The following is a 72,089-nucleotide window of genomic DNA, read 5'->3' on the forward strand; positions in this document are numbered from 1 at the left end:
CTGCAAGGCTGCAACAGCACAGAGCCTAGGAAAGCCTTTGAGAAACTGGGTGAATACTTGGTTAGCACAGGCAGAGTTCAGACCTAGCAAGGACAGGACAGATCGGCACGCTAAGGTGGTATTGCAAACCTCTGGGAAAAGCTTAGCTGCTCAGCCCGCAGCGTCGGGCTCCTCTGTGTGCTTGGGTGAGGAAGGGATTTTCCTCTAAGTTTTTTTCCTTAACTCTAGAGATATTTTATCTTTTTCTGTTCTTCATGGTACTGGTTTGCCTACTGGAATAATTTGGACATAGCCTGCCTAGTCATGTCTTCACAGTACAGAGACCTTCTGGCTAATTTTGTTCTCTGCTTGCAGTAATCTCTCGAACCTTGAAGTGTGTCAGTTTTTGAGCAAGACACATGCAGTTATCTACATGGTGTATCCATGAGAACAAAGTGAGTCATTGTGTGGTTTCTTCTGCCTTAATGTTTTATGGAAACAAGAAAGCTACAGCTAAGGCATGATTAAGAATTGAACGATACATTTTTTAATCAAAGGTTGGGGCTACCAAATGTTCAGTGGTTTTTTAGGGTTGGTTTTGGGTTTTTTTTGTTTTTGTTTTTTTTTTTTTTTTTTTAACATAGCCTCTTTCTCTGTCCTTGGAGTTTAGGGGACTATTTAGTGAAAGGATGGTTTGGCCAGAGTCTGGAATTTGAGGTATTATCTGTGAGGAGAGGCAGATGGAGGCTGGTTGTGCTGGGTGTTGGCTGTAGGTTCTGGTGATCTGTGTGAGTGATAGGGAGATGAGGACATGGGCCTGAAATGCTGAGGATTTTGGAAGGCCTAGGGAGAGAACCTAAAGCAACAGCTACATGTCATGTGCTAAATTATGAGGCCAGCAGAGAGAAGTCAGAGAAAGGGGAATGACTGGGGGGCACGGGAGGGAGCAGAGGATTGTAAGGACATGCAGGAGTCGTGTAATCAGACATAATCTGATGCAATGTCTGGAGCAAGGTGGGGATAGATGGGGGAGGACTGAGGAAGCTTTGGGTTGAAGGATTTCAAGGTCTTGAAGTCCCTCAGGGCTTTTGGGAGAGGAATGGAAGTTAAGAACTTGGGTTTCATGCTGTACTCTGTGGACACCCATGGAGCATTTGTCCCTCTGGGAACTGCTAGGAAAGGCCCTCTTTAGGGGGTACAGACACACGCAGAAAATCTTTTCCCTTCCCCCAGCATCTACCATGTGCTTTGTGCACATGACAACTGCTGCATCCTTCTCACTATAGTCAGAAATGCTATAAGCTTATCCAGGTGGGACTACCTTCCCCAAAAGGTTGAGTGGATCCTGACTCCATCAGTCTTCAGGAAACACTGGAAGCTAAGATTAGAATTTACACTCTTCTGTCTATTCCCAAACTTACCCCAAAGCCTACACTTTAATAAAAAATAGTTGTCAAACAGATACAGCAATTCCTGAAGACTTGTTTGGATGAGATTTCTGCTGTTAGAAAACAAGGAAACATGTCCTGAAGAGTGAATGAATCTACAGAAACTGTAGCTCTTAATTTTTGTATCATTGTGGCTACAATGATATTTTTCTGGTTTAGTCATGGCCATTTTTTCCCGTCTCACTCTCATCACTTCTTGCTATCTTCTCTTTCCACAACATCCCACGTTTTGTCATCTCATTCACAGTATCCAAGATCTGATCATCTTCTCTCTATTGTAGCAACTTCTACCTTACCTCCTCTCTTGCATATAAAAATACAATCTCAAGAATTGATCTAGCTTGTTATCAAGGTGGATACATCCCATCCTGCTTTGTTTCTAAGTTAATTCTGCATTAAAAGCTGTACAATGTAGGTCTTGTTCTGCTAATACAGACCATCATCTTCAGCCAGTCACTGTTGGTCATATCTGATTGCTTTTCTTCACCTTCTCATTTACATACATACGCTTCTCAGTGTATTTCAGTATGAGGAAAAGTCTGCCTTCAACTTCTCCACTATGTATTCTTCTTCACATGCCTTCCACGGGATCCATCAACTTCAGTCCATTGTAAATTACGCTATTGTTTTTATTCTTGCCAGCACAAGCTCAAGCTAGAGCAACTAGTAATATTTCCCTCTGATGGCTACATTTTGTGTTATTGATGTATATTTCTTTACTTGCCTGTTGCTATTGCAGCTAACTCTTCATGCCAAGCACATGATCCTCTCTGGGTAAACAAGTAGTCCCACAATACACAAGGGAACTCGAAGCCCTCATTAAAAAAAAATGAAATCGTAGTTTTCAAAAGAATGAACCCAACTAATTAAGTCCTGCAAAATTCAATTTTCTAAGCAAAGTCTTTGAATTTTCCCTTTGGCCACCATTAGGTCATATTTCAAATTTAAGTCTTCAGTAAGTTAAATTGTTATTAGGCATATTTTGAGTCTGTAATACTTTCTCCAAGTATACAATGAACATAAATCAAATATTCATCATATAATCATGATTCAAATATATAATGTTCTAGACGTGTTTAGGACAAATGTAGTTAACTTTAATTAAGGGAGTTGTGGGATTAGAAGTGAGAAGTAATGGGTGGTAAATCAGCAATTTTTTAAATCAGTTTTATCAGAATCTCACTGAAATCATCATGTTTAAGTTTTGCCTCCTTGCTTTTTCACTTAACATTTTTTTCCCCACACATCTTTGGTCATCAGCCTATTTGTCCTCATCTTTTCTTCTCCCTCATGTGTCCTGCAAAGTATCACCATGACCCCTCTACCAGTGAAATGTCCTTACATCTAGTGAAATAGATGACAGTGCCCTGGGATGCAATATATGTCTTGAAAAGTTCACAGTAGAATTGGATTTGTGCCATAACTATGACTGTTATTTCACTGTCAGCCCCAAAGAAAAACTAAATTCAAATTAAAGAACAGAACAGAAACAAGCATTCCAATAATTTTAGTCTGGTTTGGCTCCTCTGCCTATTGCTTAGCATTTTATTTTGGTGATCAGAGTGTGCTGGCGTACACAAAAGCCAAATAAATGGGGACTATATGTACATATTTTTCATACAATAGTGTCTTTTTGGGTGAAAAATTCAACTAGTATACTTGGTATCATTCCTTAAGTTGCCATATCAAACGCATATGAGGATTTGTGTTCCTGGTCTATTGCATGTTTCGAGAAGTTTGTTTTCCTGCCAGTCTTGTTCAGCAACATTCTACTCTGAAAGGTCTAGAAACCTGTAGCAGATGTAGCTGGATGGCTGCTCAATGATAGCAAATACTTGAACTATTAATCTCTGATGAACCTTGTTTGGTTCCCATGACACTGATCGGTCCTAGCAGTACACCTCAATGGTGAAGAACTAATTGGGGACAGAGGGAGATGTGACACTAATGAAGCAGCTTCTCTTACCTAAGATGATGTTATGTGTGCATTCACCATCACTCTATTCATGCAGGGGTTTCCCAAATGATGGCAGACATATTTCAGTTGTCCTTCCTACACAGAGACAAGGGATAGCCCTGGTTTGTAACCACAATGCAGGGAACTCTGCACCTCCAAGGATGCCAGGGATAACTGTTCCCACTTAAATAGTACTTCTTCCCCTCCACCACAGCTGTATCCTGTATGATATCTACATGAGTCAGTGCAAAGTCACTGCCATCATCACTGGAACAGTATGTGGAGAAAAAAAGAAATGCTTTATATCCCATCAATTCATATTTGACCATTAAGGGGTTATTCCTATTGCTTTTTCTGTGTCTAACGTAAGTACCACGGCTACCACCACAAGTGAACAAACACACCAGCAGCACTTGGAGCAGAGGAAAAAAGATGGCTGTACTCCAAAGGACACATTTCCAGCAAACACACTCAGCTGAGAGCATTCAAAACCATCTGGAAGGTCTGGTTAGCGTTCGGATCACCTCACAGGGTGTCACGTGTGGCTTCTTCACTGTGTACAATAGTAGCGACACATCCAAAGTGCTCAGGGATTCAAGTCCCATTTCTACCATACCACTTATTGTCTTAATTCACATGAAGTTTCTTTGATCAGGTCAAGTATGGCAGGTACAGGAGGTTTCCATCCACTTCATTCTGCAAAATTATGAATTTCTTTTTTCCAGAATCCAGCAGGATGAAGACTTCTCTCTTCATATTTTCCTTCCTGGTGCTGGGGAGCTGACTGCTCACTTGTGCTTTCAAGCTCAGAGCAAAAGGACAGAGTAGCTGGAAGCCATCTGCACCAGTGGGAGCGTTCAGGCTTCATGCAGATAGAGCAGGACTAAAATGCACACAGTACAACAACAGTCTCTTCTCCACTCTGCTTCTGTTCCACACATCCATCACCCAGCCCCAGCCCTTTTAATCTCACATCCATGAGGATACATGAAAGGATGCAGAGACATAGCACAAATAGCGTGAACTTGGGGACAAGGAATGAAATGGGACCTCCATTGGCCCACGCGCACCCTCCTTTTCCTCCAGCTCTGTAATCCTGAATCTTGGTCTGGTGTTTGTGTGCTTAAAAGCTACATGAAACTGGGAGGGCTGAAAAGCTGTCAAAGCATTCTGAGTATTTAATCCCTCTGTTCTCTGCAAGCACCCTTCACCCATGCTTACTTACAGGGAAGATAAGAATGTTCTTTGCTTGATTTCACCTGTCAAGGAACTTCAGGATCCTGGCTTGTATACACAGACTTATATTAAATCAGAATTTAGCCTGCTATGTTTTTAAATGCATTCATATAGATGTACACATATAATACTATATTTACACCCCCAAGTATATATCCACTGTACATTAAATATGTGCTGAACATATCTTTAATGAACATTTATTTTGAATGTTTGATAAACAAAATCAAATTACCCAATTTCTGCACCAGAAAGGAGGAAAAAAAAAAAGCAGACAGAACAGGCAAGTTGGCTATACTCACCTAAGAAAAAACTGTAATACTCCCCTAGTTTTCAAGGCCAGATGGAACCAGTCGTGATCCACGAGGCTAATTTCCTGGGAAATGTAAACATCATGCTTATAACTCCAGGTCAAACTATTGTGTATGAACACAACAAAGCAGGAGGAGCATTTCTTGCATTGCCGGGAGGCAGGAGATGATAGACTCATCTGAGGTGAGCCATGGAGAAGAGGTTATAAAAGCCCACATGATAACTGTGTTACTCAGAAAACAAGCATAACCACAGCAGCTGGCTGAGGTTTGCTCTGTACGTGCTCCAAACTCCAAATGACCGGCATAGGAGCAACCAGGACACCTTAAAACCACCTTTCCCTACAATGCTATGGGTATAGCTCCCTGGATAAGCTAAGTAGGGAAAGGCAAAAGTATGTCGGATTATGGTGGGGACTTTGAGAAATTCAAGCTTAATGAGATAAAGACAGATCCAGTGAAGAAACTGAGAAGAAGGAAAACAACCCAGAGTTTTGAAAAGGTAATGGTAGATAATCTATTTTCATTCTGCTTGAGAAAAGTGATGATGCTATGGGCTAGATTAAAGCATGGAGGTTACAGGCTTATACTGGAGTCCCCAGTTATTGAAGTACCTAGAGATGGACTTTAACTGTCTTGTAATGGCCAGTAAAGTACTTTCAGCTTTAGGGGACTCTAAGCTGCAAGAGGAGGTGGAGGCAATGTGCCTGTTGGGGAGCACAAAGGGCAGCAGAGAGACGCAGACCAGGGCAATGCTGGGCTTGCCCACTCCTGCACCGGCAGGATGTCAAGGAGATACCTTACTCCAGGGCTGCGTGTAAGGTATCCCACCACCCCACTCAGAGCATCCAGGTGCAGAGTCTGGCCATGGGACACATCTGGGAGCCATCTCTGACACATGCTTTTCTGCATGCTGGCATCTGTGCAGTGTGGTGCTGGTCCCAGGCTGGGGTGAGTGCAGGGCACCACCTCTCCATGCCCAAAAACTTTCTTGTGATGCCATCAGGTTGGGTAAAGGCAATAAAAATTGTGGGTATATTTTCTTGCTGGGCGCATGTGGGAAGTGGGTATTAACCCAACTTAGATGTGGATGAAATTTGGTGATGTGAGCTTACCCTCAACTATGTCCCAGGAACGGATGGCACATCTACAAGGCTTTCTTCTTACCTCCTCTGCAAAATCACATGCCTCAGCCATCCTGAAATGGTGTTTTCAGTTGTTTTGGAGAGGAAGGATGAAAGGATGAATAACTGTAACTCATATCTGGGTAACACCTGAAAAAGTGACCTTCAATCCCTAAAGAGAAAAAACACTCTATCTTTGGCGCACCTAAGCAAGACCATTTCCAGCAAAGCCAGCAACTACCATTTATGCCACAGATGGGGTTTTTTTCTGCTAAGAAAACTCCAAGTTTCATCTCTGAGTGCCAGCAGTCCATGTCTAAATATTGCTTATGCAAAGACCAAACACAGGGTAAGCTGAGGATAAATATTCCATGTACAGGGAATAGGAGGAGTTTATGGTTTTTTTTAGTAATAGTTCATTAAGAGAAAGTAAAGTACAAGAAGAGTATGTTATACAGCAGACAGGGAATTGGAAGTGAGGTAAGTGAAAGGCACGTGATAATTTCAATTTACTGCCTCATTCTGCAGAGTTCCACATGGATGTCATCAGCATGTATGGATAATTTAGGCTATGGATGTGCTAATGATGGTTTATGGCATCCCTGCCTGTTCATCCTCTCTTGCCTATAACGTCTCCCTGCTTTCAGACTATGCTGACAAAACGGCTCTTGCAGGAACACAGTGACCCTGATCAGGCGAATGGTCTGGATTTGCAAAATGCCTTCTCTCCCCAAAAAAAAAAAAAAAAAAAAAAGATTTTTCTTAAAGCCATTTTCCTGACCTGTTTCACAGCTTTTCCCCACAAACAGCTGTCGTGGCAGAGCCGCAGGGGCATTGTGCTGCAGCTCAGAGACCGGGAGAAGAGCAGGAGAATGGAGTGAGATGCAGAAATACCTCTGGCCATTATTGCCACCAGGGACAGGACATTGCAGAGCCGCAGCCTTATGTTCCGCTTCTAGCTTGGCTCACACTCACAGCAGGACTCTGGGAAAGTCACTTGGCATCCCTGCACCTCAGTACCTTGATTTCTTACATTGTGAAATGGAGTCTCCAATGGTTACCCAACCTGGTGAAGATCTGAGCTACACGTGAAGTGCTCTCCGTGAATGTGTGTAGTATATGCTATATAGCACACATGTGCTCTTACAAACATACATGCGCATACAATCCCTTTCCTATGGACATTTTTTGTGTCAGAAATAGGCTTATGGCCAGAAGCAAACAGGACTACTTCTCTGGGAATATTGTGCAGTTGCTAATTTCACTACCGGAACTGTGTTGCTGCACAATCTGGCCTCCTTCCACAACTGCCTCTATTGAAAATAAAGGGGACTGATGAGCCTATGGATAATGGTAAACATATGGGACGCAGGCAGTCCTATACATTAAAAGCCAGAACACATTAAAAGGTATTTTAGTTGTTGGCAGCATAAGATCAGTGTAGGAAACATCATCTAACAGAGAAATCTCGTACCAGTAAGTTTTATAGCTTGACAGCATTTGGCATTTTTCTTTCACTTAACAAAAAATAAAATAAAAAATGACTAATTCAAAGCAAGGGCCAAACTGTTAAGTTTCAAATTAGTTTGTCATAACTGCAAAAATACTGGATCTTTGGTTTTGTTTATGTTGGAAAGTGCTTTCGTTTCAGACTAGGTCACTTGATTTTCTTTTGAGTGTACACGAGACCTTTGACTCCTCGGAGGACACAGGAGACGAATTGAGTAATGTGATGTCATTCCCTTGCAGAGTTCTCATAACACTAAATATATTAGTCACTTGCCTTGCCAGTACCAAGAGGGTAAAAAAGAAATCCAGCAAGACGATGGTATTATGTAGATGGACAACAGTAATAGTTCCCTGTGATATATGGTACTTTCTCTCTATCATTTCTGCCACTTTTTGTGAAGCCCGTGAAGGCCGTATTTCAGCTAGGTGATATTTCTCATCTGAACATTTGTCTTCTCCTTGCTGTTTACATTTACTACGCAAAATCACTGAAATTTTGTACTCAGTTGCAATTTACATCCATTAAGTTAAGTAGCTTAAAAGCTTGACTTTTACTGTTTACCAGGACTGGAGATTACTCAGTCTCAGGTGTGTATATAGAGAGATATATATATGAGAGGATATATATTTGGGAAAAATGTGTTGTTAGTTGCTGCTGGGTTTTCTCTTGGTGAGTGGGGGAGGTGTGAATGAAAGTATGGTTATACTTAGCAAATACCTGTTCACACAGTGACATGACCATCCTTTTTTTACAAGGAGCAGGGAAAGCTGCATGATTTCTGTTTCTCCTTATAAAGTGTAAGTGTCAGATCCTTGCTCCAGTGAAACGCAATGTTGGATTCCATACAGGGTCCATGTTGTTCACACCATATACTTATCTGTTGGGTAATGACAGCGTATTCTCATATGGGATGGCAATAAATATAAAGATGCATAATTTTCCTCTCTAAGTTTTCATAACTAGCATTCAGAAAAAGGAGAATTTTTCCATACTGACATTGGGATTACCTCAGGCAGGTTTTGTGAGTGACTTTTGCTCCTGCTTTTAATGCCACTGATTTTCTTGTGCAAGAGTTATTTTCAGTTTTATCACATGGAGATTGTAGAAAGTGTGCTGGGATTCTTCTGCTAGTACAGAAAATACTTTTAAAAACTCAAGAGATTTATCACGATGTGTGGACCACTAAAGACATTATCTTAAAGTATAATTAGCCATTTGCTAATTCTAAAAGCAATTCAGTATGTCAGGATTTTTTTAGGGATGCTTGAGGGAAAGAAACCAGGCATGCAAACTCTCATCCAGTGAATAAGTTATGGTTATAAGATCCCAGTTTCTGACAGGCTTAAAAGTTAAATAAAAGGTTGGTCAACCCTTCTCAGAATCTCTAGCATATAAATCAGCTTGAAGCACTACTTGGGTTTTACTAAGTGACTAGTGGAAAAATATCTTCCAAAAAATTCCTACCATTGAAAGTCTCATACCAACTCTGTCAGTACTTCAGTGTCTGTGCTTAAGTGAGAAGTGACATGGATTAACCCAACTATGACTGCACTCAGAGGTATGTGTTGTTCAGAACAGCCAATTCTTAGAGACTTAAACCAATGAGGGATTAACTCCTTCAGCTGGAGTTAGTGGCCTCCTCCACCCAAAACTAGAAAGCAAAACAAGCCTCCCCACCCTTATGGCCCTCCTGTCCAAAGGTGAAGTCATGCAAACAACTTTATGTGTTCATGAGAAAGATAATGCCCATGAGTAATTGGTCATGAAACAGATGGGATTAGATTAAAGCAGAAAGTGAGAAGTTCTGTATCCTCCAGGACCAACCAACTCCTCCTCCCTTTCTGCAAATCCTAAAATCTCATTCTTTTTTTAACAATAATTGTCTTCATTGTAGCCTGCTTAGTCTACATAACCCTTATATATTTTACATGCTGTGATGTTAAGTCTTTCCAAAATAAAACAGTGGGTTGACAGAAGGGCATTAACATACAGCCAATGATTTTGTATAGTCCGTAAAGTGATGTCAATGTTTGTGCTGAACAGTGCCAGCTCTCTCGGACTCTCCCCATATGTCAGATGGCCCCAGTATCAACCCTTAGTGTGAATGGCCCCCAACTGGACTCTGTGCCACTGTTCACCAGCCCCTTAAGCTAGTCAGTTCAGACAGTTTTTAATCCACCTCACTGTCCACTTAAAACAGGCTGTACTTCATCCTCCCTGTCAGTGAGAATATTATGAAAAACAATGTCAAAAGCCTTTTTATAATCAAGATAAATGACATTCAGTGCTCTCTCCTTGTCCATCAAATCATCATAGAAGGCTGTCAGATTTGTCCATTGTGTATCTATGCTGACTATTCCAAATAACCTTTTTGTCCTCAATATCTCTGGAAACATTTCCAGGATTATTTGCTCCATCCTTTCATTGGGATACAGGTGAGGCTGACTGGCCTCACTGCCCAGGTCCTCTTTTTTTGCCTTTCTTGAAGATACCAGTGACATATACTTTATTCCATTCCTCAGAAAGCTCTCCCATTTTCTATAATTGTTCAATGATGATCAAGAGTAGCCTCACAATGACATTGGCCAGCTTCCTCAGCACTCCTGTGTGTATCCATTGAGTACCATGGCTTTGTCTATGTCCAATTTGTTCATTAATCTGATCTTCCTCTACTGGGAGGGTCCTCTTACTCATCTGGAAATTTATCCCTTAAAAATGCCCTATCTGAGATCACAGAATATGGGTCCAGGCCTTCGACTGGTAATTTAAATTAAGTTATTCAATTCTTGTTCAAGGAAGGAACATAAGAACATGCGACTATATGATGCATAGTACGTGCTACAATCTACTGATTTTTTTCCAGGAACTTACATCATGCTATGAAAAGGCTAAAAAGAGATAGCAATGTCTACCTCTGCCTTGTGCATGAACATAGTTGAGCAAAAGGCTCTGCTTTGCTGCCCAGCATCTCCCTTTGTTCTTTTCAGCTATCCATCTTGAGCTGAGGTGCTTTCCAAGGAAGTTTATGCTTGCAGTCCAGGCTTAAATTGCAGAGCCAGCTGTGGAAAGTCAGCCTTGAGCCTTACCAATTCCTTCCTGCCATTCTATTCTCAGACGTAATTTGATGTTATTACGAGGTGTGATGTGCTCTGGGAGATCACAGGGAACACTGTTGGCTAGTTTCACTCTAGCCCGCAAGCTAATACGTCCTTGTGAATCTTCCCTGGCATGTGATCTTTTTCATTAACACTAGTGTGGTACAGATATCAGATATCCATCCTCCAAGATTATTGTTAGGCTAACAAGGGATAGGTGCCATAAGCAGAGGAAATGCTTCAGAGACATTTGGCCCAGGTCCAGGTAGTTATTTAGGCTTCTTAACTCCCACAGAAGTCAAGCAGGAGTTAGGAATATAGGTATCTCTAACTCTGGTGTCCCAGTGCATCAAAGGGCTAGCTCTCAAAGGTCCTGCAGTGTTGGTGCCCTTCCTGCTTGCCTGCTGCTAGATTCAGAAATAACCAGTATTGGCAGAGGAACTTGTTCCAGCCCATTGGCTTTGACCTACCTGTAGTGAGCCACATAGCTATGAACTGCAGATGAATCACTGAGATTGCTAAGTAATGAAATCACTGACCTTAAAGAGAGGCTCCAGATGGCTCAGAAAGCAAATGGCCCATTTCAGGTTGCCAGGAGCACATCATCCAGGTGCCCTGTTCCATATGTTGCTGGTTCCCAGTTGAATGCCAAGCCTGATTCTTCACTCCTGATTTTTAAATCCCTGCAGAATCAGCCAAAGCTATTAAAAGGGCTGTTTCATTCATATTTTCTACTATATTAAATTGGCTGAGTGTAGGAGTGATTCATCTTCCACTTAAACACACTCATCCCTCTGCAGGTCATCTAGAAAAAGGTATAGTGTGAATGAAGGAAAGTGCCTCCAAGGATAAGATGGTTTTATTGGGCTGATGGGCCTCCTGGACCTGAGTTCTGTGCAGCCTGACAGCCGGGCAGGGCAGCAGTCCGGCTTGCAGACCAGTGCAGTATTTGGCTGCCCAGACTGCATGTACTCCGTTCGGCATTTCCCAGACTCCCTTTCTGGAGTCGTGTTTGTGGGCTGCACTAGAACATTTTCTAATTCAGTATAGCACAACAGCAGATGTGAGAGGTTGTACAACAGTCTGTGGACCACAATCTTTGCTCAAGTATTACAAATGCTGACAGTCTGAACCAATTCCAGTGGCAATTTGGAAAAAATAATGATTCCTGTGTACATTATTTAGGTCATTATTTATCAGATTTACACAGTTCTATCAATGGTGAAAAAAATGTCATTATGGTGAAAAATGCTGTAAAGGCTCCTCAGTTCAACCATTTGACTTTTGTTCATTTTGTTAGCTTTTAACTGTGTTTTACTGCATATTTCCATGGTGACAGAAAAGTGTTTTATCTTCTCATTCCTAAAGCAAAACCAGGAACTACATCCCCTAATGTGTTTTGTTTGGGTGATGGGATAGGGATCACCAGCCAATTTTTGGTTGAGGAGGTCATGGGCCAGCTTTGTTGCACAACTATACATTTAAATTCAGAGTTATTCTACTGAGGTCTGTGGCATTTCACCACTGTAATAATGCAAAATTTGACCTCTTGTGTCCTCTTCGCAGGACATGGTGAAAGTGGTCCACTCCCTGGTCTTGAGTATAAGTTCCTTTTTGACCTGAGAGGAGGACACATGCATAAGGATCCTGTGACTCAAGAGCTCTCCTCCATCTCTGACTCCTGCATGGCCAGGAAGGTGAGCACTACTAGGGGAGACAACTGCCAAGGGGGATTACAGTTTATATTGTTGAGGAATCTAAGCTCACGCCTAAAAGCAGTGCTACTAGAGAAAAAGCCTGTCTTCCAAAGTACTAGGTGAAGAGGAGTAAAGTACGAGGTGGAGAGGAGTGTCTGACTTTTACAGAAAATAAAAAAGGCTGAAATGCCCATGATCAGCAAGACAACAACCAGATAGCAGCTTTATACCCATGCCAGTTATTTTATTTTGGACCAACACTCTTCTTACATGAGGCAGCTGTAGAGAATCAAGAGAAAGAAGAAAGTTTCCTTAGAAAGAAGCAAGTTTTTTTCTGAGGAGTCCTGGCTCTCCCAAAGGTAAAAGCTGTGGCCATAGACTTAGAAAGTCAAAGCTGGGAAATACAGTAAAAGTTGGGTGAGGGCTCTCCCAAAAGCCTCCTATATGACTCTGGAGAGAATAACTATGGCCTGAATCAAGACTGGATGGAAAAATTAATCTTGACTGTGCACATGCATTCCAGACACTTAAACAGGGGCTCAAAGCACAAGGATAATATTATCCTGCTGGGAGTTTCCTACTTAAATTAGGTCCTTCAAACTCCGGCTCAGTTTTCTTCAGCCATGATATGAGTTTGAAGACCAGAATCCAAGGCCCTCTCTTTAAAGTGGCTAGTGGAGATGTATTCAAAGAATGAGCTGCCAGATAGAGTATTTCAAAATGATATAAAAAAATCACCTTAGTCTTTAAAGGCAGAGGTTGGGTTTCAGTCTATTCCCACATTTTATTGTTTTTCATAGCTATTCTGGCCTGCCCCTGCACCCATTAGCAGTACTCCAATGAACGTTTTTTCTGTTGTGCCAGCATTTATGGTCATGGATTGAAGCTTTCTTCCCATCAGTTGATGCATAAAGACAATTAATGAGACTTTGGGTATTAATCCTGCTGAAAAAAAATGGAGAATCATCTCATGAGCAGTTGCAAAGTAGAATGTATTTCCTCTTCTCCCATACTCAAGAGGAAAAAGTAGAAGACAGAAAAAAAAGCCCACATTTTTAGATAGGTCTGTCCATCTCACAGTGGAGTGTTTAGGAGGAAACACGACTATGGAAGGGTTTTAAGAGGCTTGTATGAAAGCTGGCAATATTGGAAATTAATACAGGTTTAGAGGTAGTACACAGCTATGAATGAAAAGTAAAAATGTTGAGACTTTTATCAAGTTAACATGAACTAAATATTCTTAGTTTTCCCAATTATCAGTCTGTTCCTTTCTGTGGGATGTTTACTAGAAATAGATATCAGTTCTTTCTAAGAAATACCCTCTAACAAACTGCTAAGGCAGACATCATCTAGAAAAAATTTTTGGGTGATTTTTGTCTTATCCTTGGATAGAGAATGAATGCTGTGGTTGTTTAAAAATAATCTCAAAATAAATAAGTTGTTGTATGGGAAAAGGTTCTCATGTCAATGCTTGTTTCCAGGCCAACACAAATCCACAGACATTGTTTTTATCATATAAGCAAGATATCTTAGATCTAGGCTCAGAATTCTCCCTTCTTCTAACTGTTTATTGAAAACAAATTAGGGCAACCGGTTACTTTTGTTTCAAAGAAATTTAACTCAAGTGAACCAGTGTGTCGGAGTCAAATCAATAAATCACTGCTATGGCCACGATGCTTAATGTCTGAGGCTCACTCTGAATAATACAAAACATCAACTGACATTGGAGGCTTGAGTCAAGAGACTTCAGTTTATGGCTAGTTTACCTGACTGAGTTACAGGAGGCCCATTTTGATACTCCACCTTACTGGAAAGTTGGGCCTTTCCACATTGAAGATCTAGTAATTTTTCAAAATGTTGATTTTTATTAGACTAGCGTGACATTCTGTGGTGAAGTCTGAAAACTTTCACTGGAATCTTCTACAAGGAAAAGGAGTATCTTAATGTTCTCTTTTACCTCAGCATAACTATCTCACTTGTACCAGATCCACTTGAGTTCCACCTTCTCTGGTGTCCTGACAGCAAAAACAGCAATTTCTTTTTTTCTGCCATGTACTCTCCTTTGCAGTGTTTTTGCCTTCTTGAATGCTAGGGCAGGGAGAGATGGAGTTTGTAGCACATTTGAATGTCACCAGATTCAGTCTGTTTCAAGACAAGCATAGGGAAAGGGAAGCAGAGGGCTTTCAGAAATAGGTCCACCAGGGAGTCTGCTGTTAGCACCTCTTTGCTTCTGCATTTCTGAGCTGATACGAGATTGGGAGGAGAATGGCACTCAACGTTAGACCTATGCCAATAAAAGCTTCATAAATCAATAAAATCTTCACCTAACAGGATGATAAACCTTCATAGACATTTCATCCCTAGGGAAAAAAAGGTGGTGTAGAATGATGTCAAATAAGTGCGGGCCAGTTTCAAGCACAGGAAATAGCTTGTTGTTGCTTCCAGGTTAAATACGACAGAACGTCATAAATAGTTTTGCTTCCACTGCCTCTGTTGCCTATGCCACAGCCCTTTAAAGCCAAGCCGTCTGCCTGAGAGCATATATACGGAGGTAAATACTGCTGGAAGAGAAGGTAAATTTTCTGACTCCCAATCCTTCACTTCCCCTGGCAGCAGGCAGTACCATGAGCTAATTCTCCAGAGCTCTCCTCCTGCTTCTCTGTCCTAGGGCTAGTCCTTTTCCTTCCCACACCCACCCCACATTATTTCATTGACTCAAGTGGTCAATTCTTGCCTGGACTATCCCCTATCCACAGGGCAATAACAATCCAGTGACATTTGCACTGCTAGAAAACTTTGAGCTGTCTTTGCAACCAAGAGTTGCAATCCGTGTCCAGCTTTGCAACAACTGAAATGTTCATAAGAGAAATGGAGCTTCATTTATGACTTTTCTACAATCTCCCAGTTGTAATAGGGTCATGGAATAGTTTAGTTTGGAAGAAATTTCTGGACATCATCTGGGCTGAGCCCCTGCTCAAAGCAGGAACAACTTTGAGGTTAGGTCCAATTCCAAAGTTGGATCAGAGTGCTTGGAGTCAGATCACTGAGTTTTGAGTATGTTCAAGAGGATATTGGGCAACTTTTAGCACTGTTTTACCACCCTCTGTGTGAGCAAATTCTCCTCATATCTAATGGGAAATTGCCATATTGCAACTTGTGCCTGTTGCCTTTCAGCCTCTTTCTGTGTATACTGCTGAGATGAGTCTGGCTCTGCCTTGTCTCTGTCCTCCAGCAGGTACTTTGAGACCACCTTCATCTTCTCTTCTTAAGGCTGAACACACCTAGGTCTGTCAGCTTCTCCTCGTTACACTCCTAGCAACATCACCCTCGATAAATCATTCCCTGCCTAAGGGCTTGCTATGTTTTGGAGAACAAGAGTCAGAAGAGCAACGGAGGAGAAAAGATTTCCTTTCTTCTTTTGGGGTTTGATTGATTTTAAAAAATATATAATTCTCTTTGGTTTAGGCAGAAGAAGGAAATCAGAGTTTTAAATAATTCTTCAAGCCAGCTTTTCTTACTTAGATGTGTTTTATACTACCCTTTCCTGTGGCTGTTGTATGTCTTGTTGCAAAGCGAGCTGGTGAGCCGACCTTGTGTTAACACTTGTTTCTGGAATCCACTGAGCATGGAGCAGAAAATGTTTGTTAGTACAATACAAATCCCAGCAAACTCCGCAAGCACAAATTTCACAGGTGCATGTTTCGCCTTAGGAAAGGGAAGCAGGACTTTTGCAAAGGGTAGCATAAATCTTTCAATGTTGACTGAAAAAAATTTAAAAAGTGTAAAAGTAAAAAGACTAAGTTATCAACAGAAACCTTAAGGACTTTAGCTGACATTGAGATCTATAAGAAAAATGGAAATTATTCCTAATACACAGTTTATTTTACTGGAAAATATGTTTCAAGATTAAGAAACATCAACATCCCTCCCTCATTTCTATGGAGCCCAGGCTGCAAGAATGAAAGGATGCAAAGCTGAGAGGTGTAATGTGTATTTGACTCCAGAAGCAGAGCTGTAGCTGCTCAGCAGCCAAGCTGGGAGCAGAGGAGGTAGCTGTGGCAGGCTGGAGCAGAAGGAGACTGCAGCCGGGTGGCAATAGCTGGGTAAATTAATTCATGGTGCGGCTGCTCTGGACAGAGGAAAAAGGCTTCTGACAAAGAAACCTCAAGTTTCCCTTTTCTGTCCTGAGAGTGAGGAATGGAGAAAAAGCCAGAACTGGCAGAGTTTGAGCGAACAGGGAAGGAGCCCTGTGTGGGGAGTAACACCAGTGGCAGCCCCAGGGCCACCATTGGGACTGGTGATGGAAGATGATTTCAGCTGTATGGATGGGGCAGTGCCTGCCTCTGCTACAAAGGGGGAGATAAATTGAAAAAAGGAGTATTGTACATGGGAACATACACCATATATAGACACACACACACTGTACATGTGGGTTTTTTTACGTTCCATCACGTTAGAGCCAAATGTTGCTGCAGCATCCAGTGTCCCCTTTTCATGCCCAGCTCCTGCCGGTAGAGATTGGATCACGTTCAGAAGCAATGCGTGGTGTGCTGTGCATTAAATCAGCTTTGGTCACACTCAAGCACAGTCTTAAGCCCACTTGCATCACATCTGTTAATGTGCAAACCAGGAGTAAGCCGGCTCAATGTGTGCTCCAGGCATTCTGAGAGACATCCTCCTGGAGGGTGCTTTATGTTTACAGGCGGGGGCACTTGAACTGAATCTTCTTTGGGTTTTATATGACTGATTTATACCCGTTTAGCCTCAGTCCCTCTGCTTCTCTCTTTGCAAATAAGAAAGTCTAGCATGTTGTAAGGAGACCAGAATCGCTCACAGTGTAAATTACGGGTGGGTGCAGCTGGCACTGTTCACCTCAGTTTTGAGTGTAGCTTCTTCTAGCTATTGGAAACAGTGTTTTTCCTATGCTTGTCTGGTGAGCCTCACGCCCTAGCCCCTCTCCCCTTGCAGATGCTGCTAAAGTTTCCAGGCTCGGAAAATTTTGGGAAGCGCATCCATCTGGGAGGAATTCTTGCATCTCCTTGGGACTGCTTTTCAAAGGCTTTCACCACAGCCGGAAGGAAAACCTTATATATGAAAATAAAGCTTGGGCCTCCCAATTTCTTTTATTTCAAAATGAATTGTCTCACTCTGTAGGTGTCCACAAGTTTACAGAAATATTTCTTTCCAATAAAATGTAGCAGAATTAAAAAGCTAAATAAACCCACCCCAGAAACCTGTCCTTCACGTCTACCAGTTGCAAGCTTTAACAACTGCAAAACAGAAGGGGACCTTTTCAGGGCCCACACTGAGAAGTTGTTGAAAAGTGTAACCAAGCGTGACTAATGACTGCATGGCATGGGTTATTTGCATGGATTCTGTTTGCAGGCATCAAGTGTGTGAAACCAGATCATTTGAGGAGGAACATAAGCAGCATACGCAGGAACGCAGACAGAAATTAAAAGGCTCGAGTGGTGGAGGACAACCACAGCAACACAACCAGCGCCTCCTGATACTGGGCGGCTGCTCAGTTGCAGCCAGTGAGAGTGTGCATTGTTTACCTGCAGGGATTGATGTTCATTAATTAGAAATCAAGGAGTAGTAGGAAGCTGATAATTAATACCAGGGTATTAATGCTATCTGTAAATTAGAAAATGAGTATTGGGCAGTAAGCTGCATTATGAGAGTTATTTATTCCATTGGACGATAATGTAATTCCTCAAAAAGTATTCAGTATGCATTGCTCAGTGCTCCAATCTTCCCTCTACGGTCAGCACTGTGCACCATAAAATACAAATTCTGGAGACTAGGCAGGCTTTCACACACTGAACAGCTGTGTGACACCTCACATCTGGTTGGTGTCAGTGAGAAGAGAGGTGCTCAGCTACTGCTGTGGACTGAACTCAGTTGCAGGGGCATCTTCAGAGAGCTGCTAGGAGGAAACTCCGAGGTTCTTGCTCCTGTCTATAGTATGTATGTGTATGGCCTTTATCAACCCCACACCTACGTGACTCTCAGGCTGTGATGCATTCATCTTTCTGTACTTCCCCAAGAAGGGGAGACTGATGATTTCCAGGGCCACCTGTCACAGGGGGTAAGAGCCAGAGGTACCAAATCCAGCAGGGAGAGGAGTGAGTGCGGAGCGGCTTGCTGGGGAGTCCTGTCTCTCTCCAGCAATGGCAGAGGTGCTGGGATGAACAGTTTGTGGACAACTCCTGCCCAAAGTGTTTGCTCACAGCCTCACAGGGAAGCTGAGCTTGGCTGTCCCTGGCGCTGCCAGCCCCGCACCTCCTTCCTTGCCCTGTGCAGTGCTGCCTTCAGAAAATGCTGTGTGGGGGAAAGTTTCAAGAGCAACTGGAGGCTCTCCAGAAATGCTTGTAGTCTCACAGTTGGGTCAGAATTTCAGTCTCGTGAAACCCTTTGGCTGAGAAGGGCTCAGCCTCCCTCCAAGCCTATGTCATGGTGTTGCAGGACTCCACTTGGAAAGAGGAGGGATGTTCTTTCCCTCCCCATCCTTCTTCGTGGGAAAGGGATGCAATTTTCCACCTGAGGGATGCTGGATCTCCAGCATCAGCATAATTCTACCTTCAAACTGGAAGCAGGGAGAGGAGAAGCCTGCACAGTGAGAACAGGAGGGATGGCATTTTGCATGGTGGTAGCTGGCATGGGTGCATGGCCATGCACAGGACTGGCTCGCCCTGCCCTCCCTGGTAGGGGTGCAGCCCGTGGGGTGCAAGCCTGCCTCCATCCCTCCCTCTCTTCTGGTCACTGTGTGGCCAGCAGCACTCCGGGGAGGACAGATAGCTCCCCATTTCCTCTACTTGTCAACAGCAGTGCCCAGCTAAAGAAGCATAAGGCGTTTTTTTTCCCATGACAGCTTTAGACAAGAAGGGTCAGAAGGACTCTGGGATTATGAAAGAAAAAGATTCCCAGTTAAACCCTCTCTTTTTTTCAATATTTTGCCTGTTATCCATGAGAGATATAGGCCAAAGGCTCTACGTATCCATCCAGAATTATCAATGGTGAATGCAAATCTGACTACCTCAAAGGCGTTATTTTACAGTACTGGAGTATGCACGCACCAGCATCTCCAAGTATCTCTTTGAGTTTCCTCCGCTGCCATTTACCCTCCTGTCCTGTTCAAAATTTCTAAGTGTGGTAACCTTACAGGAAGGGAAGGGCAGGCCTGGGTCCATTTTTAGGCTGAACATTTTACCTCTATTACAGCAACTGCAGTAAAGCAATACGCAGCACTGGCTCTTCCCAGAATCTGAAATCCAGTTCCTGCTGCCTTCTCACATCGCCAACTGGGAGACAGCAATGCCTGCGCTGGGGGGACGAGGGGAAGGGACGTACGCATTGCCTGTCAAAGACCTCCAGTCCAAAGACACCAGGATATCACCCAGATCTAGAACTGGGTGACTGAGGTGCCCTTAGTATGCCCATGGTCCCAACCCAGGATATGTGGAATAATCTATGTAATTATATTCCCTTTAGTGCTTCAGAGAAGTCCTAGTGACTGTAATACATGCTAACTTAATCTTAGCCACAGAAAAATGTGTTTCTAATTTACAAATTCGGCAATTTTTCAATAAAAGTTGTTGCACTTTGTCTGATCTGTTCTCAAAATACGGAAGTGCTTGAAGCATGACCACCTGCAATAACAGATTACTGTTCCCTAAAATATTGCCATACACCTACAATGTGGAGGCGTAAAGCTTCTCTAAAAAAGATCTTTGTTATTTTTTCTAAAAGAAAGAAACGATCCCAAAGTAAAGCTGGTTTTCAGCAGCCTCTCTACTCCCCAATGCAACTGGCATCAAAGTCTAATGAAAACCTGTTTGCGGACACTGGATCCTATCCAAGGTACACTATTGGCATATTCTAGACCCCTTGGGACATGACTCATATAAAAAACACAAGGCTGTCATCAGATGGCTGGTGGCTCAAATAAATCAAATTTACTTTGAAAATTGAGGCATACCAAAATTTTATTAGGTGAAACTTTGGCATTTCTTATAGCCAACTTGCACATATATATTTTTATTACTTACAGCAGTTTAAAAGTATGCTACCAATCATATGCAAAACAAGACGCGATTGCAAACGTACATTTTTTACTGGGTGGCAGGAGGAACTGTGTTGTTTTCTTTTAAAAGCCCTGAATAGTGCTGCATGTTTGTTAAAGGTGGCACGGCAGAACGGGCCTCTCTGTTTATTTTCCTGTGAGTGGCGGGGCGCACATCCTCCATTTGTGGTCTCAAAGCCCTGACTTCAAAGAGCAGCTTCTCTTAGAGAATAATTGCTCACTAAAGCTATCAACTGCAACACAAAAATGACACATAACGTTTGCAACGTACGCTTACAAGAAACAGGCATAAATGCTGCTGAAGTCCCTCGACGGTCCAGGAGGGACCTGATCTTGGGGTTTGAAGGGGCTGCTCCTGCAGCAGCCCACGTGCAGAGGCAGAGCCCGGTGTTGCCGCAGCCAGTGCAGCAGCCGCTCCTGGCTCAGGTGTATGGTGCTGTACAGGGTCCCCCTTCCTCTACCCACACCCGTAGAGGCTCACTGCTTGCTTCAACGCAAAAGACACTATCAAACACAACGAAATGGAGGTCTGATTCCTCTAGTCTTCCAGCATGTGAATTAAAATCAAGGTGAAGGCCATATTTGGGATGACAGCACATGCTTTTGAGCCTGATGATAGAAACCAAATCCATGACTTAAAAGAAAATACATTAATTTTTAGAAAATCTCTCTCAGTAGACAGGAGAGCCAAACTCTCACTGACGTTTCTAAACTTCATTTATTTGAGTGCGCGGCAAGATAGCCTCTGCTTTAAACTAATAATAAAAGGAGTAAAAAGCTGCAGATTTGCTCTAGTTTTTCTTCAAACTCCAATGAAAGTCTATGGGAATATATTCAGATAGAGTCCAAGAAGCATGCTGGCTCTGCTCCAAAATAACTTAATTCACTGTGCAAACACAAAGAAAGGGAAAATAATGGCGCTTTAGATAAAAACCACAAGATTGCTGTATCTGACAGCGTGCTGTTTTGGGACAGAGAGATTCTTGGCCAAATGCTGACACCCCCGTCACAGAAAAAGGATCTGCTGAAGTTCCCAGCGGCTGGTTCCCCAGGGAGCGCCGCAGTCTGGTGCTCCGTTCTGCTGGGGGATCCGGACATCTTGCTTAGAGTTGCTCATCCACGGAGGCAGGTGCTTCTCAACATGGTGAGCTTCTTCCTCGAAAAGCACAAAGTGTAAATCAAAACAGAATTCAGCCTTGAATATGAAGCTGCAAAAATATAATATTCAGTCATAAAGGGGTGAGTTTGTAAGGAAGTGGGAAAGCACAGCCTTGGCAGTGTGGGCCGAGCCCTCCCAGGAGTGCTGGGTAAAGGGTGTGAGTCTTACATACCCTCAGGATCGTTGTGGCTCTGTTTCCCTGAAGTCAGCCATAAAAGTCCTTTTTATTTCCACAGGAAGAGTGAGGCTGGTGTTGATCTGCTGCCTCCAGAGTCTGCCATGGTGGACTGACTGACCTGCTCTTCTAGAAATCAGGAAATTTGTTCATTTTCCATTTTGGCAGCCAAAGAAACATTGTCTGAAGCTGATGAAAGTTATCTCTGATATAGAGTATTTACAGGGAATTTAAAGCACGCACGTTCACAAAGCAACACTCTCACTTTGCATATTCCTAATACAATGGGCTGTGAATGTTTTTTCCGGTGGAAATGTGAGGCCTGATCCAAAGCATTTGAAGAAATCGTTCCTTTCATATTCTTTCTCCTTAGCCCTCTATTCCATATGTTGCTGAGTGTGTTTGTTTAGTCTGTGGCCGGACATAATGGCACTCCATAGACCTGAGAAATTTCTGCAGAATTCGGGCTTCTTCCCTTATCGTGAAGGAATAGACACATACTTCCTCTTGAAATAACAGAAAACTGAGTCATTAATAGAGACATCAGCAGTATTTAGTCACTGAAATGCAGTGTTGTGACTAAAAAATTATCCCCATAGATATTTGATGGGTTTCCAGGAGAAAAAAAATGTAACAAAAATCATATGAACTGGCAAGTGAGGGAGAAATAAATTCTGGTAGCCTGTGGTTCTCTTGAGATAATTTCTTGTCACTTCAATACACTGCTTGAATATTTTCCAGTATTAGTGTTCTCTATCTCATTGTTTTGGCTGCTGTACGTATTTCCACAATTTTCTTTCCCCTAAATAAAACAAAAAAAATCATCAGGTCATAAAATGTTTCTACAATTTAATTAAAAAATAATATTTACTGTCTGCACAATTTAAATTTGGCCTACTTCTGCATATGCATCATGATGCAGATTTCAATTACATGATCACATAGTATTTTTCCCCACAGGACCGCAATCTTTTCCTTCGCAGGATAACTTTCTTTCCAAGTCCCTAATTTTTGATTGATTGACTCTGAGACTGGGAAAAGAGCTGCAGCTGAGAAAGGGAAGTTTCTCCTCGTTACCTAACTACCCCAGGATCTGTTCCTCAGATTTCACCTTCCAGCCATTACTTCCTTTCCAGCCCACATCCACTCCTAAATCCTCTTCTGATCTATCCCTCCTTCCTTCTTCCCATCTCTCAGGCCATGCCTCGTTGCCTAAGTAGTCCCATATTTCCCTTCCTCTTGCCAGTGATCCTACAGGAAACATCTTGCTGCCATAATGTGTCTCTTTCCTTTCCACCCAGCTTTGCTCTCGTCCCGCGCTAGGTTCAGATCAGAGAGCTTCCTCCTCCTCTTCCGGAGGTCTTCCCCGGCGGGTGGCCGCAGGAGCACAGGAGGAGGCATGGGAGCAGGGCTGAGCCGGGACACGCTCATCGCCTGAGCGGTGATGCCTGTGCGGGCTGAGTGCGACGTGTGCATGCTCAGCAGCGTTGCACTCTTCCGATCGATGCAGTAAAAAGTTCCTGCCTACACGAACAGTCTTTTTGCCAAAGCTTAGCTAGTCTGGGCAGGCTTTCACAGGTGCAGACCTAACCCTGGTAGAAAGGTCGCATAAGAAGGGATGGGTCCTCCAGTGTGGTTGTACTTGAGTTTTCTTTTTTAAAAGAAAAAGTCACATCAGTTTCTGCAAGAGATGCAAAGCTGTTTATTTTTTTCCTAGCCCAATCTTGGATATGGATATGAATATGGATATGAATATGGCCATACATTTTCTTTTGCCATTATAGATGTTGTTCTGTTCATTAAAAGATTCACCCAGCCACAGATGACCATTGGGAATATTCAAAACATAGTTTTTCTGAGTTGTTAGCGACTGAAAACAGGATCTTCTATCGGGATTTGTCAAAGTCTTAGCAATTGGTAGTATAGGTAGCCCTGCAATGTCACCCTAAAACCCACCCCACACACATAGAGTCATTCTAACTCTAAGCACTGGCTCAAAACAAGTGCTGTGGCAGTGATACATGCCAACTGTGCCACATGCAACTGGACTAAAAGAAGCCACCAGAAGACCCTGTTGTCAATTTAACTTCTGGGTGAAGGCTTCTTCTAACACCCAGTGAGGAGACGATGGGGCAGTACCAGAGACAATCTCTGCCTCCAATCTCTACTCCTAGACACAAGTAGGTCCTCTACTAGAGCAGCATAGGTGAACCTTGCATCTCCAATCTTCGAAAAATCCGCTTTCAGAGCCTATGCCATTGTGGGAGTATTGTTTGGAGGGAGCACTGCCTTATTTACATTCTTTCTCATCACTTCAAACTCCTCTTTGCCATGAATTAAAAGCAAATGTTTCAGAAAGCTGCATTTATGCTATGGTCTCCCAACTCTGAAACACTTGCATAAATAAGTTCTTTGTACAGCGCCTGGCATGTTCAACTGGACCTTGAAAATTCAAGCTGGAGGATGCAAATTTCACAGAAAATAATAGTAAGTTAGTAGAACTCAAACATGCATGTGCAGTTGGAGGCTGAGTCCACAAGGACCTCCAGCTGTGCAGAAGACCTGTCACAGTCTTGGGTTATTAGTCTAATTAAAGAGAAGCTGGAGCCTTTACAAAAGCTATTTATTTTCTGCATACATAGCCGTTTTATGAACCAGACTTATTTCCTCAGTGCCAGATTGCATTTCAGAATGTGTCCTTGCTAAATAGAGTGAAATGTATTTCCATTTTTCATGACTGAACCACATTTTGGATGAGGGGGAGGCAGGAGACCCAGTACCATTTCCTGAAGTCAACAGCAGACCTGCCATTAATTTCAGTGTCCCAGGATTTAAGCAAAGAGATAACAGACCCTCAAATGGTTTTAAGCTCATTGAAATGTTAGTACAAAATGAAGCATATGCCATTCAGTTAAGATGCACATTTACACAGCTGAGGATGACTAGTCTAGTTTGACTGAAGACCGGAGAAGAGAACGATGCCTCCTCCTACATGATCTGCCCCCTGAAGAAAACATCTGCCTGCATGTTTTACCAGGAATGTGAACTGCTAATGTAATCTGACCTTTAGACAAAGGGAAGAATATTGCTCCAATGTACAAACAAAGAATAGGCTAGAATGTTACGTTGACTGTTTTCTGCACGTGTGGATAAAACCGCAATGAAAATAGATGAAGGACTGAAGATCATGATTGTTTAGTGAGTCAGGGCTTCCAGGCATCTAGGAGAAAATATGAGAGCTTAAGTTCAGCCTGGTGTAATTCTTGGAAATTATCTGAAGTGGATCCATTGATGTCTTTATAGTAATAACAATGTGTATCAGGGCTGTGAAATCTTGTTTCACAATCAAATTCATGCAAGCTGTAATTTAGGCCAAGGCTCAGCACTGTCTCTGAGCAGTAGGATTTTGAGGCAAGAGCTTTTTGTAAGGCTCCTTTGAGTTTAAAGAGTTTTCTAGGGCCTGGTTGATTAAACTTAATACTTGGTATCTACAATGTGAAAGATGTGGTGGATATCACTAGCTTTTTGCCTGTGGAAACCACAGAAAACAGGAGAAAACAGAGGGACTGGAGAGGACACTTGTTCTTTGGGTAGATGATGGCAAGAAGGATATAAATTCAGTTATTTTTCTGCTGCTTAGTAGCCAAGCTACAATTTGAGGCACTTTGAGGTGCTTGAGGGATGCACAGTCCCTCCCTTTGCATATTCAAGCAGTGACTACACACGAAATCATGAAAACATGCAGGCACAAGTAGAAGACTTAACTCCTGTGACTGGAGGGCACGTTTTCCTACAGTGACAGGATCCAGCTTTTCCATCATGGGGACTGACTGCCTCAGTAACAGTTCACGCAACGGGGATGCTCTTTCAGATTTCCTTTGCTGAGTAATGAGAGTTGGTTCACTATGGATGTGATGTGAGAGGGACTGACTAGAATGATCTGAATCTGAGTCATTTAAAATTTCTGAGAGCAACTGAGGCACTTGGTTTCTAAAGGGTAACTGGAGAAAAGCTGTCAATGGAGCCCTAGAGCTCTGTTAAAAGCAGCCATTGGCAGCCCAGAAGAATAGTCTCGGTGGGTCTGCCAGGGCCTTCCTTGCTTGATAGCATCAGCACTTCATGGGATATTCAAAATGCTGCTGTAATAGATCCTTGGGACACGTTTAGTCTTCTTGCAGCCACAAGCTACTCAGTTATCCCTTGACTAGCTGATGGTCAAGATTTTCTGTTCATCTCTTCATTAGCTGCTTACCCTGGATTTTTTTTTTTTTTTTTGCACACAGCTAGAATGGATTCTTTCACCACCATAATGCACGACCATAACTTCTGTACCATTAAATTTCACCCAATTTCTTTTGCAGTGGTCATCAACTTCTCATTGAGATAATTCTGCATGTTGGAAATGCCTCCTCTCTGCCATCCTTTATCCGCAGGAGCTGTGACCTCTTGCCTTGCAGGAGCAGCGGGTGGGGGCAATCTGCCTAGTTCAGGCTGCCTGCACTGCCTGCACTGCCAGAGGGAGGCGAAGCCTTGTCCCAGGGCCAGCACTGATTCCCTCAGGGAGGAACCTCAGAGCAGGGCACCCCGATGGGCTCCTCTACCTCTATGAGAGCAGTAGCTCCTGCAGTACCGAACCGTAGACCCGCTTGCTGGATATTACCCTCTTGTTTCTCAGGTATTTAGCATATTCTGCTTTTTTTTTTTTTTTTTCTTTCATTCACTGTAGCAATGGTTGATGCAGCAAGGATTTCCTCTGCGGTTGTTTTAGCAGTGCTGAAGTCACATCCAGATATGCTTTTGAGTGGCCCCTGCCGGTTTTATTGCAGTTACAAGCAACAGACTGTGAAATGAGCTTTGTATTAAGACTTGTTCTTTTAATTGTAAAGAAGTCAAAACTCTACTAAATTGAGTGTAGAGCTGCTGCAGAGTTCTTCAGGGACTCCAAAAGGTGATTTGGGGTCTATCATTCTTCCCCTTGTGAGAAGGGAGTTGCTCTTTCTGTGTCATTTTTGCAGTATTTTGCTTGTGCTTGAACATGTTTTGAAGATTACCACAAGAAGAGGCAAAAAAAAGCATAGTCCAAGTGCTGCCTGTGCTGCCTGCCTCACCACCAGTTTATCTGTTTTAAAGATTACCAGATGCTGTCAGAGCTCCCTGGCATTTTAGCAATTGTCTTCATTGCTGGAGCAATTTGTAGCACGGAAGGGATCAGGTCAGCTTCATTCAGTCACTGGTTTTTGATTGCCTTCGTTTTGGATTTCCCTTAGAGCATCATTAAACTCTGTTAAAATAGCAGTACTCTGTTAATTTCATTAATCCAGCCACATATTCAGAAATTGTTTTTTGGGTTTTTTGGGATGTGTTTTTTTTTTTTTTTTATGATTCAGTTTATAAAAAGAGAAACACTCCGTGCTCTCTGGTGACTTTTGGGACAGGCGATTTTGTAGAATTTCCACAATCCCAGCAAATGCTTTGTCTGGGGTTTTAATAGGAGCTGTTAAACTACACAGCAGGTTATACCTTTTAGCATCTATTACACTCAGTAAAACCGGCACATTTTTCCCATCAGTTACACTCTCCGTGATTGTACACTGCTCCAGTCTCACTATAGGTGGGCCAGGCCTCCACTGAGCAATTAAACGAGTCATTTTCCCGCCAACAGCCAGCCATTTTAATGCTTTTCAAAACAGACGCACGCACACGCTCACGCGCGCACACACACGCACAACCTCTCAACTGCTCGCTCGCCGCCCGCCGCTCTCTGGCACGGGATTAGGGTTACGCCTTCAGAGCCAACAGCTGGAGCTTTTACGCTCGGCCCAACATCTGCAGCATAAAGGCGGCGCGCGCAGGAGCCGCTCGCTCCCTGCCGCCCCAGTGCTGCGGCTGCACCAAAGCTGAACGCTTCGCTGGTGTGTCCGTGCGAAGTGGCGATGCAGCAGGAGACCGTGCAATAGCTTGTTTTCAGCACGGTGTGTGGGTGCTGCTGCTACAGCAGAGTTTTAATATCTCCTGGGGTACAGGTGGTGGTCAGGGTTTAGGGGGTTCCTGCCCTGTCCCTACGCCCTGCAGGGAGCAGGAAGAGTAGTTCACGTAATTAAGAGCAATTGGTCTTTGAGGATAACTATACTGAAGATGTACAGCTGGGATTTTTCAGCAAATCCCACAGAACGAGAAATATAAACTGCAGTGAACATCCTCTCTGAGGACATCCCAAGGAATTAAAGAAAAAAGTTCTCTTTACTTTATTTGAGCTGTGCTTGGGAATGTCTTTGGAGAATGATAGTTAGCCCATGCTGAAAGACTGTGCCTATGTCCTGAGCTTGTTTATTTTGCAGGGTAGACATAGTCCTAATTTTTCTATTGATGCCAATGGGATGACTAAGAGATTTTTGACAACTTTTATGTAAGAGATTGCTTGTCCAGCTCAAGTGGGCTTCTGACTGCCTTACGCTACATATAAATATAGCTGATAGGAAAATAAATTACTGATTTTAAGAAGTAAGGCATCTCGAGCTTCAGTGTAGCCACTGAGAGTACACATCCTTCTTTTCACAGTTCAGGTAGCCATTGGATCTTGCAGCTCACTTGCTTTTTATGGAGAAGGACCTCTTACAAGTTTTTATTTTTTAAACCCGAGTGAAAAGTAGTTACCACTGCAGACCAGCCTGGCAGGAGTTAATGCTACAACTTTTTATGAAGAACGTACAGGAAGGTCCTTGGAGAAGATGTTCAGCAGGACACCCTGCACCGAGTAGTCATGAACTGTGTTGATTGTTCTTTCTGGAGGGAAAACTGACATTTTAGATGCTGGGTTTTTGCAAGGCAACTGTGGCAGTTAAACCTTCATGATTCCCCATGCTGGGAACTTTCATCAGCTACAATAAAAATAAGAGGAATTGTCATGTGGGATTTGCGTGTCCTGCAAAAGACCCAGAATACAAGGCTAGTGCTAAGCACCACCGAAATTTCTCCTTTCATCTCTTGAACACGATAAAGACAGTGAAAGTATTTTCATTTGTGCCTCTGGGCCCAAACCTGCCCAGCGAAGGACCTTCCTGATTTCCCATTAGCTTCAATGAGATTTGAGGCTGGTCAGCAAAGAGGAATCTTGCACTTCTCAGAAAGCACCTAAAGAGCAGAGGGGATCCTTTATGCAAGAACCTGATGAAAGCAAGATGTTTAAAGTGTTTTAGCACACCGAGATACAATGGAAAATACATTTATGAAACAATAGATCTAGCAAATTGGAGACATCTTTCTGATTTTTTTTCTCTTTTCTCCACAGTTTCGCTAGTTTCTGTTAAAACCTTTAACAGATGCCTAATTGACACAGTCAGAAATAGTTTTCCAATCATGTATCACTTTAATTATCCAATGGTCTTTTCAGATCTCTCATGGATACCCCTTTCAGTGAGATAAATTATCATCTGCTGTGTTTCAAGCTCCTCCGCTTGAATTCTGCTTATCTTCTCATGACTTTTCCCATAGGAAGATTTTGTAAGAAACTTGGGAGGGGAGAGGAGAAGAGAAGACAGGACAGGACTTCACCCTATTTCAGCCACAAAGGTACATTTTTCAGAACATTTCATGTGAAAGTTGAAGTCTGAGTGCAATGCTTTGCATTTTAATGAATCAGCACTATAACTCTGACCTAATGGGAAGTGTTTCGTGATACATGTTACTTGGGATTTTGTGCCTGTGTGAACATCCTGTTCTCAGCTGAATATGCCAGAGCCGTATTTGCAAGAGGGGCCTCTGGCTGTACATGCTTTTTTCTTGATGCTTTGTTTTACATATATAAAGTTATTTTCTGACTTTAGTGGAGATAGTGCAAACTTTATCGATGATTTAAAAAAACCCTCAAAACAAAAAACCCTGCCTTTTATTTTTTAAGTCAATGATAAAATTGTAATCAATGAGAGTACAGCCAGGAATTTGCCCAAGGTACTGGATTTTTCTTTCTCAAAATTTGAGCTCTCTCAGCCCCTAAATTACTTTAATGAAAGCTAAAATGCTCAGCATCTCTGAAAAATCAGCTTGCAGAAGCCTAAAATTCCATAAAGCATCCCCACAAAAAACGTACCTCTTGCAAAAATGCTTTCTAGTGAGGGCTGATCCTGCAAAACATTCTATGCTTGAACTTGAGGAGCACAACAACGCCCTTATAGATGTTATGCTGTAAGGCATATTGCAGGACACCTTTAACCAGCCATGTTCCTGTAACTGCAGTAATGTTTCTTTCAGTGATGCTGTCATGCCTTTAAAATTCTAACCTCTAGGGATAGGTTAAAAAAATGAGTTGTCAAAATCTGTTTGGAGGGATTTTTGTTTCCTCCCTCTTCTAAAACAATGTAAGCTTTTTTTGGAGGTGATAATGTCACCGATCACATTCACAGTTTTGGTCACTGGGAGATATCCGGATCAACATTTCCCTAACACTGTAAGCCAGAGACCACTGTCCATCCTCTCCCCACCTCCCAAAACATTTTCCTTGGGCTGTCATCTGTCCCCATCATCAAATTTTCCATTGGAAATGCTATACAGGTCCTCTGGTTTCACAGATCATCCTGGCCACAAGGCTCACCCAGTCATTCGTGGATCCATACAGTTCTTTTATGGAAACATTACTCTAAACACTTATAATTTATATGAAGGATGTTAATGATCTGTAAAACCAAAATGCATGTTCAAGTGTCCACTTCATGCTTGGCGACACCTGAGGGATTTGGGACCCAAAGAGACTGAATGTTGTCTTTCTTCTGGTCTGGAATGGCCCGGGGTTTTCCAGTCTGTCTTGGCAGAGAACAGGCTCTCAGAAGTGGGATAGTGTGATCCCAGCATCCGCTCCACAGCATTCAGGGACATGACAGAAGTCTATTTTCCATGGCAAGGTGATAGTATCGGCTAAGCTGCATGCTGGTTAAATACATTTAGCCAGCAATAGGTATAACACCCCCCCCCCCCCTTAAATTAAAGGAAAGGCGATGTAGCAATAAAGGAATAAGTCTTTCCAAATTCTTACCACACCTGGTACGTAGCATGTATTTTTGCAGATGATATCATTTACTCTGTATGACACTATTATACATATACATTGGGGTTTGCCTTTTTAAGTAAGGGATGTTAACAGCCTTGAATAAAATTGGGACAAGCAGTGTAAACAGGATGGCATATAAAGTGTGATACAGTATACAGAGGGCAAAGTATGTTTGAAGGTTAGCTTATTAATAAAACATGGCTGGCCTTGATTTAGTTTATAAGAAACTTAAGACATTTATCAACATCTGTCTGAACCCATTTCCAGTCTCTTTGGACTCTGTTGTGGATAAGCTGATTAATAAAAGATGATGCCTTAGGAAGGAAACTTAGATCTTTGCAAGCAATGACAAACGAAAATTCAGTGCTTAATCTACATATGAAAGGAAACTGTGAAAGTAAACTAGTTTACCACTACATCCCAGGATGCCAATCTCTTATAACATTTCATCTGACTTAGTTTTGGCTGGAGTCTGGAAAAGTAAGAAAGAATTCCAAAAATTAAGTGTGGAATTAATTTACAAGAAAGATCCTTGTGCTCACTTACGGAGACTCTGAAATCTAATCCCGTTCCCTTGTGGCTTCCTCCCCTCAGTGTTTTTAACTTTGCAGCTTTCCGTGTTTGTTTTTCATTTGTCTCCTTGATCCTTTAGTCTTTCCTTTCCCTTAGGCTAGAATAAAGTTCTAATATTAAACAAGTGCCACACTTTGCCTATTGATATTTGTTGCCCAATAAAATGCTGCCCTCAGAAGCCAATTAGTGAAATACGTTTCTTGTAATAACCAGTAATTTGTTTAATTTTCATGCATTCTTGCCTGATAGTCAGCCATAGGGATGCACATGCATAGTTCCTGAGTCTGGGGTACTGAGACAGCCCGGCTTAACTGCACGGTGCAGAGTGCTCCCTGCTCATGCACCTGGCAGCAACGGTGTCACCCGGCTTCAGCATCTTGCAGGCTGCACTGGCAGCACAAAGGTGGATTGCCATCTTTCCAGAGTGGGAAGCAGCGTGGCCTTAGCTGCACGTGTCCTGCCTGGGCTAACACATCCGGGAGGTCTCTGCGAGCGTGCTACGCTCAGACCTGAGCAGGTTTCTCTGCGCGGCACTGCGACACTCTGCAAGGCTCTGTGCAGCACGAGCTCATGTAGAGCTGAAGCTGAACTTCTCACTGCAGGGCATGGACAGCCCTGAAAGAGACACTGAGGATCCATATCAGGTATTTAGGTATCACCAGCATTCAAGGAACCTCCTCCTGACTCCACAGGATCATCCCATCTTCCAACCTCTCTCCCAAGGAGGGCCTGAACAAGCAGTGCCTAGAAATAGTCCCTGGAGCTATTCTGCCCTGCTTCAGCTTCACCAGGGTGCCTCTGTCAGGACCCGGGAGCAGGATGGCCAGGCACAATTTGGCATGTTGGTGTTTGGGTACCACCTCCCCTCACTGCAGCCAAGAGTGGGAAGGAAACACTTGCCTTCAGACACCACTCCATTATTTCAGTATTTTATGCAAAGCAAAATGGTTCTAATATAAGAAATTAGAGACTGCATCTACCCTAATACATGAAATATGTCAGAGACTCTTTTCTGATCCTGAGGCCAATAGTCACTGCAAGGATCATGTCCATACAGCTTCACTACCTTTTCCCACAAAACAGTGTGGCTGCAGCTGCCTTGCCTTCTGGGAATCATCTCTGACCTGTGATAACCTTCAGGCAGGAGTGGAAAAATCCCAGACTGAAACTCTGGTCACTGTTTTAGCATATGGGTGATGCAGCCAGAACATCCCCCTCCATAACACTTCATGACTTGGAGCACAGTCTTGTGAGTGGTGGGCATTCGAACTCATGTCTCACATCCTGCTGTTGGCTGTGCCAACTGGTAAAACACTAAAGAAAGAGAAAGCTGTTTGGTAGCTCCTCCTTCAGCTCTGAAAGATGCTGAGCTTGTTGGGGAAGGCAACAGCTTGTACTAAACAGGCCAGAGAAACGAACAAAGCCTATAGGTTTTCCACAAGAAGAAGATGTAGGTGCCAACCCAATGGGAATATTGCACATGGTGAAAGCTGAGAAGGGAGTGAGATTTCTCTGCAGCCCAGAGAGAGCCCACTAATGCCAGAGAAGGGGGAGGTTTGTTACTTCTGCATTTCATTCTGTCTGTAAATCTTGCCCTGAGAGATTAACAGTGGCTTGTAATGAGACTTTCTCCTATCTATTGATATAAACTTTTAAACTGAAGATTACACAAAACTGCAGGAGAGATCCAAATTTTCTTGAGCTCTGGGAGGGTGAACTGAGAGATTCAAATTTAGACTCTCTTTCCATGCCAGCCAAGAACTGAAGACTGCCACATACTTCTGCAGTGTGGGAGATCAGTTTTTGAAGGCCCACTTTGTAATGAAATATCTCTGGAAGCCATTTCATCCTTGAAAAGAAAAGTTTGTTCCTTGAGGTAGTTTTAAACGATGCTGAAAGCTACTTTAGATTAACTTGGATTTAAATAGATTAAGCAGACAGTGTGGAAAGGACCATGCTGAGCCAGATCCTACACTGGGTTAAATTGGCATGGTGCTCTCAAAGACAAAGGAGTGACAATTAATAACAGCTGAGTATCTGGCCCATTGCATTTAAAGACCATGTCAGAGACCACCTACTTTCTAACACAGCTTATAAAAATGGTTGAAGATATTTAAAGCCTGTTATGCTAGCTGGGAATTCCCGATCTGGTTTCTGCACCTATGAAGGGCCCAATATGTAGATGCTGTGTACTGCATCCAGTTGTGATATTCAGTGCATTCACTATAAATAGTCTTGAAATGATGTTGATGGCAATGATTTTTTTAACAACTGCTAGTATATATATGTGAGTATTCCTACCCAAATATATGGGATCATGTACTACTGCAAGGATTTGGAGGATTGTCCATATAACTCACGTTCCAATTCACTCAGGATTCAGTTAAAAACCTGATTTATTAAGGAACAAATGGGGTAATGCAATTTTTTTTCTAAGTTGCTGTAATCACTCTTAAAGCACATCACGCCACATGATAAGATCCTTTGATAGCAAATACTGATAGGACACCCATGTGCCCTTTGTTGCAGTTTTGCATTACTCTCCAAGCATATTTCCCCCCAGTCTGACGAAGCAGTGAAGTTATAATATTGGCTCTCATTCTACATTCTTACCAGTCAAGATCATTCATTGATTCCTGGATGTGAGGATCAATGGTGGTGGCCATATGGCTTTGGAATGATCTGTTGTCTTTTCCATAATGGCATTGTGTCTTTGTGTTTCCCCAGCAGTGATTAATAGACACAGACATGCGTTATGCACATGTTGATAGGTTTAGATGAACTTTGAATTTTCATGGCTTTCTTCTCTCTCTTTGTGTTTTTTTTTTCCTTTTTCTTTTCAGGAGACGGGGAGAGGAAGAGTGATTCTGCATTGAGAAAGTGAGAATGGTGTCTTTAATAAGTATTCACCTCTCAGGGACATGATGTGATATGATCAGCAAGGCTAGATGACAGACAGATCCCATCTAGATGCCCAGGGATAATTATGATACTGTCCCCCGTAAGGACAGTCTAAGGACTGTTTACAATAGGCAACCCCATGCTAGTGATGAATAGTGCTTCCAAATGCCTCTCACTGATAACCTTGGGAAAAGGAGATACAATGGCAAGCTAACTCCATACTTCCATCCCCACTAGCTCTAAAAAACAGGAGGTACCACACTGAGGGGAACAGGTTTGCTTTCCCCACCACAGCTGATGGAGGCATGCCATCTCCCAGGCCTTCTTTCTGGGGGGCACAGAAGGGATGGATGGATGGATGGATGGGCGGGCGGGCGGGCGGGCGGACTGACTTCATCACATGCCTTGGACCTCTCCCGTGGAAGGCATGGGGGGAGCACCAGGGGTCACTATTCCTTGGATACCCAGGGCACACGAACAACGGACTAACAAGATATGGCTGTCCACTATGCAGTTCTCGCTCATGCCAAATTTCAGAAAAAAAGCTGTTTGGTTAACCTGTGTTTATTAAAGTTTGAGGTAAAACTGTGCAGTATTAACACAGAGTCTGGCGAGGAGTGGAGGAGGATGGGGCATATGAAAAAGTATCACAGGACCATGCTTGAATAATATTGCTATTACAGGTTCTGAAAAGGTCACCTCATCTTGAACAAGAAACTGGGCAATTCTTCCATAGTCATTCACAACTGGGGAACCTGGACTCAGGGGTCTCTTCCCATCCTGTGCAATGTTTCATTCTCTTTCCTACCTTCTCTATTGATCGAAGTGGTTGGACTCCATGAAAAAGAACCCTACAACCCACAAATGGTTTGTGTTTTGGAGGAGAATTCATCAAGGGATACAAACTTCATAAAAATTACTTCTGTACATCTGCCTGAGAAGTATTTGTGCTGCAGGTGGTGGGTGGCTGGGAGACAACAAGCAGAAGTATCATATGTATTTCTTTGCTCATTTGCTCTTCTCCTTTGGTCTTCTCACACTGTTAGAGGTAGGATACTGAGCTGGACAGGCCCTTTGTCTCACCCACTACAGCTGTTCTGATGTTTGTAAGTTATGGGACTTGAAGCATTTCAAAAATCCAGAAAGAAATGGCTTGTTACCCAAGTACCATGTGGGTTTTGTTTTCATCTTGAAAAAAAAATTAGAAAATCCAAGATGTTCACAAGCAGAAATTTTGCAAGAAAGCAGCTTCTAGAGTGCATCAGATTCAAAGGGTTGTTGGTGGCTTGATTGTTTTCAGTACCCATGTTTGAAGTATTATGTATAACTGACTATTTTAACACTTTCCAGGTTCTTTCATCATGAAATTTATGTTGCAGCAGATTGGACAGAAGATTGGACATCCTCTGAGGTGGTAATAGTATGTATGTTTACAAAGTCTCTCTCTCCTTTCTGATCTTCCATCATAATACCCATACTGCAATAAACACTGGCAGCTGTTTGGGTGGCTTGGAAAGTGTTTGTCTTTCAGCCCTAAAAAAAAATAATAAATGTATAGTCATCTCCTGGAATTGTAGAAACATTCTGTTCTAGGTTGGAAAGTTTCAAACTTTTCACAGGTTTTAGGAAACACCAGAAATATCAATAGAAAATGACATCTAAATTTTTATTGAAATTGAGTTTTATGAGGCTGACACAAGCATTTTTAATGAGAAAACCTGAGGTGCTATGTATCAAAAAATATCCTGACAGGAGTAAAAAATGCAACGAGAACATTGCAGCTGCCCCACACAAGGCAAAGAGCTACGAAAAATTCAGACTTTTTGTGATGTTGTTAAATGCAGATGGTCTGTGGGGCTCAACAGCATGAAGGTTACAATATTCAAGTCAACTCCCTCTACACACTCAGTATCCCAGTGATAGGATACTCTGGTAGTCAAGATAGTGTCCATGCCAAGGCTGAAAAACTACCTCTGGTCACTCCACAGCCAACACGGATGTCCTTCCTCTCTATAATGGGCATTGAGTGGGTTGGACCAGAGCAGAGTATCGGACTTTATTGTAGTTTAAAGTAAAGGAGACGTCCCAACTGCTACCCTGTTGTACCGAAGGAGAAATTTGTCTCGAGCTATGAGAACACAGGTGATTGATACACAGCAAGGGAAAAGAGAAACCTGTAGACCATAGGATGACGCTAAGGAATACTTGCTTGTGAAATGTTTCCTTTGACAAAATTGGAGCTAATGGCTCAGAAAACGACTCTTTTAACCACTTTAACAGCGCATGGGGGGTCTATTTTTGCTGTATGAGTTATAAGTTCTAGTAGACGTAACTACTTTTAGTGAGTAATGTGTTACCAGAGTGTGTCCTAAACACCAATAAACCCGCACACTCTGGGATCAAGCCCATGCACAGGCTGCTGGACGTCACATGGTGTCAAGGGATGAAAGGTCAAAAATGGAACTTTTTGCATTTAGCTAATTTTTTTAAGAGCCAGTAATGTTTTTATGCACATAATGCATTCTAGTAGCTTCACAAGCTCACTCCCAGCCAGGAAAAATATAAATCTTTCATATTAAGTTGGAGTTTTCACAGTTTATAGAGAATATGTTGAGGACACAAAAGTTTTCTTGGAACAATAACACAAGACTGCAACACGGAGAGCAAAGAGGCTAGCTCTGAGGGAACAGAAAAAAAATTGCAATATTTGGCACTTTCCCTGTGATATAAAGTGCATGTTATTCTCATTTAGCAGAGAGCTGACTTGAACAATAGAAATGTTTGTTAATACATTCTGCTCCACAGTGACTGTAAAAGTATTTGCTGTATTTGCTTCTTAGATGCTGTAGCTCTCTCATTTCACACCTTTAGCTAGATTTAATCTCTGCAGTATTATTTATGTGGCAATATTAGATTCAATTTACAAATTACAGCCTGCTGCAAAATGGAGCTGTTCTTTTCCCTAGAGGTACCAGCAACAGTTACATTAATCTTCTTTTAAAAAATTATTCAGGGGCTTTCAACATGCTGCCAAGAGCTCCCTCCCAGATTCCTTTGTAGTCCTGTTTTTAATTGTAAGAATATCTGCAGAAAATATAACATGTAAGGTCTGGATCCCAGTGGAGCTCCATGCTGGCAGAGGTCCTGCAGTGAGCACCAGATGGGTGGATTTGGGTTTATTTTATCTCTTCCAGCTCAGTCCTGTATGTGGATCCTGACCCGGGAACGTGGTTCGTCGCTGGGTTGCTGAGAAGGTCCTGGTGGGGCTCCAGCAGAAGAGGTGGCTGCAGAGGTACTGTCACCGAAATTTGGGAAAACCCCATCACATTGAGTGCTCCGCCCTGGCAGTCCTGCACCTGCATCTGCCTGCACCGCACCACAGAGAGACCCGAGGGTGCTCGAAAAAATTGCTTTATGGGAGGTTTGTGCAGAATACGAGGTGCACCACACTTAACACCACTGCTAGGGTTCATCCAGAGCAATGTGCCATAGCTCTGTCCCACCATGCAACACGCCCCATGAACACACCCTGGGTGCTGTGGTGCCCAGCTTTGGGAAGTCTCAAGTTTGGGGCAAGTGCTGTTCATGCCCCGGCACTCTTCTGTTCCCGTGAGCTTCACAGAGCCATTCCCAGTCCCCCTCCCTCTGCTCCAGCTGTGGCTTGAGCTCCATGGCCTAACGAGAGCCAACAAATCGCCGGCTTTCCTAACCACTCCCTGGGGGTTGCCACACCACCTGGCCAGGACTAAGAGCCCGGCACGAGTCAGCAGCAAGAGGATCGCCTCTCCTGGCTGGAGATCAGATGGCCTGTTTGGGTGAGACCTCATGATCTGCTGAGCAGAAGAGGTCAGATGAGAAGAAGTGATGGTCTCCCCTGCTCTTCCTTTCTAAGGCAATGGCATTCTTTTGCATCATCATTCTTCTGCTGATGTTGGGACTTTACCACCCCAAGCAGCAGCCTCGTGGGAGCACAGAAAGCCTTGTGCCCCAGGTCAGGTAGTATGATCAGGTGTGAAAGCACTTGGTCAGCTCACAAGGAAGAAAAAAGGTATTTTTTAAAAGTTTGTTACAAGCACCTTATGGTTGGCATTGACTCCTGACATCCAAAATCTCCTCCAGAAGATTCCCCACAGAAGGAGCTCCCAGGTGTTTGGGTGGCTTTGCCCAAATCTGGTTCAGATGAGCTCTGCCTTCTCAGAGCCTTCTCTGCCCAACATGAGCTTCTAATCACCTCAGGCTGTACCAACCCCATATCTTGCAGAGGGAAAGAGAGGGAAAACCCCATGTAAGATGAGCAATGTCTTCTACGAATAAACATGAGGAATGAAAGGAACTTCTGTGAGTCCATTACTAAATGTTGATGGTTAAACTCCTAGTAATGAGACATTATGAGACAGATGCATTCAATAAGTATTTCTGTTCTGGTGGATCAAAGCTGGAGGAAGTATGTGTATCATATGATGCTGATGAAATGTTTTCTGGTCTAACAGTAAATTAGGAGAATGCAAGTCAGCTCAGATCTGTTTGAGTCAGCAAGGCTGGATTAAATGTCCCCAAGACTTTTGAAGGCAGCAGCTAAGGAACTTACTCTTTCTCTAGGCAGGTAGTGAATGCTGTGCTGGTACTCGAGAAGAGTGAGAGGGATGACTCCAATAACTGCAAGCTGGCTTGCCTAGCTTTCATTTGGGAGCAGCACATAGGAAACAGCTGATACTGAAGGCAGAAGTAAAATTCCGTGCCAATTACTATGATTTCAGGGAAACTGGAGCTTGTCAAATCAACTTGATTTCGCTTGTAGAGAAAACATTTCAAGACTGGAAATCTGATAAATCAGTCAGCTAATTGTAAAGTTTCAACAAATAGCCTTTTTAAAAGCATCTACCAGATTTCAACATAGACATTTTATGGGCAATTATCAATGGGTGGAGACTTTCTGGAAGGGAAACCACCCCTCTTTCCACCCAACACAATCTATATTTAAATCACAAATACCACATAAACTATTGCTAATACATTTTTCAGATGACATAGGCTGGGAAGCAGTAAAGATGACAGTACTCTCATGCATGAAGGTGCTCTGGCTCACTTCATAAGCTGGGTTCAACTAAATCCAGCCAAATACAGGTTCATATTTAGAAACAAAAATGTATAAAGTATGTTTACAGGATGGGGTACTGCATCATGGGAAGCATGAAAAGGACTCTGGGGATTGTCACAAATAATCGACTGTCCATGAATTCTTAATGTAATTTTGTGGTTTAAAAGGCTAATATGATTGTTGGAAGTGGAGAGATGGGGACTGGGAATGGGAAGGTGATATTCTGTCTGTTTAAGGCAGAAGTAGGACCACTGTTGTAGTGGCCACTGGAGTGGATAGAGGAGCCAAGGGTGGAATAGTGAAAGGATCAGGACCTTTATATAAGACACATTTATTCCATGATTGTTTCATGATGGATTACCCCAGAAAATAGCTTCCAAAAGCGTTTCCACGAAACAGCAGAAGATCATGCAACTCCTCTGCTGGACCCTCCCTCAAGTCATGTTTTCTGGATTAGGTTCCAGGGAAAAACAGTAGGGGTTGCAGCTTTCTGAGGCGAGTTTCATGTTGGATACCTGCCTGTGTGCTGTGACGTGCTGCCTTGGCTAATAAATTGTGACCTGTGTGGTTATACTGGTCAAATGCTTTCTCAGCCAGAGTAATTCCCAGCAAATCAGTGGGCTCCTTTCACAGTGCCCATCTGACAAGCGCGGGGTAAGAGCACAGATGGTTTAGATATAAAAAAGAATGCTGCATCAATGCTGTATGTGTGAAATGTTTCAATTATTCCTAAAATATTTCTAACATGTTCCAGATTTATCAGGCAAAATGTTTAGGAAGTAATTGGAGTTTATTCTGGTTTTCATTTTAGTATAGTCTATTATAATAAACACATGTTCAAAATACATTTTAGGTATCACCAAATATTTATAAAATGTCTATAGGTGGAAATCCCAAGGTCACTACAGTAGCTTTATTTTCCAGTTTGTTTACAGGGAGATCAATCATTAAAAACGATGACTTTTTTTCTATCTGCACTGTGAATCCTTTGGCACCTACAGAGATAGTGGTTGGCCTATTGGTTTTGCCTGCATAGATATGACTAAACCTTCTTTTATTGCAGAGGCTGAATTTAATTCACCCTTATATTATTGCCTGGAATAATACAAAAAACTTCTAATGGCATTTCCAAATAGATATGTATGTCTGATATTTAGTATCTGATCATTTTACTGGCATTTGCCCACCATAATTAAAAGATGAATTAAATAAATGTCTATCCCAAGTAATGCTAGTTAGGACATCAGAAGGAAGATGGTATCATACTCCCTGAGGTACACTCTGGGCTTTTGCAATGAGAACTAATTGGTTTCTTGCATGCTTTGCTACCTGTCTTGAGAAATATTGACAAGGCTTGGAGACACTGCCTACCAGGGAACCTTTTACACTTGTTTTAAGACAAAACCAGGCTGCTTTCTGCTGATCCTCTTGATGTCCCTGGAGATTTCAGGGGGAAAAAAAACCAACACATTTTCCTAGCCTGAAGTCTGGAAAATATTGCACTTTGCAATTCCCCAGTTACCGTAAGTGAACTAATTTTATTTTGGGGTTTTTGTTTGGTTGGGTTTTGTTTATAATTATATACAAAGTTTTAGCCAAGCAAATCTCCTTGACACAGGAAAGGCTTGCATCAACTAAGACATAGCCTGGATTTTGTGCATTTCTGCTGAGACCGACATATCTGCTCCCATCTTTGCACCAGTTGTTAGGGACAGGCTTGTTTTCCTTTTCAGCACACAGAATAGTTGTAGTGGTGGTGGGATGAGAAGGGATGACATGTGCAGAGCTCTTTACTGGGGGGGACCCCCTTCCGGTGCAGGACTGGCAAAGGAGCAGCCGGTGCCATCCACAGAAATAGCTACAAACCCATTGACTGAACCACAAATCCCAGATTCCCACAAAATGCTATCACATATGAACACAGGCACATACTGTCCTTTTTCCAATTAAAAATACAAGTCTGTGTGGTTTCAACAGGTAGTACAGTGCACAAGCAAACATTATGAAAGATCAAAGCCTTGGGGTTTTTCTTCTTTGCTGCTCTCCCCCCCACCTCCTTTAAAAAAAATGTTAAATTTAGCTCTGTTACAGGACTAACTCCAATCCCAAGCAAAATCTAGACATTCCTGGCACTGACTCTCTCTCCTGCTGCTGTCTTAGTAAATACTGACATTTCTGAAAGAAAAGCTATTTCCTCAATTATCTTTTTCATTAAAAACATACCATTTTACAAATGCTGTTCTGCAATATCCTTTTCATCTCCTCTACAGATTTATTTTATATATTTATTCTGCTGGAAGATCCTTATAGTCAGCCTTTCCTCTTACCTTAGTGCTGTTATCCCTTCGTACTCCCCTTCTACAGGTTCACCAGTCTGCAGACTGTGAAGTAAGGGGAGCTGGGAACAGCAAATGACCTGTGACACTGGGAAGCTGTTACATCTGAGATTAAGAATAGCCTATGTCCATGGTGATGTGGGAGTTCTTGTTCACTTTGCATCATTCACAGACAGTAATGTCAGAAGCTGTAAAACAGCATTTCAGAAAAAGGGGGTCAGTGAAACAAGACAGCAGTTTTGTTTATTTATGTGTTAGCAGTTTCAGCCCATGAAGCCAACAGGCGTGGTGCATATTGAGAATGTCTACATAAAAGATAATGGCAAATTAGTGCAAAGAAGTTGTCTATAGTCAGATTTTTCCACTCATTTTGTGTAATTGTTTATCAGATAGATAGAATAAAGAGTATAGATAGGCATTATATATAAGCTTCTTGAAACAGTATGATCAAGATATGGTAAAAAGAGTGATCCAGACATAATTCAGGAACTGAAGGTCAGATAAAGAATATATTTTTCTGATTTTTATTTATTTATTTCTTTTCTACACCTGCATAGATTGAGACTAACTGCAGCATGGCCATGGATTAAAATTAATTTTAAACAAATCTCAGGCCTAAATGAAGAAAATCAGGAAGAATGACTACAGTTTGAAATATGCAGATCCACACTATGCAAAAGAAAAGGTCCTTTGTGGACTTGGCTGCTAGTTTGCCCTTGGGAATCCTGGTTCCAGTCCAGCTTCACCAAAGAATTCCAGTGGGACCTTGGAGATGCCATTGGGAAAGGACTCATCTCACCCACCTGCAGCAACTGAAACCCCAGGTGTCTAAGCTGGCGTCTGGGTTTCCTCTGCAGTTAAATGGAAAGAGAGTAACTCATCTCTAAGGTCAGACTCTTCATTTTCAGATGGCATAAGTCAGGCATGGTGAATCTGGGATCAAGACCGCAGTTACAGAAACAGCCAGAACAATAGCAGTGTGGGCACTCACCGTGGGATAAATCACAGAATCATAGAATGGTTTGGGTTGGAAGGGACCTTAAAGATCATCTAGTTCCACCCCCACTGCCATGGGCAGAGACACCCTCCACTAGAGCAGGTTGCTCATCTCAAGCTCTTCTGCTGAGCACTGCACAGAACCACAAATAGGTAGTTTCTGTGCGCGTGTGCATACATAGATGCATGTGTGTATATATATATGCACGTGTGAGTACATATATGTGTGTGTAGACACTTGCCCATAAACATATGTATATGCAAATATACATGTATATATTTGCTGGGCTATGTATAGCCACATCCAGAGTCTCCCTGTACCTTGTCTATAAACCTGGGATAACAAAACACAGCGTCTTCGTCACATCACAGGGAGGAATGTGTTGAAGGTTGTGATGCCCTCAGGATGGAGCTACCCTGAGAATTCACTGAGGCACCTGAGCTGGATTCAGAGTCAGAATAGCCCACCGGGGGGGACAAGGATGGGAGCTTGTTTCTGCCCAGCCTGCTCGATGCAGCAGGTCTAGGTGATGCCCACCACAGCCCTTTTCTGTCTGTGGAAGCAGTGTGCAGAGTCTGAAAGAGGTGATGGCCTAATTATCCTCAAATCAAAGCTGCACCCAAATAGCTCTGACAATAGAGACAATTTATGTGCGTAAGCATTAGTCGCATGTTTTCTGATGGCAGAATCAGGCACTTAATACAGCCATTAATGTAATACTTCTAAACACCCATATGTTTACTAACTGCACCCTGCTGGGACTCACATTAACACTTAGTAAATAGACTATTCAGAAAATGGCATGGTAAGAGTTACACCTCCAAGTAATATTCTATAGAGCTACATACAAATTGTAACCACATTTTCATAAGTGATAAAATGTTTTATCCTCTTCTGAAAAATAAATGTCATAAAAGCCAAATGCAGTTCACAATAACAAAGGAAAGGAAGGATATAGCTGGGCAGGATTCGAAAGGTTTTGATTTCACATTGTCAACTTGAGCACTTATATAGGAATTGGGTACCTAAACACCTTTGTGGGTCTGGCAAGAAGTTCTCAGCCACAAAGTATGGACAGGGAAATGGTAGAAAATTCAGTGTTGCTAATGTGTGGTTCTACTTTAAGGACTAGCTAACTGAAAGTGGCACCACTAAGAAGTTGGTGAGATTCCTAAGCTTATTCCATCTGCCTTGCTAGTTTAAGTGATGAAAAGCCCTTTTTCTGAGACCAGTTCTAACTACGCCAGCGTGAAAAGGATGTTCCAGGTTCAAGTCCATTTCACTCATGTGGATCCTTTCACTTCACGGCTGTGACAGAGTGCTTCATCCCTTCTGAAAAGCCTTTATCCATGCTAATGCAAAATAGTGAAAAGAAGGGAACACTGGGAAAAAAAAGACCAGTTTTTCAAACAAAAGGTTTTGGAAAAAAAAAAAGTTTTGCTGAGCAAACCACTTTAAAAGAACACCAGTGATGTAACTAAGAAAATCCGGAGAGAAAGGGAAAAGTTAGGAAAACTCGAATGTTCCCTCTTTTCCACGCTGATATATTTCAATGGGTTAAAACCCTCAAATCATATAACTAAAATACCCCAAAGCATGGCTTTGATTAAAAAAGGAATTTAAAAAAAAGAAGAAGAAGAAGAAGAAATGGAAAATTTCTTTGTGCATGTGTCCCCACTTTTAGTTGCTGCTGTATGAAAGACAGACCTAAGCGTGGTTTTCAGCTTTAAAGTTCAATTTGCTCAGCAAAAATCTGGCTAAATCCTAGACCCACTTTGAGAGAAATCTGGACAAAGATAAATTATTCACATGGAACAGACTCCTCGTATGGTGGGACAGCTGGTCTGTTATACTTGTTCTTCTGCATCCTCTTCCCATCAAGACAGGGACTTTCTGGACTTCAGGTGTCTCTGCTACTACAGGTTAGAATTGTTTTATCCCTTTTTTTTTTTTTTTTAAATGTATTAATTAAACCCATTGATGGTATTTACAGAATCTTTTATCAAAATAATGTGAAATACTAGAAGAAAAGGACAGGGCAGAGTAGGGCAGGGCACAGCAGAGCAGAGCAGAACAGAGGAGAAAAACAGAAAAATCTTTACAGATATCTTCCTGAAAAAAGCAGGAAATTATTGTTTCTTTGTCTAAAAAAGAGTGCATATTCCCTTGGAATTATAATAGGTGCATTTGGAAGGAATATATACATTTATGCTATAGGGCATATCCACAGATAAATGGACAATTTGCGAACAATTAGTCTGTCATTTGTCTGCTTGCAAAATTTCTTCCAGCCTCTAAAATCATTGCTACTGCCCAATCAGGAGGAGTTCTGCTGTCCTGAAAGGGTGGGCCAAACCCTTTTTTTGGATGAAGCAGCTCACATACTTTGGCAAACGCCTACACTAGAAAATGAAAACCACACCTAGAACTTGCTAGTTCCAAAAGTTTCTTTACTTCTCATTTAATCCCTTCCCACAACTGCCCCTAGAAGCACATCACGAGCATGGCGTAGTCATGCCACTTCTGTTGACAAATTGCAGTAAGGTTGAGTAGAAGTGCCTACTTCAAAACTTAGTCAAAATTCATGGGCAGCCTCTGTAAGCTTTGGATCATGATCTTTGAGTCTGAGCTCAGGACAATTCTTTCACCATTTCTCCGAAGTACCTAGAGACCATATGGCAGGTGAGAGGGGAATAACCTCACCTTACTGCTAACCCTCTTTTCTAGCCAAAGGGGTGATTCCCATTTCACAGCCAGTGGCTTTTCAAAGCACCGTGCTCCTCAAAGCTGGTAGAGCAGGAGATGAACATATTGCTGTGAAAATGCCTTTATATATCATTTCTGCTGGAGCGAGTTAATGCAGCTGCTTCTTTGGGGACTCGGAAAGGGAACTTGCATCTCGGAGCTGCACTAGTGGGAAACAATTCCCATGCCAAGCCTGCCGTTACACTGTGGGTGATCACCAATCAATTCCAGGTGCTGCTCACCAAGTACAGCATGTCCCAAATTTCTCATGGCTGAGTCAATGCCATTCTGAGACTTTTCACCATTTGAACAAACCTGGAAGTTAGCTGTGCCACAGGGAGCTGTGCTTACACATGGGAACATTCATTCTGTCACCAGCCTCAATATGCTTCGGCATCTGACCTACCCTCCTTTTTACGATTCTTCCCATCTTTCATTCTGATTTTATATCCTCATCCCCCTGGGAGTCTTCTGCAAAATATTTTACGGGCAGAGGGGTTCTGGAGTGTGGTGCCAATGCATAAGGCAGTATCCAGCATCAGTCTGCCACTGCAGCAGGTTTTCCTGTGCTCCTTCCATGTATTCGGCAGTAGATACGTTACCGCCAGCTCTGTGAAGGTAACTTCTGCAGAGGACTGCTCCCCGGCCGAGGGGCACTTTCTCCCTGTGAGCAGTAGAGGCAAGATGCTTTTGAAAGCTCCCAGGAGTCAGGTCACGCTGGCAAAATTGGTCTCCTTTCTGCCTGTATTGACAGTGCTGGCAACCCTGACACCTCAGGGCTTGGGGTTAGGTGTTAGGAGGCGGCAGGCAGTGCTGCTCTGTGGGGCAGTACTCCTTCCTGCCACTGCAGCTGAGCTGGCTTGGCTCTCCTTAAGAAGAAGGACAGTCGGAGGCAGAGTCCAGATTTTCCAGCCCTGTTAGATCATCCTCATCAGTGATTAGGACCAAGCTCTTGGGCTGTATCTGTAATGACAAAGCAAACACAGCCTTGTGCACTGGTGTGGGATTGCCCGGTCTGTGTAGCTGCTGATGTGCTCCTCACCAGGCTGTGGCTGGTGCTGATCCACCTTCTCCAGGTAGTGCCAAGCACTTTGCCAGGACAGCCGGGGCCAGGGACTGCTCCCACTCGGCAGCGGGGACAAAGGTGCTCTCTTTGGGGAGAGACAGTGTCTGTGTGGATGTGAGCTGTGGCAGCCACCCGCTCTTAAAGCAGAGAAAAGGCTCTGGTCCATGTGCTGATACAACCTTTGGGTGCTCAGCAGCAGGTGAAGGAAGGTCCCTCTTAAAAATGTACCGCAGTTTAGTAGTGAAGAGATTGTCCCTACCATGGGGACCTGGCAGTTCAATGCATGGTCCTTTCAGCCAGGCTCAGTGTTTTCTTAAAGTTCCTTTTGCCTCACCTCCAGTGCTGACTGTGGAAATGTTTTCTGACAACCTGACAAGGATTACATCAAACAGAAAAAAAATGAAGGGGATGTGAGTGCACAGAAAGAAGTGCAGCCTTCCTTGCGCCGTGACAGTTTCTTAACTTTGAGAGAAACGGTGTTTGCAATTTTCACAGAGCATTAGTCTAATTTGTCTGAAGATCTGTTTGTGATTTGTGGGAGATGTTTGTTAAAGCTGATACAAAAGGTAATGCTAGGATTTAATCCTCAGGGCTTTAGCAAATAACCACTATCTTTTAATAGGAAGTGGGTGACATGTTGGTTGTCAACTCTAATTTCTCCTCTAGCTTGAAAACCTTCTCCATACTTTTTCTATTATCCTGTACTACTAACTTTTACAAGACTACAGGATCTGCCTTTTACACAGGATAAGACCAGAAGGTAGAACCTTTAACAGAGATTCACCATGTTTCAAGAGAGCATATGGGAAAGCATCAAAGCGGGGAACAAAGTTAACATTGAATAGATGCTCTCAGAACACCCATTGCTCCTGTGGTTTGTGCATTATGCTGTTTTCCAAGAGATCTGGATTTGATGTCTTGTCCTTTGCTTTCTGGGGTGAGGAAAACTCTGAGCCCTTTGAGAGTGGGGAGGGGTATTAAATAAGGAAAGAAGGGACCTACGGCAAAGATCAAAACAACAAAACAATACACAGAAAAACCAAGAGGACCGAGAAGACTCAACCCTATGGTACCTAACAATAATTTTGAAAGGCATGAGTTTGTCCAATGTGTGGTTTAGTCATCCAATTTATTGTAATGATGAACAGCTTTAAAATTGGAGTAGAATGCTAATTCATACTTTATGTATAGAATAAATGATAGGCAGCTGTGGGCCAGGGGGCAATGGTGGGGGTCTCTGGCAACAGAGAATGTACAAGCAGAGGAACATGACTCAGGGTCTCAGTTGGCAATGAGAAAATAAATATTGCAAATTAAGTAATTCTTCCTACCACTTAATGAAAGCTGGGTGCATGTGACACTGCTGTTGTCATGCAGTGATCAATTTGATGTGAATTTGGCCTGTACTTACACTGAGCTGGAGAAGCCTTTCAGTGCTACTTGAATACTTTTGAATACAGTAATAGCAATGGACTAGAGCTTCTCACCAGCCCTTATCACCAGTGAGGCAACAGGCTGGCAAATTACTCTGGAGGCACTTTAAGAAGCAGGAAAAATGAAGGTTATTCATTTCATGGCACTACTGAAATGAAATGCTGGGGTGGATCCACCAACCCTTAGAGCGTCAGCCAGGGGCACTGTGGTCAATCTTTGCTTTTTTGCTTGAGAATAGAAAGTTAGTCCGCATGGATGTTTCTGCATTTCTGTGTGTGAGACAGGAGGCAGAGGCATGGTTTAGTAACAGCATGGTCTTGAAAGTGGAGCATGTACTGCAGTCCCACAGAGGTGAGGACCAGATCTCTGCCATGGGATGAAGCAACCCAAGCCTCCCACTTACTGTTGGAGATCTGCAGTAACATCAGAGGCAGTGCAAGAAACACAGAAAACAGGGTGCCTCACTTTCCAAACCAAGAAACCTACACCATATGCACAAAAATGATATTGAAACCAGAACATGTTTTCCAGTAAAACACAAACCCATATGCATTTGCATGAGCTTGAACACTGATGCAAAAAACACCACTCACACCACACTCAGCAAAAAAACCCTCTGCAGTTGCGAATCACACAGGTGAACGCAGGGGCAGATTGAGAATGAGTGTGGGTTCAGACTGTGGTTTTGCTCCACATGTGTAAAAGAATTCCTGTTTGCACAGGATGGTGTGAAAGTTTGCCAGTTGACTGAGCCAGGTGGATTTCTTGAATGGGAAAAGGATTGAATGTGGGGAATACAAACCAACATCTAATAAACCCAGTGATGGGCAGGAGGTAGGATTTTAACTGGAAAAGCATGTTTTAAAACTCAGAAGAATTCTTCATTCTAAAATTCATTCAGGAAACCCTGCCAGACACCAAAATAACCATAGCCTCCCTGGCATTTTTTTGCAAGAGGTGTTAAAATAGCTCGGTAGTTGTTTCTGGATTGAACAGTAACTGAGGACAAATGTCCAATGCCAGTCAAACCCTGATCTCACCTACAAATGAAACCCAGCTCTAAACCCATACCCAAGAACAGGCCAGTGATGACTGTCAGACTACGTCTAAGCATAGAAGATGGACTCTGGTAGTAATATCCCCAAACCTATGTTAAAAGTACCACCTTGATTCAGCAACAACTCAAGTTCCTGGCTCTATGGCGAGTGAAAGCCTGACTCTAACCCCAAACCTACAGGTGAGTTGAAGCCTTGTCCTACTGCCAGCTGTGATGTGACTGCGGAGTGATCGATGAGTCTGCCAGACCCAAAACTGCTTACAGCTAGATGGTCCATTTCCACTACAGTGATAAAACTGGATCAATAAACCCAGGGAAAATGCCCAGCACTGGGTTTGCAGCAAGAATTAGGATTAGAGATGGGGTCTAGGACAACATGAGGATGACTAATGGCTTTTGGAGAGGTCTCCTATCCAAGTGTGGGACTAACGTGATGAGGCCATGTATCTGCGTATTGAAAACAGACAGAGCTTGCTGTGCTTTTCTGAAGACAGCTGTACTATCTCGTATAACAGGTTTGGATTTTGGGTTAAAGGGGGAAGCATGCGTTATGACTGGATCTAATAAGGGCTACTTAGGTTTACAATCATTACTGTATGTCTTTTACTTCAGGACTGACTGGAGATGATGTCAGGGTGATGTATTAAAAAATCTTGGTGACAGATGTTGATGTATTCGAGCAAGTAAATTTTAATTAATTTGGGACTGTACATGGGACTTGAGCTAGTGGCTAGGAAGCCTCAGAATGAGATTAAGAGTTACAAATAAAGTTGCAATTTGACTGCATGTACTTGCATTCTTGTTTTGTGAAGAAGAAACCACTAAGCTTGACTTAGGGCTACATTGCTGTACTGAGCTGTTTGTAAGCTCAGAATCACCAGTGAGTCTTGAGAACGGGGCAGGGTTCGGGCCAGGGTTCAGGCCAGGCTGATGAACTGAGGCAGATGAGTGGTACAAAACCTAAGAACTTGTGTTAAACTTTGCCTCAGCGTTGCACAGTGAGTCAGTGTTACCAATGGGACATAACAGTCCAGCAACCTCAGGCCCACGGCACCCACGAGGCCAGTGGAGATGGCCCAGGGTGGTAATGGGACCAGCCCAGAGCCCACAGCCACCAGGCTGGTCTATAGCTGAAGACGTGCATCTACTCTAACTGTGACGGCTACTTCTGGGGAAAAACAAACAAATGAACAAAAAAAACAAACAGAAGAGAAAAGATAAAAGGAAGATTCTGTGCAGGGCCAGCTGGGAAGAGCAGCATCAAGGTCCCAGACCATGGTCCTCCTCTGAGGCTCTCTCCAGAGCAGCAGCTGGTGAGATTGAAGATGAAGATGAAGAGGATGATTTTCATCATGCTTTTCCCCTAGTAGAATATATTTTTCATTGGGATCCACTCAAACTCCTTATGGGATATTGCTGTTTATGATAGCATTAGTGCTGACTGGAGCATGCTAATCAAGTGCAAATATTTCACACTGATTGGTCATTAAGTTTCTGTGTATATACATATTATTGGATAACATTTACTGAGTATTTATTATTGCATATTAATAATGCATTATTATTATTATTATTATCATCAATGACTTTGCTGTGCACTATATTTGGGTTTCTCTAATATAAACTAAAATGTACAAACCAAAAGGCAAAGAAAGAGGGGGAGAAGAGGTCAATTCCCACAGCAGTGGGAGCTGTTTCCCATGAGGCCCCATCTTGACAGCGCTGCCAGGATTTGCAGGTGCAGGGCCATGAAAATAACAGCAGAAGGACAACAGCATAAAAACAATTAAAGAAAAGTACTGCCAAAGAGAGTCTGGAAAACACTGCCTCATCAGCTTCAGGAAAAGGTTTTGGAGCTGCAGATCACAGGCCCCGAGCATTACGAAGGCTAAGGCAATGGGGTACTTAAGGCACTGTGCAGCACACGTGTGAGACAAGCGCTGTTTTGTAGCAGGGTGACAAGTCCTGGAAATTTCTATCCATCTCCCTGAGGGCTCCCAAGCCTTTACAGGAACAGCCTGTCAATAAGGGACATAAACAGCGGTCCCCTGCAGCAGGCGGTGATGGTGCTTGGGATCTGTGATGGGTCAGAAACAGTTCGTTCGAGTAGATCGAGGCTTTTATGAATTGCGCCTGCCTAGCTTAGATGTAGGTGTTCCTGGTCCCAGAAGGCTTCTTTGGTACTTAGTCCTGAGCCTGGCAGGCGTCACGGCTCCTGGCCAAAGGAGGGACTGGATTTGGGCGTCTCAGTCAGATTGGAATCAGTCAGTGAGTTACATCTAGGGATCGCTGACGTTTTATTTCCAGATGTGTTGGGGAGCAAAAAATCATCTTCTTTTCTTTTTTTTTTTTCTTTTTCTTTTTCAAGCCGGGTGTGACATGGTATGTGCATGGCTGCTTAGCTAAAAACAACACACGGGCCCCAAACCTACTCCTTAGGTATTTGCTGTGAAACTAGACGCAGCAATATGATAGCGAGTCAGAATGAAATGGGAAATAACCCCTTTCCCTCCTCTGAATATGATCTGTCAGACACTATTCCCCCACACATACAATTACTGATTTCATGCTATTATTTCATTGTGTTAGAAGGATACTTTGAAACGTATAACAGATCTTTACCAATAATTTAAACTAGCTACCAGTCTCCATCCTGGTTACTGCATATCTACTGCCAAGACACTGTTTTGGTAACAGTTAATAATCAGCTGTCTGGACTACCTCACCATAAACATTACAGGGTTTCATCACTCATGTTTTATTTAATTCTGCTTGTCATCAAGGTCTATTATTGGAGCCTAACAATTTTGTTCAAGAGAGCTGATTTTTACTACTGTTGAAAGCTCCTCTACGTACTTTTTGCACTTTATTCTCCTGAGCTAGGACCCTTTTCTTTTGGTTCTCAGGTTGACATAAGATGTTTATTCAAATAAATTCATTAGATGATTGACAAGCTATAGTTGTCCCTGGTGGAATATGCTTGAGATGCCAGGGGGAAAAAAGGAAAATGCACGAGGTTAGCAAATGGCCTGGGCTAAATACAACCACCTGTCTCTGATTCTGGACGCCTTGTTTACCATCCTGATAAGGTACATCCCAGCAGAAGAAGGTATAACTTGAAATCATCCTTCCCCACGTACATCATCCTTCGCTCATTGCCTTGGTTTTCATCCTGTTGTGATCTCCTGACCTCCTATACTTAGCCTGGAAGCATGCAGTGTAGCTGAAACAAGTAGTTGCCTGGAATAAACAAAACAGTTAAAATGGTCAAAGATTAAACCGGGAGTAATGGAGGAGCAGCTCCTTCAAGCACTGCTGTTCCAGAGAGTCTCAGATGACACCACCAAGTGAGCACGTCAGCCCCTGTGATAGGCAGTGATGGCCCTGCCACTCACATGCCAGCTTTGGTCTGCTTTTCCTCTGTCCCCTGGCTCTCCTCTTTTGCCAGGAGGAGAGGCTGTAAGGGAAAGACCAGCAGCAGGCAGAGAGTGTGCAGGCTGTGCTCCTGAGGGGTGCTGGAAAAAAGGATCCAGGTTACTACGCCAAAGAATGGCTGTCCAGCACAGTGAACCAGCTCCAAACTGAAGGAGCCCAGAAGAGGCAGTGGCCAGGGTGGAATGAGTCTTCCATGTTCCACCAGCCCTGGAGGTCCACTAGTCTGACATGTTTTGATCAGAAATTCCCTTGCAGACCTAAGAATCCCCTTCCCATCAAAGCTTGGTCAGAGCTGGCGCTTCCTGCAAAAAAGATCAGACAAGTCAACGTTTTTCTGGTGGAACAAGTAAAAGATCTCCTTGCGTAGGTCTATGCTTGGTAATACCCCAGTGTGCAAGCTAGCAGTGAGATATACCTGAACAAACCAGGAAAAGGCACTTCTTTCTTTAAAGTTGACAGTAGATGCTACAGTAAGTATGTTTGTACATACGGTCTCTCAGTACACTGACGTACTGAGGTCTAGGGAGTCATGCTTACACTCCGTTCAGGCACTATCTCAGACAGTTCTCTGCAAGACACACAATCACATTAGTATGGCCCAGAGCCTGAAAGAGTAAGTCCTGCTTGGAATATGAATATTATCAGCTCAAGCCCAGCACTGTGCTATGCCATTGCGATGTAGCCCAAAACTAACAGGCTTCTGGATCGCTCAGTGCAAGTGGAGCAGGAGCACAATGTTCTGCATTTGTCCATGAAGAAATCTCCCACCCTGAGGCTCTTGAATGTTTTTTGCCAAGAGAAGCAAACATCTTTTCTCTTTATACCGCAGTTCCTTCTGCCTGCCCTGTGATTTGTCCCTTCCCTGTTGTTCCTGACCTTTCTCAGATTCAAATCTGCTGCTCTAGGCATAGTACATGGAGTATTCACTGATTATCACTGAGCAATTAGAAGTCTTCTGTATAGCAGAACTGATTTTCTTTGCCTGTGGTATTTTCTTTTGTGGTTTTCCTTTTATTTGCATTATTCACTTTCCTCTTGGATTTTTTCTCTCCAGCCACTGCCTTTAACCTTCCCTTATTCACAAGCAGTCTTCATTCCCAAACACTTTCTCTGCATTCGATACATGTTTATTTCTGAAATTCCTTCACATCTGTCATTTGAGGTCTTATTGGGTTGGCCATGCTGCAGCACCTTTCCTTGGTTACCACAAGGTAATGGGGAACCATGAGACAGGACCCTCCCTCTCTTCTGAAGGAAATGTCCTGGGTCTGGACACAACTGTGTTTTGGTCACATATGCTGGTGAACGTCCATGCTCAGGTGCTTCCCCAGGGTGGTGATACCTTACTGGGACTGTGACATGGTGATACCTGGATGAAGTTTTGTGTGATTTAGCAACTCTCTCCATGCCTCCTACATACTGCATTCCAGTTCCTAGGTCCTGAAGATCTAACACCAAGTCAAAGAAATATAAAATTAAAAAAAAAAAAAGACCCTCTCCTTCTTGATAAAAGACAGGATAAGAACGTATGTGAAGTGGTAGATCTGAAGGGTTAAAAGCACATATCAGAGGAACATCAGTGTGACTTATGGGGAAGTTATTCTGCAAAGTTACAGAAGTAATACCTGCAGTACATGTGAAATCCCATCTTGTTCTCCCCACTGCATATGGCATGTGTCCCTTTCCCCTTCCCACTCCTGGTGGATATGTGTTGGGAAACCCAAGGAAGGTGTAGGCCAGACTCCAAGAAATCTGAAAAAGCAACCTTGGTGAACATTGCTGCTCAGGGAAGACAGCCTGAGCCCTTTGGCATTTGCAGTAGTCTTTTGAAAGGGTAGTCCTGCCCTCCAGGGAGGCCACAGAAAACCATCACCTATGCCAGTCTGTGAGCAGGAGTATTTGTAGAGACCCCCTAGCCACCCTTCCCCTCAGGCATTCCAAGGGCTGGGAGGGCTGGTGGGGTGCCCAGTGATTGCACCCCAGCTGCCCGGGCACAGAGCAACCCAGTCTGAACCTGATCAAAACATAGTGGAAAAAAAATCACCTTCTGCTCTTTTGCTTATCCTGCCCACCTTTCCCAGCTGAGGTAGGTCCTTCCTTCCGAATACTGGGGGGCTTGGAGGTAGGTTGGTTGTTTTGCAGCATGTTGTCCTTTTCTTCTGGGTAGAAAAAAGGTTTCCCTCAAAAGGGCACGTGGGTCAAATTTGCACACAGTAATGAAGACCTCTGCCAGGATTTATTTCTAGTACTTTGCTCATGCGGGTGGGGAGCCCCAAGCAGCATTAAAAGGTGGTTAAGAGGGCAGAGAAGGAGGGGATTTGGGGCTCCAAAGAGCTGTCTTCCTCCCTTCAGTGGCTGGACCTGAAGCTTCTCAGTGAGATGTCCTTCTTACCTCTCGGGGGGAGGTTGTGGTCTCGCCCTGTTCCTCTCCCCCTGTTCTCCCCCGTGTCCCACCACCCCCTGCCCTGGGCCACGTGGCCTTTGGGAAGGGAAAGGCAGGAAGGAGCCCAGGAAAGGCAGGCGCAGGCAGAACAGCTGCAGGAGCAGCTGAGTCAGACATCAGAGTTGCACAGTTTTCACTGCCACGTTTGGTCTTTCACTGCAGTTTGCTACAAACCCTGTCTCCCTCTCCGGCTCAAGGGTCTTCATCTCAGCTTCATTCCTCTTGGCACCCCAGCTCCTGCTGCCTCATCTCTCCTCTCCTGGTGGGGCTAACCTCTCCTGTCCCCATCCTCTCCTCTCCTCTCCTCTCTCTCCCCGCTGCCTGCCCTGCCTGTTTTGGACACGGACACTCCGTCGCTCAGAGAGCTGCACAGAGCCTGCCACACTGGAGTCCCTTTGCAGGCGCTGCTGTAATAACAACCGCAGAATCGCATTGTGCTTATATCTTTACTAGCTTATACAGGAATATACAGTGGTGTTTTACAAGGCTATAAAAATACATCTTAAAGGAAACAAGCACAGGAAAACAGGAGAAGTGGGGCCAGATCAGCTGATGTAAATAAAGGCTGCATTGAATTAAATAGGGCTGTGACTATTTACAGCAGCTGCAGGAACTGACCTGTGGTTCCTTTCTAAAGCAGGGAGTTGCTGCAGCCTCCAGCCTCTGTTACAGCAGGAGCTCAGCTCAGCTCCCCTTGCCTACCCAGCGGAGAGGGATGCTGGTAGGGAGGAGGTGGTAGCAGCAGCAGCAGCAGCCCTTTGCTCTGGGTTGTCTGAGGGTGAGGCACAGCTGTGTTACAGCTGCAGAGGGTGATGCTGATGGCCAGGTTGCTGTGTTGTGCCCAGTGGCAATGGAGGGACACCTTCTGCTCCTGGCCATGGACCAGCTGCAGCCCCTCCAGAGTCCAGGGAAAAGCCCCATGGCTGGAGCTGGGCAGGATTCATAGTATTTGTGAAATGATGCCATTTCAGGGCTCCAAGAACTACTTGCGAGGTAAGGTCAAACCCAGCACAGGGCTCTGACTTCTAGGTGGTGGAAAGAAAACAAGAATAAAGGAGGGGAAATCATTTGGGAATGATCAAACATTGTATTTTGACATTTTCTGTTTGGAGAACAAGCTGAGTTCAGTTCAGTTTTACCTGAAACAAGTGTTGAACTTTCCATTCAGGCACTGAAATGATAAACCTGTGCCTCTGTAGGGCTTTCTGGATTACACACCCACTCTGCAGCATGTACAGTAAAGCACATTTTATCTTTCCTGGATCCAATTTTTGCAAAAATAAAAGTTCCAATAGCAATCTTTCAGGGGAGATAGTCTCCCATTGGGGCATCAGGATGACATGAACTTTAATCTCTGGCAAGTTGCTGCATTGAATACTTAAATAATCCAATTATAAGAATAAAATAAAAGGACTACATCTGTAGAACTAAACTAAGAAAGTGGGTGAAGCTATTTTTGTGTTGTTTTTCCAGGACTCTTCAGAAGTAAGAGCAGTTTTCTCTGTAGGAGTGCAGTTCCGTGGATAGTTAGAAGAGCCCATGGGTAGGAAGTGTCAGCTTTACCCTCAACCAGACTGATTCAGTTGTCTCGAGTTGTTTACAGATTTCAGTATGTTCAAATATTGCATTTTACCACCATTATAAATTACAAAAAATAACTATATCCAATTTGAATTTTGAAAAGAGACTAGATGTCAAACAATAGGATCAGTTGGTGTTTCTTTCAACTCTGAAATAAAATGCTTGGGGAACTTCAATGATATATTTAAAAAATCCATTTGTCAATTCTCCTCTGGAAAAGTGTAGATTTAAATGGTTCTTCATTTATTTATTTATTTATTTAAAAGTTAAAAACCCTAAAAAAACCCCCAAACTCTTCCAACCAGCTGTAAGGAAAAAGTGTAAAGCTATCTCAGCCCAGCAGTCAGATTTCCGAGATGGCCGTGAAAGGGCGATGAAAGGAGGTCACGTATGGAACAGCTCTTTCAGCTCACATCTCTGGTGGCTGCGATCGTGTTCACCTTGGCAGGGGTACAGAGGGTTTGGTTTTTTGTGACGGCTCCCCAGCAGCCATTCGCACCTGCGCAGCAGAGCTGTAAAGCCCTGCCAAATCGCCATGGCAGGTTTCTGTGCAGATGTAAGCAACTGCTCCAGGGACAAAGCAATACCCAATCAGGCCTAGAAATGTTGAGGTTTGGATTTCCAAGGGTCTTTAATTCTGGTTTCCAAGTCTGTAAACACGCGGTGATTAACAGTCTGGAAGCACTCACTGTTTCCCCCATGGCCTGAGTCTTAACAGCAATCTTGGGGAAGGAGGAGGATGGGTTAAATCCCCTGCAACTCATCTTTTTGTTGAGATCCAGGACAAATTGCTTGCCAGCGTGCATTTGAAGTGAACGTTGTGCTTTGGCTCCTCTGGCGAGCTCTGGTCTCAGCACTTGCTGGACTGTGTGCATCTGTGATTGTGCAAAACCACTTTCAAACGCTGTGAAGCACCCCTTTCAAATGAGCTGAATAGATACATTGGGGAGAAGGAAAAATGTGCTAAGATGTGATTGCTAAATAAGAAATCTGCAAGGCCCGTTTGGCATCGCGGACGTTTCTCCCTGCAATTTGGCAGGGCTGCCTACACATTGCACAGGTGCAAATGGCTTCTCCAGGGACAAAGCACTGTGAAACTCAGCCTCTTTTCCAGCACAAGACAAGTGGGGAAATAAAACCCCTGGATGAAACCTTGCCCTCATTAACACCCCTGAATCCTACTGACTGAAGGCAAAATGCTTTCCAGACTCAGTGAGACAAAGCTTTATTATCTCATTTTCCTGGTTTGATCAGCAGGTACTAAAGCCTGGTCTCTTCCATGCTTATGGAGACATATTAACTTCCCTGGAGTTGTGAAGGAGAGATTTGCTCCACCATGTTGTTTCTGTTCAGTGCTTTCTACATACTATTTAGCAGTTCCAAATGGTGCTCATGGTTTACATATTCCCTTTGTCTTCCCCTCAGCTAGTGTGCATGCTACTCACTAAGAGACGGACAGTGCGGTCCTGCTGCATCCCAGCCCCTTCCCTGGAGCTGGGGATGGAGTCAATTTTCCAATATCAGGGGTGTCACTGACATCCAGCAGCTCTGGAGCTTCCTCAACTCCCATATTTACGGCACAGCAAATCCCAGGGCACAGCTCAATCATGGAAGTTACGGCCGGTCAAGGTTTTCTGAGCATACTACAGAGAATGCATTGCAAATAAATACCCCTATTCACTTTTTTTTTCCCCCCCATGGACTACAAAAAGAGGTCATGAGGAAGGACGTACCATATCATAACAATATGCATTTTTATTAGTTATCAATTAAAAAGGAAAATGTGCTAAGAGTAGCCAAATGTAAAGAACAGCACTTTTTACAAAGCCTCACCACTGCCAGTATTGTGGTTTTTGCTGGGAAAAACTGTAAGGCAATTTGGATAATCTAATGTTTATCTAGATCTTCAAAGTGTGCAGAGATCTTTGATAGCAGAGCAATCCCTTTGTGGCCTGGCTTTTTGACATACACCCTGCTGGCCTTTACTTTATGCACTGCAACCACTACAATATTACACTCAGATACAGAAGAAGTCAATAAATACATACTTTAATTAGTGTCCTCTGCCCACAAGCTGCTGATAAACATCACAGTATTCCCCTCCTCTGTCCTTAATGTTTTATACTGTTTCAGGACTTTGCTGTAGGTTTACTGAGCTACAAACTTGGCACCTTTCTTCATTTCGTAGAGTAAAAGTATAGAGTAGTTATAGTTGTGTGCAAGTTTATTACAGAAATATGAGTTTCTTAGATAATTGTGAAAGAAATTTGTAGAAGAATAAGACAAAGATGACATGTTATATGCTTCACACAACTTCCACTTTCATCTCAGCTATTTTTCCTTCAGGACCTTCCATTCTTTCAACACTTTTCTTCAAATTATTCACTTGTCCCCCTCTAATGTTACTCTGCTGTAATAACCAGTTGGGCTCTATATAACGTGGTGCACGCATACTACACGAATGGGTTAAAACCTGACTAGGAGTATTATTTTACCAGCTTGATGAACTCACAGCTATGGTACAGGTGATAAAATTACAGAGCTGTAAATCCCTTTGGTCTTCTAGAGTCCTTTAGCTGATGTCATTTTTCACCAGGAATAATATGTTATTTCTTTCTAGACAACTGGGCAGTGCAGGGAAGGTAGATAGATATGATTATTAAATGCAGTGCGTGCAAGAGGGGAGAGGATGCTGAAGTCAAATATACACAAAAATTAATAGCTTTCCTGATCTGAACTCATGTTTCTCATGCTCTTTGGATTACAGTAGGGTTACCCTTCTGGTGTCTGCACCCCAGGGATTCACATCTGTGTAAATGTGGTAATAGAAAAAGGCCCTCCTGATGAATTCATGAATTGTTCTCATTGACACTAGTTGATACTTTTACTTGGACAAGTCTCCTTTGCAGGTGCACTGACCACACACTAATTGAAAGGATTATTTTCATAACTTTCTGTGCAGTCTGCAAGACTTTCTGTGAAAAGCATAATTGTTTCAACCAGCTGCTTGGAGTTGTTTTTATTAATTTCTTTAAATCCAACAATGCTGGATCGACATATTTGAGACTCTCCCCCAAACTGCATATGAACATAAATAAAATTAGCGCATGTGGTTCTCATGCAGGAGAGAACTTTGTTTGCAAGTACAGCATTTCTGTGAGGAGGAAAATCGCTTTTAAAATGTACTTTTTCTCCCAGCCCCTTGCTATTTTTATCCTCATCCCCACAACAAATCTTTAATGTGCAGTATGTCTGCATGGCACCTGTTGGGATTAGCTGGGACCCAAGCAGACACATTACAAGTCCATGCATTTGCACTGCCTGATACATCTAATCCCAAGTTTACGCTGTACAAAGCCACAGCCGTAAAGGGTTCTTCGAGTTGTGTTATTCCCCCTTCTTGGGTCACAGCCAGGTCTCTTACCATGAGACTGGCCATAATATCTGAAAAAGCTTTATGGACTCGGTCCTCACTTTATACAGGAAACCAAGGTATTAAAAGAGTCCATGGCACAATTATTTGGATCCCACCTTGGTGCCTCCCTCCTCCCTTGCTTCGGGGAAATGCTCAAAGTGTGGAAATTGTCCTGGGCAAGCAGAGCAAAACCAGGCTGGGAGTACTACACGAGAGAGAGCAAGGACGAGGAGGTCTATGGGATCCCCTCACCCCTTGGTGTCCATCCCCCCTTGCCCTCCCTGAGACCTTAGGGACCAGGCAGCCTGACCTTCACACCAAAACCCCATGGACTGCCTGCAGCAGCAGAGGAAGATTTGCACAGAGAAGGGGAATCCAGTCCTCCCTCCTCTCCCCTCAGTCTTGGACGGAGAAGCTGAGGTTGTGCTGCAGGCTGGGTGTCTGTGCATTGGCTGCCCCTCTCAGTCCCTCTCCCACCTTCATTCCCACTCCCCCTCCAGCTGGAAGATCGTGGCCAAGCCCTTCCTTTGGCTCACCCCTTCCTCCTGGCATCCCATGCACCCAGCCATTGAGTGGGGCTCTGCACCCCCTCCAAGGGTCATGCTCACCCTTGGTGGTGGGAAAAGCACCATGACCCTCTTCCTTCCCTTTTACTTTTTCAGCTCTAGCTTGCACGTGCGTATGCCATGAGGCTATGGAAATGCAGCACGTGTCATGAGACCTTCAGGGACTACACAACACCTCCGAGAATGACCTAAAAACTATCGGGAGGATGACATCACTGGAGCAAATCCCAGAAAATGAGCAAAATGGTATTTTGGTGGCTGGAATACGATGCAGGAAATCCCGAGCAGATAGCAACCAAGATTTCAAGCTTTCCTACTGCAAAACATCCATGTAACTGTCAGCCTCCTTGTACTTCCACAGGCTCGCTAACAGCCTCTTTGCTCCTGTGGGGAAGATGGTTTTGTTGAGCAAACCCTGTGACTTCCCTCTGATCAGCGCTGTCTGGGTCCTGTGAGTCAGAAGAAAACAACTGCAAATGTTTAAAAAACAGGCAACAAGCCTTGCAAAACCAAGAGGCTGTCCCAGAAATGATTGACTATTAATATTCATGCAAAAGTAGGGTTTCCTTATTTTCTTGATTTGGACTCACAGGGGTTTTTTACTTCTTCTCTGCACCCATTTAAGATAAAATATTTTGTTTCGGAAAAAAGATATGCTGGATCTTAAAAAAATGCAACAAACATTTTGGGTATTTCCAGGGAAATAGCAAGCATTGGCAATACAGCTGGTCAAAAACTGGAATTGCCATTTCTGGGCATATTTTGACATGTTCAAGCTTGTTTCCACTCCAAATCAGAACAAAACTCCAATTGTTTAAATTCCATGGTATTTCATTCCATGAAGAAAAACACCTCTTTTTCAGACAGGGAAATTATTGTTTTTATAATATTCACATGTAATTACATAAAGCATGTACTAGTGTAGCACAAAATTTAAACTGGCATAAAATAGCTAATGGTCAGAGGAGAGAGAGGATCTCTCCCACAGGAGTTTCACCCTATTCTGAAGCAGGTATCAGGAAGGCACCTCAAAGGTTGCTCTATATCTTGTTTGAGTAGAGGATGAGCTTCTGGAGAAGCTTAACCCAACCTATGCCTGTGCTGCACAGTCCCACCTTCCTTGCTGACCCCCAGAGATGCTATACCTTCCCCTGACCTGCATGGATAACTATCCCCACCCTGGGCCGCAGCCATGCCTCCATCAAGCCTCAGCACTGATAGGGAGCAAGGACATGGCAGACAATCATTTTGGGATTTGGGGCCATTGCATTAGTAGGGTTACATTTGATTTTTCTGAGGTTCTGGTCTTATGCAAAATGCTCTCGTGTGGACCACAGCCCAGGGTTTGGTGTACGCCAGTGAGGCCATATGACCACTACCTGTGATGCCATCCTCAAGGCAGAGATGGGGCTGGCCAGAGGTCCCAGCTTCCTTCCTTCTGTCCTGGTGTTCTTCACTCGAATCTGCATTTCTTCAGGCCATGAACAGCAAAGCCTCAGCAGAAGCCTTTGCCACATTCCCACCTTCTGCCGCTCATTTCCCAGGGCTAGCAGTGAATTGCTCTCTGAGGAGCCCAGGTTGCAGGATGTCCCAGAGCAGGCAAAGGTTTTCTTTGGCAAGAAACAAAAAAGCTTGCCGCACGGGGCCCCGTGCAGCTCGGCATGGCCAAGGGCTGCATTGTCCTACAGTGCAGCTGAGGAGTGTCTTTTCTGTCTAAACAGGTTTATAAATCAAATACAGCTTTATTCATGTTTAATCTCACTGTAGCTTGGTTGTTACTGAAAATCATACTCAGCTCCAAAGTTTGCCCATAAACTTCCCAGAAAAGCTATGCATTGCATTATAAAGCACAGTGTTTGTTTTCCAAGTGAATAATGCAAAGATAAAGCAGCATTGATTTGGTAATAACAGCATGCAAAACGCCTCCAAGACAGAAAGCACTCTCTAACACAGCTTTCTGGTGACGTCATTATGGGTCTGATTTAGGAAATGACAGAGGTTGATGATGCTCTTCTTCCCACAGGGCCATCCTGGTACGAATTATGTTCCCAAGTGAGTCCTCCAAGCACATCCTCCAAAGTATCATCACTAAAGGGCCTTTTGCATCTTTCCGGAGCCTCTGCTAAAGCAAGCATGGTCCTGCTCGGGGCCAGGAGTCCATCTGGAGCATGCAGGATTTGGCCCTTGCCAGCGGTCCCTGCACACACATCTGTGACTGCTCCTGGGTAAAGCTGCCCATGTGTGCAAGGGGCCTTCCCATGGCTATTAAGTTTTGTGTGACAGTGTCTTACCTGAAGATTAGTGTTTAAATCAATTTTTGAGCATAAGACCATTTATGACATATATAGCACGCTTTACTTGCCCATTAAGAACTCACTAATGGTTAACGTTTCACATGCCACATTACTGTTACCATTTTTCCTAAATAAAAATAATTTTGCTATCTTGCCCTACCTGGCATTACTAATAAATAAGAATGGTTAATGAGTGCGTTCCTGATAAGAGGCAGCCCTTGTTAAACAGCCACTAAAAACACTCCTATCCGGACCACAGCTGCATCTGCTACGGCGCAGGCTTCTTTTTATCTGTGATCCAAACCCTGCAGTCCTCAGCGAGGCAGGCTCGCTCTGACGTCGGGTGGCACTTTGCCGGACTAAGAACTGATTTGCCCATGTGTTTGTCAACAGCTGATCCTCAGCAGGTAGCATTTATTTGAGACCGGACATGGCAGGTGGTTTCAGCCCAGAAACACATTTTTGCACAGATTCCAATTAAGTGTTTATAAGCTATTAGTTACATAAAACTCAAATCAGTGATGTTGGCAAGTTTTCTGTACTTTCTCTGTGCGCTAACAACTCAGCTTAACTTTTGTTTGTTGTTGGGGGACTTTCAAGTGTGTGTCAAATATTAACATTTTAATTTGCAAGGAAATTAGTAGTTGGAAAACTATAATCCCTTACGAGCGTGCACACACACACACACGTGCACACACTCAGTCTATTAAAATCACTTATGTTATTAAGTTTGTAATAAATCCTCAATGTGGAATGGCACGTGCTGAATCACTGAGGTATTTGACAAAGATCAACTTAAAGGGTTACTCTGGGGCCCCAAATTCCATTTTTTAAAACAAGGCCCTATTGAACCTAATCAATGGGTTTTCTGTGATATTTCCCCCCCCCCCCCAGCAGCTTTAATTAAGAGGTTTTGGGCAACTTTAAAGGTGCTCATGTAGTATTTTTAGCTATAGCTGTGAAGTGCTACAGGAGAGCATGAAAACACACCCACGCAGGTCTTTATGGCTCCCTCTTCATGAGTGGCTGCAAACCTTTCCATCGCAGACGGGTCGTGGCTAGCATTTGTTTCTACAAAGCCAGCTAAGAGGAGAAGGCAGGTTGAGCTGTGCCCGCTGGCAGTCAGGGGAGGTTCAGCTCCAGGTTTATGCAGGGAAGACCTGGGGCCAGATCTGGTACCGCTAAAGCATCTCAGGATGGTGGCGATGGTTTTGGCAGGCGAGAGCCCCAGCACCCAGGGTATTACGCTCGAGGCCAGCCTGCAGACACCAGCCTTCACCAGCTGTGAGCCTGGCAGGAGCAAGTTCAGACCTTCTGCCGAGGCAGGCCAAGAGCCTCCTTTTGTTTATTTTTAAGCAGAGTTTTCTGCACTACATGTAAAGGGGGTGGAGGAGGGACTGGTGGTTTTGGTTTTCTTTTCCAGGATAAACTACGTTATCCATTTCCTTTTTTTAAATTTTTCCTGGTGTTCTTTGAATGAGGAATGGGGCCATCCCGCCAGGATGAAGAGATTTGGCCAGCATGCCAAAACTGCAATTAAAGCTAAATGAAAAAAATAAGAAAGAAATGTATTTTATTCATTTCAGCTGTTATGTCTTAATGCAAAGAAATCACTTTGCACAGTTCTGTAACTGACACCAATTTCTAATCTCCAATACTATTAACTTCTAAATCTCCTTTATAAAGAATATTGGCAGCATACCAGAGTCTAATGCAGCTAAATGGACTTACCCTGAGCTGGTGTTTTATTTTCTTTTTTCTGAAATGCTGAAGAAAAAAAAATCGTTAAACTATTTTGTTAATTGCTGATAACATTTTAGTTAGTTGGATTTCCTCTTTTGGCTGCAATAGACACATTCCTGGAGCATGACATGACTTTGCCTTTGGGACAAACAAAAGAAAAAAAAAAGAGACACCATTTTTTGAAATGACAAAATGTATTGTTATAGGATTAGAGACAGGATAGCTCCAGGATTATGCTGTATCGCTAACTCAATTTAAGAGCCCTACAAATTGAAACTAAATATTGAATTGCTGCAGGGAAAGGGCATCGTTAAGGAGTAATACCTATGTGAAAACTTGATTGCTTTATCTCAGCTGGATTGCAACAAGTTTTTGATAACTCAGAAACCCACTCACACAAGCTAGAAAACCTTAACACATTTACTTGCCCCTACCACTTCACTCCAATGGCACTGGAAAACCAATCCAAGTCTCCGCTGTGCAGCAATAAATATTACCAACAACCTTGACAGAAATGTTTCTACAAGTCAGTAACAGGCTTTGATTGAGGCTGATGCCTTGACATCAAGATATCATCATTCCAAGGGAACCTGCAAAGCTGTCTTCTTCTTGACTTTAATGATGCTCTAAACCATCGTTAGCATCACTTCTTCACTGCAAGATTTAATTGGGAGCTTAAACGGATAATAGTGAGTTATGCCAAGTAGTCCAGTGGAAGTAATTATCAGATTTAGATATTTTGGCATCCTGGACAGAATTTCTTAGGCACAGGAAATGAATTATAGCAGAATATCTTTAGACCCAAAAATTATTGGCAGTGAAGAAGGGAAGAACAATACAGCCTTGGTTACATGCTGATGAGCTTTGGCTGATTTGCATGTTACCATTTCAGTCTGTGTGTGGCTATTTGATTTTTGTTCCTCAGGAGAGCTGAAGTTCTAACACCATCTAAGTCAAACCTTGGAGAGCTTTTTTTCATTTTGTGTCCAAAGAACAGTTCGGTTCACAGAAGACTGAACAAAGGGAGAATATCAAGAAAATATGGGTTGCTCTTACTGGAGCATAAGATCCTCCATGAATAAGAGCTTCTTGTGATACTAAAATGGGTTATAAAATCCCCTTGTTCTGTTGCTGAACTTGCAGCTTAGCTGTACTTGTGTCCCAATATCCTTTAATAAATTCAGTGCTCGCAAAAAAATCTTGACTTTCAAACCATAGAGACCAAGGCCTGGATTCACCTCACCTAATTTTAGACATTTGCATGAGATAATGGAGCTGTTGGAACGAGTCCAGAGGAGGGCCACAAAGATGATCAGAGGGCTGGAGCACCTCTCCTGTGAAGACAGGCTGAGAGAGTTGGGGTTGTTCAGACTGGAGAAGAGAAGGCTCCGGGGAGACCTTCTAGCAGCTTTCCAGTACCTAAAGGGGCCTACAGGAAAGCTGGGGAGGGACTGTTCACAAGGGCATGGAGTGACAGGACAAGGGGTAAATGGCTTTAAGCTGAAAGAGGGCTGATTTAGATTAAAGGAAGAAATTTTTTTTACTGTGAGGGTGGCGAGGTGCTGGAACAGGTTTCCCAGAGAAGTTGTGGATGCCTCTCCCTGGAAGTGTTCAAGGCCAGGGTGGATGGGGCTTTGGGCAACCTGGTCTAGTGGAGGGTTGTCCCTGCCCACAGCAGGGGGGTTGGAACTAGATGATCTTTAAGGTCCCTTCCAACCCAAACCATTCTATGATTCTATGATTCCTCTGCAAGGAGTGCAGACTCCCAAGGCTCCTTCAGTAATCCCTGCAGACAGACCAGCACACTCCTGCCTTTCGTGGGCTGAATCGCCCTCTGACAGAGCTTCCATTGAGCAGGCAAGTTTCATACAAGGCTTATTACTTAGGTACCAAACCCAAGAGTCTAAAATGGGTGCAGTGAACATGAGTCTATCCACAGGGACAGATGGACAGAGAAGCACATGTGCCGTGGGACCCGATGGCCAAGTATTTTCATCGTGGAAGTCGAAGCTACCAGCAGGGTAGTTTGGTCAAACACTGCAGATCCTTGACATGCTCAGGAAGGAGATAAGATTGCATCACTCATTTACCAGATGTCACAAATGGATCTCAGATGGTAATTTTCCACTGCAAGTACTGGCATCTTGAATAAAATATGATCCAAAAGAAAAGGCTCTGTATGCCGTTATCAATCCACTAAGCCTGATGTCTTACCAGTTGTGACATCATTAGCTGCACATCTGTCTCCAAACTAGAGGTGGTTTTCTAGCCTAACTCTTATCCCGTGTCCACTCTGAATAAGCTCTGAATAAAAGAAACTTGTTAAAGTTCAACTGTAGCAGAGGTCGCATCAAGGGTTTAGAGATGGCAGATGGGCAGGCCCAAGCCTCTATCACTGAATACAAAGATATATGGCCTATTCTCTCCTTATGGCTCATGTGATACTCTTGATAAGATGAATGTAAGTTTCTGGCAGCCATACAGAGTGAAATCTATACCCGAGGAATGCATATAAGTCAACTTCTGCTTAAGCCTTAAATGATGGGTATATGTATAATAGCCAGTGAAGCAGCACTGAGAAAATGTGAGGTTTTTCAGTTCAGTGGCCTAACTGGTGAGGAGGAAGGGGAGAAGAAGAGCAATTTGGAATTGATCTGAAATAAATACTTGAAGGAATTTTTAACCAATTAGGAATATTTTTCCCAGGGCATTTTGCTAAAAGAAAAGAACAAGATCTCAAAAAAAAGGTGAAAAGGTGGCTCGTAGTGTATGCTAGCTTAACAGTTTATTGAGAGATCTATAACCACACATACAGTCTCTCCATTAGCACTAAAAAACGTAAATCACATACCTCTGATTATAAGGCCAAGAGGTATCTGTACATCTGCACCTGCATTCAGCCCCATTGAAAATAAAGACTTTTCTGAAAAAAATATGTCCAATCCCACAATAAAAGCAGCTGAGGCTGAGTTGGAGGAAATATGGGCCTTTCTCACCTTGAACCAGATTGTGTGACAGCAAACAGAAGAAAGAAAAAATGTTCCTTATCAGCACCATGTTCATCATAGGGAAGGTTTCTTCCCATCAGATGCTGCATGGTGTTGCAGCCTCCTGCAGGCTAACAACCGTCTTTGTGCTCCCTTTGGTAAGCAGAGGGAGTCAACGAGAGCCAAATCCTTAGTATTGGGCTTTGCTCCTTCTTGGGATAAGCCCTTTGAGGGATAATTCAGCTTAAGAATAAAAGAAAAAAAGTAGAAATGACCATATAGTTCCTACTGATGAAAGTGCTGTACGTGCCTGGGTAGATTCACTGCTGGGGTCCTGCTGTATCAAAAGTCAGCTTATTCCCCTGTTCATGCATTTACTTTGCAAGAAATAGCAGGGACGACACTGGGAATCACAAAATCACAACTGGTTAATGTTTGTGTGGCCTTATCCCACTCCTGTTCCAGAGCACAAATAACAATTTTTTACTCTTTAACAGAGTCAGGAGTATTCTATAATCCAAATGGCTTCATAATGAACAAGATCTTATTTAGAGTGAGGCCTTGTACACTGCAAGTCTAGCTCCTTACTTGCAGCATACTATAATAACAGCCATGGTTTGCCCTGACTCTGTTTTGGCTTTTTAGACTAAATACAGTACAGTAAGTCAAACATTATTGGTCACAATGGTAATGCAGAGTGTATATAATGTGCTTTTATTGCTGCAAGGCATAGTTGAAATATTTACATGGAATACATGAAATAACAGTAAGATTCATGTTCTGTTCCTTATTTGTAAGGTATTTTATTAAAAAGAATCTGAATCTGAACTTCATAAATAAAATAATAATATCACTTATTTCCAGATACTAGTTCCAGCTTGTTGATTTTAATAGACAAGTATAACACTTCAAATGTGGAAACACAGTGGGTAATATTTATATGAAATCTCCAAGAACCGTGGTATTTTGCTCATGTGGAATATCATGGCATTTTGCCTGGATCAAGTAACCAGCAGATTAGCACATTAACACTTTTAAGAAACATGCATGTAATCCACTCTGAATGTGGTCTTTGACTCCTGGTAGGAATACCTAATGATTTTCAAATTGACGCGTTACTTTATAAAGCAAGTCAAATAAACAGGAATTGCTGAGGAGCTTTGGTAGGAGTGTATGGCATAAGCACACACATGTTGTTATCAACAGAGGAGAGAGGATCAACTCTTTACAGCCACGGAAGGATTTGCAGAATCTACAGAGACACAGGAGAAACTTGGCTTCCCTTCTTTTTAAAGCTTTCTGGCTTTATTGCTCTACGTGAATGGGTAAGTGGATATAAACTGCTCCCACTGATTGAGTCAGTCACCAGCTCAAGATGACAGCTTAAAAACAAACCTCTAAGACTGACCACAGCATGCCAGTAAAGCCTGTGAAAACCATCACCATCGCTGATTTGGAAGGTCCCGCTTCAGTTTGCAGCTCAAGGAGACTCAATACGAGATAGCCTGCTGCACTTACGCTGCCACAGGCTCCATCTTAACCAGGAATTCAGAGGGCGAAGGGCAGGAGGCACAGGTATTATGTCCTGTGTCACTCGACCAAGGATGCATGCCTTCAAAGCCATGCTCTGGCACAGATTCTTTGCATGGTTTTGGTCACACCACTGGCCTTCCTGCACTGCTTTCCCCATTTCCCACGGAGAAAACAATCCCATCCTTCCCTCCATGGGAGCTGCTGCTGACTTCAGTGGCGTGCTTGCGGTGACAAAGTGCTCCGCGTGTGCAAAGCCCTGGTTTTGTTGTCATGCACATGCAATCTCAGCGGTAGCTTGGGGCCCCAGTTTATTTCGACAGCCATCCGGAGAGGAATAAAACTTTCTATTCCCAGGATGCTTTCAGTGTGGCGTAGCAACTGAGTTCAACTTCTGCAGCAAGAGACAGCAGGGAAAACGCAACAGTCCCCCTCCACGAAAGAAGCAGCAGAGTCCAGGCTGCGTGCCAAGGAATCCTATCACTAGCCTTGTAAAAAAATCACCAGGGCCACCTCAAAAACAATGGTGGAGTCACGCTTGGCAGCAGTTGGTTATGTTTTGAGAGGGAGACCACGAACAGGTCTCACAGAACTATTGTGGCTGGCTGTTTCCTGTTAACTCATCCCACTTGTCCTCTCCTTCCTGAGAGACAACTTTTATAACCCAGTATGAGTGGTCCCTGTTTTCCTTAAGACCAGATACAGCTGCCCCAGCTCATACAGATTAAGACCTTCACTTCAGGAGAAGTGACTCCATGGAAGTCAACGGGGCAAACCAGAGATTGCTCACAGTCGACCCAAAACAAGGGTGCAGGATCTTGCCCTTTATGCTGTGGGGGCTGATGATCTCCTTGCTTCTGCACTGGGGAATCAGGAATCAGCCCCGAGTTTCTAGCCTTTATCACCTGTAGGTTATGCAACATCAAAAAGCTACCCAAGTAGAAGGGAAAATATCCTCCCTAGTTCCTGCATCCAAGATTAAAAAAATTAAACTTTGGTTTAAACTTTGATTCAGATAACCTGGCTAAGAAAGTCCAAACATTGATATTTACAGAATGAAAGAATTTTAGAAAAGAAAATTCTGGGATTTGAAAAAGAGAGAGACTTGTCATAATGGAAAGAGTCAAGTCAAACTGTCTTTTAAAGCCAAAGCTAAAAAGCAAACCCAAAACCCACTCCCTCTTTTACTTCAGTTGCCAATTTGGACACAGAAAGGATCTTTCCTTTGCATTGAAGTTATCTGCTGAAAAAACCCCCTGGATTATAATGGAAATATTGAAATCTTAATCATGGAGGGCCTACTTGGAAGACTCATTTAGAAAGCAGCTCAGATGTCAATGAGCAACAACTGCTGCAAACCAAGTACACATTGAACACACTCTGTTAACATCTTGTCAAAACTCTTGGGTATATAACACCAGCGAAGCAGAAACAGCTCTGAGCAATGCTCCAATGTTAGGACAGGATGAGGTTTGATAGGCTATTAAAAAAAACCAAACCAACCTCCCCCTACTTAAATTCACACAAAAGCCCAGATTTTTGGAACATCACGCTAGAGTTAGGCCTTTCCCTCCCCACTGGCAGCCAAAGCTATTTTTGAATTTGGGTCAGATTTAGTGACTAGGCTTCAGCCAAAAAATTTAGGGGGGGTGTGGGGAAATCATCAGAAAAAATCGTAAGAGTTTGCCTATTTCAGAAACAAAAGGTTTCCATTTTTCAGGCTGGATTCACAAGAGGATTTGGGAGCTGACCGCTTTCAGAGGGACGATTACACGCCTGCAGCTCCTGGCTCCGGCGCTCCGGGACCAGGGATCAGAGCGGCGCTTGCCATCCCTACGCTTTTGTATCGGCACCCCCCACAGAGACAGATAGATCTGTACGAAAGTGTTTGTGTAGGCAATTTAGATCAGCACTCTGAAACTGGTTATGCTCAAGCCTTGTTTAGAATAGCATAGCTGCTTTCACGTGAGGGATTTCTCAATTCAGTTAAAAATTGGCTCACAAACCCAACGTGTCCAGCCCTTGGGGTAAGAAAAGGTGTGGGGTCACGGATGTGCTTTTGTGTGGTGTACGGGGATCTCTGTTTCTGAGGCCAGAAGGGACAAAGTCCGATATTTTTTTAATCCATACCTTTAAAGCAAAGCAAGTACTTCTGCAGAGGAGCCTGCGGGGGCTTCCCCCCTTTCTGAATCTTCTTTTAAGTTCTTTCATTCAGAAAATATGGATGTTTGGGCTTGCTCAGTCAAAGGGCAGTAAGGGAGAACCTTAATGTAAAGCTACCTTTCACCCATACACTTAGATGGTCTTCACCATACAGCATCTAAGTATCTTGCAGTCATTGCTAGATTTCATACTCACAAGACCATTTGTTAGATAAATATGTTTTCTACTTTTCTCAATGCCAGACAGAAGCAGTGGGTGGAGGGAGTGTCTTGCCAAAGGTCATGGAGGACAATCTCAGTTTAAGCCAGGGGACATCACAGCTCCTGGGACATCTTGCCTTCCTCACATGGTTGCTGAGGAGGCAACGAGCTCAGTGGCAGCCACAAGGAAAAGGTCTGAGCTCAGCAAAACCGGGAACTGGTCTGGAGGAGAATGAAGCAAAAAGCGACGTGTTTATTTGAACATCGGGTTGTTTAACCATGCTGTATCTCCAGATGTGCTGAGGTTTGCTTACTGCTCTTAAAGTGCAGCTTGATTATGAATCATGACTGGAAACACGGCACTTTTCCTCAGAAGGTCCTTGTGTAGAAATCAGGAGTGGGAAGACAGCAGCTCCCATTTTGATGTTGGTCTAGGCATTGATGAGTGGGGGCAAAAGTGGCAAAAGGTGCCACTTTTCAGCCTTGGGACATTGAATAAATCACTGAGATTGATCATGGACTAAAAATCCCAACTTTCTATGTCAACTTAGGCTTTAGCTATCTGGTTCTTATCTTCCCACGCAGCCCTTTGCATGCAAACAACCTTAGTTTTCCCTCCGGCACATCTCTTCTCTGTCTTCCACCTAACTACGCCACCAAGCCAAAGCTTTCTGCTTGATGGGGCAGCCTCCATGCTGCACGCTGGTA

The 72,089-nt window shown here is 43.3% G+C and overlaps 1 long non-coding RNA gene across 1 annotated transcript; it reads left to right on the plus strand.

Moving 5' to 3' along the window:
• The first annotated feature begins 5,193 nt into the window (after window positions 1–5,193).
• LOC142601260 (uncharacterized) lies at window positions 5,194–38,607 on the plus strand. Its single transcript, XR_012834863.1, has 6 exons — window positions 5,194–5,433; window positions 12,227–12,357; window positions 29,269–29,346; window positions 34,234–34,270; window positions 35,642–35,711; window positions 37,486–38,607. It is a non-coding gene; the product is annotated as an uncharacterized LOC142601260 (long non-coding RNA).
• The last annotated feature ends 33,482 nt before the right edge of the window (window positions 38,608–72,089 follow it).

The sequence above is a fragment of the Balearica regulorum genome, chromosome 3 (genome assembly GCF_011004875.1).
Source record: "Balearica regulorum gibbericeps isolate bBalReg1 chromosome 3, bBalReg1.pri, whole genome shotgun sequence".
Taxonomy (NCBI): Eukaryota; Metazoa; Chordata; class Aves; order Gruiformes; family Gruidae; genus Balearica; species Balearica regulorum.